General features: G+C 38.5%; 1 protein-coding gene and 1 long non-coding RNA gene across 3 annotated transcripts; one reads left to right on the top strand and one right to left on the bottom strand.

Moving 5' to 3' along the window:
• Positions 1-23,731: 23,731 nt before the first annotated feature.
• On the bottom strand, positions 23,732-35,619 carry LOC134518592 (uncharacterized). Its single transcript, XR_010071998.1, has 4 exons — positions 35,497-35,619; positions 35,174-35,307; positions 34,070-34,138; positions 23,732-24,015 (listed from the first exon to the last, which is right to left on the bottom strand). It is a non-coding gene; the product is annotated as an uncharacterized LOC134518592 (long non-coding RNA).
• A 181-nt stretch (positions 35,620-35,800) lies between these two features.
• SPOPL (speckle type BTB/POZ protein like) lies at positions 35,801-71,435 on the top strand. 2 transcript variants are annotated; one of them, XM_063341606.1, is made up of 11 exons: positions 35,801-36,078; positions 53,673-53,807; positions 53,965-54,086; positions 54,354-54,505; positions 57,486-57,613; positions 60,324-60,501; positions 60,594-60,649; positions 62,367-62,489; positions 64,731-64,873; positions 64,958-65,011; positions 67,129-71,435. In XM_063341606.1, exons 2-11 carry the CDS (start codon positions 53,730-53,732, stop codon positions 67,271-67,273), a joined length of 1,179 nt encoding a protein of 392 aa, XP_063197676.1. In that variant the 5' UTR covers positions 35,801-36,078; positions 53,673-53,729; the 3' UTR covers positions 67,274-71,435. The 2 variants fall into 2 exon arrangements, with proteins under 2 accessions (XP_063197676.1, XP_063197677.1); XM_063341607.1 differs by lacking the exon at positions 35,801-36,078 and adding an exon at positions 43,001-43,160.
• The last annotated feature ends 654 nt before the right edge of the window (positions 71,436-72,089 follow it).

Genomic DNA, 72,089 nt, shown 5'->3' with positions numbered 1-72,089 from the left:
TAACCCTCGACTGCAACACCTGTTTTTGCAGTGGTTGTCTAGCCATGGCCTCATGCTGCATTTGCACCTCGCTACAGCCAAGCGGAAAAGCCCCTTTGCAACCCAAGCAGCAGTGCCTGTGCAGTACAGTTTTGGTACCTTTTTGGATCAGCTGATTTCTAATTAGGTTTTGAAATATGAATGTAAAATTCTAATTTTAGACACATTTGTGTTTGAAAAGCGGGACTTCATCCATACAACTACTTAAAATGTCTGTTTTGTTATCTTGTTTATTACTCTGTTTTCTGAAATCTCATCAATTTTCTGGCTAGCATCAATTTTGGCAGTGTTTCCAGATCCAAATATAAACTGGTGCAAGATGTGTAATAACTGGTAATTCGCTGTGCAATTTGACAATATTATTTGACAAATTATTCACAGCCTTAGCATTTGCAGAAACCGCTGCTGCTGGTATATGCTGCATCCCCACCAGGAGGCTCTGCTGACACAGCCAGTGGAGGAAGAGGCTTTGGCCATGCGACAGCAGCAGTTTGTGCCTTTCTTTCAGGACAAATTAGCACCAGTTCTGTGCCCTCCCTCACTTCCCACCAGCACGGGTCTGCCCTGGACCGCCTGTTGGCACATGGGTCTACATCTGCCAAACGGATACACGGCAGGGTTTGTACGTTTTAGGCTTTTGGACCAGCTTCACGCAGTGTGGGGAAAAAGAGGTGACATCGGATCTAGCCTGAAGCCTGCCAGTGGAGAGCTGACTGGTCAATATTTTCTTTAAGAAATTTTGTACCAGCAGAGCAAGTTCACAGTGAATCAGTAATTCACAGGATGAGAAAGAGTCAGTTCAGATGCAAGGAAATAGTCAGAAGCTCCATTGATTGTCTCATCAGACTGCAGTTTCAGAGTTATCAACGTACTTTGAGGAAACAAGTTTGCTTATCACATACTTGCATGCTAATAAGGGAGCATCTCCATCACACCTCAAGCTCTTTTTTTTTTTTTTTTTTTTTGCTACAGGAAATTTTAGATGAATCAGCTTCCTGTGCATCACTGCAGGCACAGATAAAGTGGTAAGGAATATATGGGTGGGAGGGCATGCCCCTCAACTGATGAACTTAAGCTGATGTGGATCTGCACCCCTTACCCTTTCTTAGTAGTGAAGCCAATTCTAATAGTTCCTAATGCCCACCACCCCATGCATTCCTTCACCTTTCGTTATGTTGTTGCAACTGGGTAGTTTCTGTGCTCAGAGAAGAAAATTAGAGAAGACAGGCACTCTATGTATATGCTACGCCAGTTTTGCCTCCAAAGAAAGCATTTTCCTTAAGTATGTGTTTAAAAGGCTTTTAAGATGCAAGTAAATCATTTTGCTAATAAATACAAGACTTTTCTAACTACATGACTCAGCTCGAATTCAAACTTCCAATCTAAACTTGGGAAAATTAGTATGAATGTGAAATATCTTCACTGCTTGAGATTCATGGTCGGTAAGCGCTGTATTCAAATGTTTTCTTTATGGCCTTGATGACTAGTCTTCCTATCAGCACTTCCTATACTGTTCAGCCTCTCACATTCTCCCTCAGCAGAAAGACTGGCCTCATCCAACTATCTTTTCAATCATTACTAGCATTTTAGTCTTACTTTGGATTTCTCTAGAAGCCTGACTCTACTCCCATTAAATCTCAGTATTAAAAACTCATTTACTTCAGTGGGTTGGAGCACAATTGTAATCCCTTTATATTTCCAGAGTCATAAGAAAAGCAGGTTGCGTGATCAAACATTTACAATTTTCAAATGAAAACAAACAAAATGACCCAAGAAAGTATTAATTTTTTTTGTCAGCCTATCACCATCATTTGTTCAGGCTCAGACACAAAGCCAGAAGAGTCTCTTCAGCTGGTCTGAAACAGAAAGTGGGAGCTTTCATTATAAGAGTGCTTTACTGCCAAGCCTATACTCACATACCCTGCCTGCCCTTTCAGGGCAACTGGCAGCTCCCATAAAGTATGATCTGAGCTCCTTCCAGGCTTTCCTTTCAGTCAGGTCTCATCACCAGATCTTCACATTGCCTTTTATGGTGACTATGTACAACACTTTATGGAGAACACTTGACAAGCTCCTCAAACACGCTGCTTGGATGGGCTCATGAGCCACTTCACAAGCCTCCACCCAAAGAAGTTATCCTCAGTTTTCTCAAAGTGTTGCACGTCCACCCTAACACATCTAGACACCTTCCAAATCAAAGCAGCTTGTATCCCAGCACTTCAGATGCCAGGCAGAACTCACCTGCGTCTGCCTGCTCTTGACCACAGCATCCTCAGGCACACATCCAGTGTGGAAACATAGGCTAACAGCCTCAGCCCCCAAAGCATGCCATTTTCTCTCTACTGTTTTCTTCCTGCCGAAGTAGAACTCCTGTGATCCATTTTGCTCTGCCCAAAATGGAGTGTGTACACCTATGACGCCCAACACCTTCTTCCCAAGGTAACAAGAATGTATTAGCTGACTGGTAAGAGTTTATCTCCTCAAAGCCCAGAGTGCCAATGCAAAATAATCATTCAATAGCTACAACAATCTGCTCCCAGAAAAGCTAAAGATGCCTCTGAGACAATTCCTCCCTCCAGATTTGGGTTACCATCTTCTTGCTGGAGGTGACAGTAGGGTCATGTTGCAGAATCAGTAATCTGAATAGGCTAGTTTGACAACTCGCCCACAGGAGGGCTGGTATCCCTCCTCTTCCTCCGGTCTTTCTCCTTCTTCTGCTTCTCGCTGTGCTCTCCAGCCACTGAACCCATGCTGCTTTGGCAAAAACACTGGTAATTTCTTTCTGGTTAATGTTAGATCTGTTCCGAAAGACTGGTGGAAGGAAAAGGATGAAACCAAGAGGCAGGGGCAGAAGTAGGACTTCCTCTTTGAGATCAACAAGTTCTCAGAACTGCGGTATCATTCAACAGATCATGTTCGTGCTCCTAAGCTCCTTCAGTGCCAAGTCTAGATACAAGTTAAAACTGTCAGCAAAAACCAACTCAGAAAAAAACCATCATCCTCTGGGCACTAAGGACAATTTTTCTGCTGCCGGCAAGAAATGCAGTATCCAGCAGATGGGAAGAATGAAGAACTGGAGGAAAATGTGGCAACGTATTTTGAAATATCATGAGTAGATGAGTTAGAGCTCATCTCATCATGCTGTCATGACACTTGAAGCATTCTTCTTACTTCATGAAGAGCTGAACAAATCGCACAACTGAATCTGTCAGCTGAAACCAACCACCGTCAATGAAATCTGCATAAAACCACCCAAGAAATAAAACCAACATATTTCTATGGGTACAGCACGAAATCTTCAGTTGGATCCATCTCACTGTGTCAGCATTGTACTGTGCTGATTGCACCGTGAACACATGGGGCTCTGGATGCATAAGCAGAGAGGGCTGATCTCATGATTGTCGGCCCCAGCAACCTACAGCACTTTGTTCTGAAAAGCTTCTGTCCCCACTGCAGATGTGTGTGCAGTTTACAGCCTCCTTGTCTTATGGTAACCCAGAATCGGTGCCAAGTTTAAAACATTGGGCTAAAGACCACTTGACCTGCAACGTCTTCATGAGGTGTCCCTGCCAAGCTGTTCCCGCACAGGGCAGGAACTCAACCATCCCAGTGTGATGCTGCAATTCCACATATAATTTAGGGCAGTATAGGCTGATGCTGTCTCCCTACCCTCTACATTTTTAGCCTTCCTTTTCTGGTTTGCACTACCATCTCTCTTGTACGGGCACAAGGTGAAGCAGATGAGGGACTGAAACAAACCTTTTAAGTTTTGCTCCACCAAATCTGTTCTTTTTGACACACATCTGCAAACGCTTGTGCTGTCACTAGGTCTTTTCTGGAAGCAGTTCATGTAGCTACTCCGTAAATATCCCTGGTCACGTATTAACAGCCTTCAGATTACCTGCAACCTGGGATTTAGTTTCTGTGTTATGCAGTTCATACATGAGAAGTTTTACTAGGTTGCTTCAGGAATTAATCTAGGAATTTAAAAACATAGTCTAAGTTTGAAAGAAATGAGGCAAATTTTATCTGGCTTGGCAATCGTTTCTGAAGGTTTCCCCATGCCTCTCCAGCTCTGAAGAGAGGCTCAAAATAGAACATAAGGAAAGATGCAAAGATCTCCAGTTCAGAGTCATATTCAAAGTTATTTTTAAACTAAACAGTGACACTTCTAGACACGCAGATGACAAACTGTCTTTCAATGTTCAAAATAGCTAAATATTAATTCATTTTAAATAAGAGTGCATTATAGGTATTTTAATCCCTATAGGTATTTATAATCCTTGCCATTAACATGTAACCCTACACAATATGTAATTTTGTAATTCTGTGACTATACTTTCATATTTACAAGAATGAGCTCTTCAGTGTACTGCAGCTGTTTCCTCAACCACATAAAGTGTTTGCTTGTTGCAGGAAAACGTACGTTAATTACATTAGGTTGGCTGCCAAGAAATAATAGTCCTAGAAGTAAAACCTATTGATCAGACAACTGGTACATCAGTCTGTATGTCACAGCACAGCTGCTCTTGCTAGAAGCTGTAGGATCATTCCTTTGTAAACTTTCCAGCTTTTCACAGATTCATGCCATGTTTCTTTCCCTCCATACAGCTGGATAGCTTAATGCTGTAAAATCAGTACCCTTCATTTCTGCTGATAATGGCAACTGCTTTTAAAAAGGCAAATCGTATCACTTTCTCTCTTATAAACATGTGTTTTTCAGGTGCATAGCACACATGCACACACACTTTGCAGTATGAAGTGGATTTTCAACAGAGGTAGTTATGCAGTGGAGAGTCTGAGTGTTCAATATTGGACTACAGAAATCACTACAGAAATTTAATGGTGGGGACGGAGAGGTTTCAGACATCAAAAGTTTGGCTGCTCCTCTGGGCATAGAAGCTGCTCTATCTTCTCTGGGTCCATCTGCATATAGTCAGCCTACAAAAATTTCAGAGGCCAGCTGCCCAACAGAATATGCAGCCATGCTAACAGTTCTACCTACTTGTTGCTGAAAACCATACAATGTCAAAATAGCTTATGAATCATTTAAATGTGATTTCTTAAACTATGAGTGGCGGTCTGCTGGAAGCTTTACTGGACTATTTGAATCTTCTCTAATGTCAACAGGTTAAAACAAAGCACAACCAGATAACAACTTGCACTAACCACTTTGCTTCACTGCAACCATTTTGGGGTGGAGTAACAAGCAAAACCTTAGCAGTTTTGCAAGAAAACTGAGATTGTGAGGTTGATGTTTTCAGCAGGGACAGGCAGAGGATGCATATCAAAGACAAGATAACAACTTATTCGGAAAGCTCTGGGGCATGCTTCTAGCGGTTCCACATCAACAGAACTATTTTATCTCCCACAAAACGTCCCAGCAAGCTTGTAAGGATCACCAGAATCAGAGAGGAAAAAATGATTACTGCTACCACCAACCATGCCTTTTATGTATGTATGTTTCAGACTGACCCACACCACAGCCTCTAACTTAATCATTTACACACATCAAATGTTTTATCTGTTATGCCATTTTATGATCACTGAATTAAGGAAAATAAAATGTTCGCTGCGAGAAACAGCTCTCAGCTGTAAACTATCTGCCTGCATTTGCAGCACTGTAAGCTCTTTAACCTCCTTCTGGTTTCTATTTGTGTGTGTGAAGGCTGAAGTGAACTCCCCCCCCACTATCCCAAAAACATTGTCAAACCATAACAAAACACTTTAAAGAGTCATTACATAAAGACATACATGTTTCTCTAACTAATTATGGAATACATAACTGCCACTGCGAGATTTAAACTTTAACAATTACTTTAAAAAAATGATTGATATCTTTATTTTCCTGTCAATTTTCAAGATAAAAGAAAAAGACATCATATCTATTTTTTCAAACACTAGTTCTCAACTCTGTGGATATACATGGCCAAGATTTAGCAGCTGCAGTGACCTGTTCTTACACTGAATTTGGCTTATTGCAGCCTGAAATTTGTTTAGTTTTACCAGATGAAATAAAAAGCTCTGTCAACAACAGCATATATTTCATAAAAACACAATCTATATCTAAGTCCCTTTGCAAATCCCACCTCTGAATTTCTTCTCAAATGAAAGATCACAAATGGAGAACAGTGAAGAGCAACAATTTGTCACAACAAAGTATGTTTTTTCCTACTATTTTCTATTATGATATCTCAAAATCTGTCCTCCCTGCCCCTGTCCAAAAATGAAGATTCCTGCTCTTTTTCTCACAGCCTTGGACTTCCCCTTTCTTCATAACCCACAAAACTCTCATACTGAATCATCAATCCAGTCACAGGAAGTTGGATGTACCTCACGCTGGAGAGCAGCTGAGATACACTGAGATGAGGCACATTTGCACCAGCTGAGTATGTTGCCTTATCAGCACTCATAACCCCTGCCAGCTTGAAAATGAAGGGCTGAACTTGAGTTCATGATCATTTTGGTACAGCTGAGCCACCGCCTCTGTTCCCACATTATATTAGTATTTTCTCTTTGGCCTCTGTCCTCTGTTGACAAAGCTTTGCCACCCACTCATGAGAATGGGCTGCTGGTGTCTGGCTCGGATGTGTACAGCGGCGTGCAACTCACGGAACAAATGCTGCCAGCTCAGATCTGCCGAGTAGTCTGTGCTGCCTGACAATGGAGGGATAGCTTTAGCAATTGACAAGTCAAAGCCTGCAAACCTCTCCTGAGATACTCACAGGCACACCGAGATGAAACACGTCAAGCTGAGACTTGTCATTGTAGCCCCGATCAGGTCAAAAAGGGCGCTCTGACGTGCAGTCCGCCCTGTTTCAGACCAGGCAGGTGTGGAGCTGCGGCAATGGGTGCGCTGCCAGTGGTGCTGGGCAAAGCCTGCATGTCACATCGTCAGAACATGCTCATCTAATTAAATTCAGTTGTCTGCTTCCAGAGCTAAGTAGCTAGAAACATAGAAACAGCCCCCCAGGAATTGACGTTTCTGCTGAAAAACAAGTCAGAAATCACAAGAAAGTGTAGTTTGGAGTCCTAGGAAAAAAGGTAACTAGGAAAAAAGGTACAGGCACTATTTCCTTCTTTTAAAGAGAAGCTGATACACAAGTTTAAAACAAACATCAGGTTTCTGAAACAAAGTTTGGTGGGGTTCAGAGGACCAACTAAATTGTTGCTAAGGGTTTCACAATCCCAGAGAGGCATCCCACAGCGCACCGTAAACGAACTCCCACTCAGCCTTTGTAGAGGAGACAACAAAACACCCATTTACAACACTGCATAACATCTGCAGGTAAAACCAGTCTCTGTGAGGACTCGCTGAACCCAGAGCAGATGAGTTACAGAAGCTCTTGCAAAAGAGCAAGTGTGTTCCTGGTTAAAGCCACCCAGTGCAGGTGAGGCCTAAGGCAATGGCAGCAACATAGGAAAGAATGGCAATACAAACCAGTCCACAAGAAATTGGTCATTATCAGTGGTTAGTGCCTATTTTAGAGTAAATAGACAGAGGAGAAATTGATAATTAGTATTCTCAAACTAATTATGACAAATCATGACTACAGTAAGTGCTGCCATCTGAGTAAAACTATATAGATCTACTAATTTGCCACTTAAACAACTGTACATTCCTTTGTTAGAGCCTGGAGTGGATGTGTCCCATCAGGTTTATTAAAAGACTGCATCACTACTCTAAATGGGGGATCCATTTTCTTTAGAGGAATCAAAATAAAAAAAACAGCTACTGTGTGCTGAGAACTGATTTCTCACATGTGTGCAATAGGAAACAACGAGCTTTCAGCAGCTTCTAGAGTCAAAGCTAAAATACAGGCAAGCAGAGAATCTGTACCTGAAACTAAAGCTCAAGCAGGACAAAAGAATTAGAGCAAAGGGAAGTATGTCGTAATCATTAGCTTTACCCCAAAGACCCTCTTGTTTTCTCTTTAGGCCTATTCCAGTTCCTAATGTGGGAATTTCATTCATTGACTTCACTTGGGTCTTGTGTCAATTTTTTTCACTTTTACTGCGTGACCCAGATTTCAGATACCATGCTTTTAAATCCATTCCCAATAAAAGTTAAGCATATGCCAAATTATTTTCTTATGTGTATTCTGTCCTAAAATCAGCCCCAAAACAGCTTATCAATTTGCACCACTACTGAGCTTGAAAGTTTTTCACTTTTGACTTCAGACACCTTTTGCTACTAATAGAATTGTCCCATCAAAAAGTAAAGATACTTATTTAACTGGAAGATAGAAGATCACTAATAGAGAAAGAAGTTTTAATCCTACACATATCCACATAACTAAGAAAGAGGAAGTAAGAGCCCAAATATATCAATTTTACTTTGAAGGACTTACTAAAAACCATAGACTAAAGAAGCTTATTTTCTTGGAAATGATTATTTGGTACAGCAATATCTGACATCAATGTAAGGCCAGCGAAACTTCCTTAGTATGCAATGCAGTGGCTGGAGTACTGTACTAATTACACATTTGGCAGGACATAAACTCTCCTGCATTTGTGCATAGCCTGTTAGTGTATAAAATGTAAAGAGCACAGATCAACAAGCAAGCTCAAATGACACATTAAAAAAAAAGTAAGGAATGAACCTATATGACTATAGCATCAACAGCCGAGTGATCTGATCCCTCTGCATGTGGTAGAATAAAATCTGCAGAAGCCAAATCCCTTCTCTAAACTCTCATCTTTCTTGAAGCCATGAATACTAATCAATGTTAATATACATGTTGTCAGGTATCCAACCATTATTTAAAAAAGGAAACCTTTCTCTAAGAAGTACCTTCCCCAGGTCTCCCAGCACAGTTTGCACTCTCTCTATTGTTAGATTGCACGCTCTTTGGGCCAACAAGTGTCATTTTTACTGCCTCTTACAGCGCTAAGCACATTATCAAAGCTTAGCAACCCTAACCATGAAAAGAAAAGCAAAGAAAAATCACACAAGTTAACTTTGATGTGGGGTGCAGATCCCAGTCCTGTTCTGACATCAGGAAACTGGACTCATGAAGGATTTATGAAGGCTGTTAGAAAAAATGGTAAAGATATTTAGGGCTTACTTACAGAGGGACAAATGGGAAAGTTAACATGTTTGACTCCGGTTTACTGAGCTGCATGAATCCTCTCCATGGACGCTTCTAATTATAGTGGCTTTAATTTGATTAGGGTAGGGTCTCTCTACCCAAGTATACAATAAGCTGGGCTACAAGTTTCTGGATCTCTGGCTGCTCTACACTCACTCCCCATGCAGTGATGATAGCTGTGTCCACTTATACATATGTACACAAAGCATGCCCACACAGGGAGTTAGCATGAGGAGGAGTAAACAGCATGTCACCAATTCACACTCTGATGAACAGCACTCTGGAGCATCAGATGACAGTGATACAAGTCAGATCTTCAGGGTATGTGTACCTTTGTCATCAAACTTTAATCCAAGCACCCTCAGTTACTTCAGATAGCTTTTCCTCCATGTAGCGCGTGGAATGTACAGCCTGGCATAGACTTTTTCATCTTTATTTTCTAGGGGGTGACAGTACTATACCATCTAAAAACAGAATTAAAATGCCATCATGCTGGGTGCATATATAATGCCATAGTGAGAAAGTCTGTCTCATCTCCTACTGTTGAATATTTATACTGAAGCAGTGACCAGATTCCCCAATGAAGTTTGGGGTTCCACTGTGTTTGTAATTTTGTACACGTCCATCAAGTAACTGTAACAAGTCCATCACAGGCCTAGAATATTTATGTCATCTGGAGATGACAAAACCCCCAGGGAACATCTGCCTCATATGATCCAAAACCCACGTAACATCACACTTTAGCAGGACTGGATACTTCTTTTATAAATAGGTTTTAAGAGAAGCTAGGATTTTCATTTCAACTTTAACTCTTCCTAGAATACTTAAATCACAGTCCTTCCTGTCTGTATCCATTTTCAGTGCAGCTGGGAATGTTCTTACTATTGTAAAAGCTAGGACTTAAAAGATAGCAAACGATCATCTGGAAGATATTGATACCAATGTGTAACCACTGATGTAGACTCTGTCACTGACCATCGCATCAGGACTTAATCTTGACCTTCCTGAACAGGACATGATGAACTAAATCCACCCAGATTTTGTCAGCATTATTTTAAAACAGAAACCACAAAAACATACAGTATCAAATGCATGCTTAGCTACTTCATCCCTTTGGTGAGAAGCGACACAAATGACCTGTTCCTCTGGAGCTATGTTCACAGTAGTCCTATTAAAAAGCAGAGAGACCAAACACTTTTATCACGTTATATTGCATATTCAACCATGCTATTAGGAGGAGACTGATTGGATGTACTCTGCCAATTCAATCCAATTCTCAAGCAATACTCTTCTTCCTTGCTATTAAGCATCTCAGCCTCCCAATCTATAATAACTGGAATTGGAATCCTCTGTCTTTTACCACAGCATTTCCTACTGATTTAATCATTCTATTCATATTTCTTGCTGACCCGATTTTTGTCCCCTTTCACTTTTAAATCCCCTATTGACTTGAATTAATCTTGCAGAGAGCTTGTACGACTAGGAACTCACTGAGTTTTGAACGCAAGCTCTGCTAGCTCACGAAAGGCCTTCCACACATCTATTTTCAAAAAAAGGTTAAATGCTTAGTGACAGAGGTAGCCAAGTGTCATTAAAAAAACCCCACAGCCCACCACATAGACAAGAAGAGAATGAAAGTGATGGTTAAAGCAAATCTGTACCTGAGAACCTGTTTCAATTCAAGTTAAAACTAATTTGGGGGAAACGGCAGAATTTTGCATAGGAAAGGTAATGACAGAATTGCTACTAAAATAAAGGACCAGCCAGTTTCATGTGTACAATACTTGGGTCCTGCAATAAGCTCTCTTACTTCATGTTGTGCCATAGTCAAAATACAAATTATGCACTGCATCCATCAAAATCTGTAACTAGCTATAGTCCTCATGCCTTAAGTAACAGCATGAAGCCATATAACAGGATTTGATCCCGGGTTTATACTTTTCTCCCTGTCTTAAAACTGAATAATATTTACACAACAGCTATCTCTACCAACAAGGAGTCTTCAGTATGATATAGACTCATGCTGTGCACCTAATACAACCTCACTGAATAAAAACATATTTCAACGATGAGATTGTGAGCAGAGGGCATTTCAGGCTGCTGCAGTTTCTTGTGAAATACACGTTTATTTACTTAGCTTAATTGCCCCTTGTTAGCTGCACCAAACTGAGAAGAGAAAGAGTCTGATTTCAAGACAAATACTAAACCTTGGTTATATATTAATTAAGTACACTAGGAATATAAATTCAAAAATATTTCGTTATAATCAGATACAAGCTCATATACAGTAAGAACGAACTGTTTCCCTGCAGTGAAAAGTGTGGAAGCAAACATCCACTGGTGCCCAGAAAAATATGAAATAGCTCTTTACTTTTTTTCTCAGTGTAACAGTCATACTGTGTAGTGAAATACTTATTCCATGTGCAGTGGTTACCATTTCTACTATCTCTTAAACTGGGATCAAGAATCAGCGTGATACTGCAGTAGTGAACAACATAATATAGCTGTAATAGAAATTCCTACTAATGTTTGCATTTCATATAGTTTTATGTTTTCGGGTAGTGGTTCACAAAGCGTGGTCTGTGGATCACTGTTAACCAGCTAAGTCATGACAAGGGATCTATAGAGCTACTGAACGTACTCGGTATTTTCAGTAAAGAATTTGATAGAAGTTAGTGTATCCCTGAGAAATTGAGCAGGCTAATATTGATCCATAATTGCACACTCAACAATCAATGGCCCTTCTCAATTATAGGGGAATATTTACAGAAAGCAGCATTCTCCATGTAAAGAGCAAGGATTCAGGTTTCAGCTGAAAATAGAAGGGTTATAAATGGCCACAAGCTAAACTTCCAGTCAGGGGAAGATACTCTTATCTAATTACAAGAAACCTTCTTGTCCCTTCCTGCGATAAAACCATTTGGCTGCACTATTAATACTACCACAGCAGTGCTTTCTACCTAAAGAGGCAAAAGCCAGAACATGAAAACAGAGCAGTCATTTGGCAAAAGAAATAGTGCGAGTCTAAAGGCACAGAAGGCATCACTTCATAGCAGAAACGTTATTAACAGGTTTCTATCCCATGTTTTTTGCTAAATTTTCTTCTCCTTTGTATTGTGTTCTTGGGTTGTTTTTTTTTAATAAATTACTAAGAGCTTTGTGAGTTTCTGGCATAAAAAATATTGTGTAACTATAGTGCTAAGACAGAAACAAATGAAAACATATTTTTCCTTAGGTGCTTAGACATATGGGAGAAGGTAAAGGAGAAAATCATTTCAGCTGGAGTGTCTCTTGTATTTAACAAATGTGCACGTAAGAATATTTACGAAGATAAATTTAAGATTACAATAAAAGGTACAGAATCATTTTGCCTATTTTGACAATTCTCATTACAATACCAGAGCTGTTGATAGCAGTCTTATGAAAGTATGTATTACAGAAACAAAGTACGTTACATCTCATTTTCCCTTTTTATGCTAGTACTTAGACCTTTGAAAATTAGTGTAGAATTTGGAAGTGATTATATAGCTGTCTGTAAGTTTATGCCCAGTATCTATTGAAAATATTTGCAAATTTAAAAGAAATAACTTTCACCTTTAGTTGCAGTAGCAAAACTATTATCTTATTACTATCCTTACTTACCATGAAACGGCAAAGCTTGTGTGGGCAAATTATCCCTCTTGCTGCTAGATAAAACCTGAACATGAAGATGCTGAAATAATCTTACAGTATGGGTGTTTAAAAATGAAGTAAAAATGTTATTCACAGGTTCAGATCAGAAGCAATAATGAACACTTATTGGTTTTAAAGGTATTTGGTGATTTAACTTGTGCAATTTCTTTTACAAAACTATCTCATTGACCTTCAGAGTTCCATGCCATTAGCTGTGAATTTGAGAAAATGAAATGCTGTTTTTCATCAACATATGCATTAAATCCATATCAGATTTTCCTTTAAGACATTTATGTCAGTCAATAAGGGTTCTGTACCTCACCGTTTTCCATGATGTACCAAATTAAAATGAAACATCTCATAAAGAGAACAAGATATTTACACTTTGTTTTCAAGGACTTGACAAAGAAACATTAGCTGCATATTGTCACGGTGCCTTCACAAATCTGGACTTTAAGGGGAGCAAGAAGCGGAGGACAACAGAAATAAGAAGAGGAAGAAAAATGCATGTTAAAGAAAAATTCAACAGGGCACAAGAGTTCATAAAAACGAATACCATAGCTTCCAGCTCACTGGTAAACTATCCCTCAAAAGGATACATGAGTACTCCTGGAGAAGGCTGGGAATTTATTCTGTTGATATCTACTACTGTTGGTCAGGCAGCTTGCTGCCATTCTTATTTGTAGAGAGATGGCCTTCACAAAGACCATAATCTTTCTCTGGAGATCCATTCACAATCTAAATAAGCATTCTCCATGTCCCAGGATTGCTCACCTGGAGCTTGAAGAAGCCGCCCCCTTTCCATGAGTCTGAGCAAACCACAGGTCCTCTGAAAATGCTCATTGCCAGGAGGATCTCTACGTGGCTGAAGCTTCCTTAATTTTTATAGCAATGCAAATACTGCTGATTGTCTAACATGGAAGTTTCAGTTTCTGATATAGCCATATTTGACTCACCTGGCTGCCATGTTGTCCCTTGCCCTTGAGACAGACAAAAAAACTAAGGTTGGGACCGTTAGGCACCCTGTTGACCAGAGGAAAAGTCTGGCTGAATGAGCACAGTGTTAGGACCTAGTCCTATAAGAAGACGGAGTGAAGAGTAATTTCTGGTCAAGCAGATTTGCCACACTGCAAGCCTATGATTAGTTTCAATTTAGTCTGATGTAGTCTAAACAGAAGTGACAGCTAGAAAAAGCGGGAGCTCGAAACTGAACCTAAAAGTGAGGGGATGAACCACCTTTTGAACAGTGATCTTCCCACTGTACTAAAGTGATTAATCTAATATTTGCACTGAATTACAGCAATTACAGTTAACTCCAGGGCAGGATTCCTGGTTTCTGAAAATACAAGTTTTGTCCAGATATAAAGGATATGCTTCATTCTCCCATGCATTTATTACCTGAATTGCCAAGAACTCTTGGATCTATAAAAGAGGTACAACTCCTCCAATTTCTGTTTTTGTTTGAAATGTCTAACCTATTTGGTCCATACTCCATGTCACACTCACTCAAAACAGATTAAAAACAACTAGAGATAATAAACTTACTCTAAGTCTTTAGATGTTACAATCCTTCTTAATCAGTTTGGCCTATATGAAAAAGGCATGTAATAAACCTGAGACCATGAAGATCTCAGGTCTCTCAGATTTTTAACCACAATCACAAATTAATGCAGATTACAGACACAACACAAGGTAAAAATAAAACAGTTTAGTCTACTTAAAAGTAGTACAGAAATATATATTCAAGGATGCAGTTTCAGTATTACATTTTACTTAGGACAGCTAAACTGTAACTTATTTGCAATTCCAAATCATTAAAATCACTTAGGAGCAATTTGGCACAACATTCTGAGTCTGTACAAGAGTCATGATCACTGCAGTGATGATACAAAAAAGGAAAACTTGCTGTGTAATAATCATCTCTGGAGGACATGCCTTTATAAGAGGCACAGATCACATTATGAGAATTTTGCTTGCCACTTGTGTTTCAAAGTGAAAATTGAGCTACTGGAACATTGAAAAAAGTCAAAAAAGAACCTTGGCTATTTTTCAGTTTTAGATCCCCATAAGCATTCAGATATAGTTCACTTTCATATGTTAAATTGGAAAGGAGAAGATTTGAAGTTTCAAAGGCCTATTTATCTTCCTCCTAATCTAGCATGCTTGTTCCCTTTGCAATGAAACTTTTACTGTTATCTGCTCCTGTCTATTATCACATCATCCAACTTCTCTCCAGTGTTTCTGACCTTCACCTGCACTTGCTGCTTTTCTCATTCCAAGCTCCTCCAGGGGATGCCAGCTCTGAACCGAAACACATAGCTATTTTTTCGCAAACTCTTTTTTAAAAATCCACATCTACTGTGACACATGCAAGCTATGAGGTGACTAACAACTGGTCTACCAAAGGGAATCTGGGAAACATTTGATAGTAAAAATAGCAATAGCAAAATGTATTCTTCTTTTCTACTTTTCATTGATTAGTTTCTTAGGGCACGTCTGCACTGTACAATACTGCAGGACACAGAAACTACTACTGAATGAGCCAGCTCTGCAGGACAGAGATAATTAGCCTAAGCACAGTGCCATGCTAGCAGTGTTACACGTCTTTAAAGAAGGAAGTTAGTATGTCTTCACAATAGTGCACTCTGCCCTATCACTGCACAAGCTTGCTCAGTGGTAGCCTGATGGTTTCTGGATCCATCAGAGTGTAGAATTTCATTAGCAATTTTGCAAATGCAACTCCATGAAAGTTAGCAAAACTCATATGATGACTGATGTGTAGATAGTTTTTTTCTTAAGGTCTTTGCTGTGTGTAAAACCCCACCAATTTTGAACTTCCATCCATTAAATACACACTAACATTAAAAATAAATGGTTTGTTTGAGTGTGAAAAAAAAAAATTGAATTCTGAAAGAAATCAAGGGGATCAGTTACGTGGAAGTGGCTGATTTCAGATGCGTGCACGTAAAGCAGCCATTTGGAAGACATGGAAAGCATTTCTTCACATAACTTGAAACAACTTCTACAATACAGAAATTATTCTCTTTCTATGTTCTTTCAACATTACCAGTGCTGGAGTCTGTCCAAAGAAGGGCAACGAAGCTAGTGAAGGGTCTAAAGCACAAGTCTTATGAGGAGCAGTTGAGAGAACTGGGGTTGTTTCTCCTGCAGAAAAGGAGGCTGAGGGGAGACTTTATCGCTCTCTAAAGCTACCTGAAAGGAGGTTGTAGCGAGGTGGAGGTTGGTCTCTTCTCCCAAGTAACAAGTGATAGGACAAGAGGAAACGGCCTCAAGTTGCATCAGGGAAGGTTTAGATTGGATATTAGGAAAAAAAATCTTCACTGAAAGGGTTGTCGAACATCGGAACAGGCTGCCCAGGGAAGTGGTGGAGTCACCATCCCTGGAGGTATTTAAAAGACAGATAGACGTGGTGGTCAGGGACATGGTTTAGTGGTGGACTTTGCAGTGTTAGGTTAATGGTTGGACTTGATGATCTTAAGGATCTTTTCCAACCTAAATGATTCTACAATTCTATAATTTCCATCTACATTAAAAAAATTGCAAAAAAGTATTTCTGTACATTGCAAGATTATTCTGCCCTGTGAAAATGTTGCTATACACTAATAACAAAGGTTCATATTATGGATTTGTACAAATATAACAGACAGCAAAGGAAGCCGCTCACGGAGCACAGGCCTCAGCTAGTAAGTCTTGCTGACCACAATCTATAATTAAGACAATGATTCTCAAGAAAACTGTGTTAGAAATTAGCAAAATAGAAGAAATAAACTTACAAGGTGAAGGCAGCCATTAAAAGTTTCCAAATGGCAAATGCATGTGAAATAAAGTGTTTAGGCTCAGCTTATAGACTGCTTAAGCATACTATAATTGACTAATTAGAAGCATCTATAATCCAGAAAGAAAATAAGCGGGCTAAACTAAAAAAGTGTGACTGACTAGTAAGATCTGTATAAAAAATTGTCCAAAACCATGAGTTCTTCAAAATATAGAAATCTCCCCCATGATCAAGTCAGCCATACAGGACAAACTACAGATAGTGAAACGTAAAATGGGAGTTCAGAAATCTAAAAATCTGAGGTCAAAATGGCAAGATTTATAACTTAACAGATTTCAGAAGTAAAGCTTTCCTTCTTTCAAAAACATAAATGAAAACATGCTGAACTAACAGTGCAGCTGAGAAAGATATAGTCATTACGGGTAATATGAGATTTGAGATGTGTTCATATATCTATAGTTGTGGCTGGGACACTTTATCACACAACTGCACTCTCCTCTCACAGAAAGGTCTGACACAGACTGTGCTCCCTCAGCACTGCCAGGGAGGCCAACAACCTGCAGAGCACAGAGCAGCCAGGCTACGGCCTTGTGTCCCTTCATTCAATAAGGGCACCCTGCTAGGTAATAAGGATCATTCTTATTGATAAACTGCTATTGGCCAGGTCACATAAAGATAGCTGGACCCATTACCTATATGTAATATTCATCAGTGAGAGAGATTTTTATTTTCCACCCTGGGGTATCCCGGGGTAGTGCAGCTAAGGGTCTTTTCCAGCCATTCAAGCAGAGGTCTCCCATCAGGAGAACAGAAAACCTCCCAAGCACGGCAACTCCATTTGCTCACAGCTAATCCACTGAGCTCTGAAACATCACTTCCCACCTAGTGAGGCAGAACGGAGACTTCACTGTGCACTTCAAGGCACTAATTCACTCCATGGGAAGCTGCTGGTGCACATGTCCAGGCACAGCACCCACTAACCACTTCAGGAATAATGATTTGGGTGCAACTGACTTCCAGACCTGTCCCAGAGATCTCTATCACAGGCTCATTTGTATGGACACCTCTGCAGTATCACTATCTATTTTTGAAAATTTAAACCGCTAAAGTAACGGGTTTATTTGTAATGCAGTGTAGTGAAAATCAAAAAATGAATTTTGATTAACCGTATGTCTTGAATTTTTTCAGGCTAGCCAGTTCCATAAACTACATTTTTATGACGTGCTCATCCTTGACATTTTGGCTTCTATTTTTCCTAGGTGGGTTGCTTAACGACCAATTTCCAACATGTTCCAAAGTGACTCAGGCATCATTTCTGCACCAGGCTGATCACCCTGTCACAAGTTCTTGCTCATACAGATCTCTACACCCACCTTCCATCTCAAACTGGGGGCCATATCTTATTGGTTGAAAAGCAAGAAAGCATTAACAGTAATTACAGAAATGTTTTTCCTCTGCTTTAATTACAGTGACATCAGCATTCTATTAACCTTTAAATTACTGGTATTTTTCCAGGAGAGAACTGTAATGAAGCAGTTAAGAAAAATGCTCCATGATTTCAGTGCACAGAAAATGAACAAGAAACAAAGCAGAGGGAGCATATCTGGTGCCAGTACAAATCCTCCTAACAGTGCTCCTGTACTGATGGACACCACTGCATCTTACACCAGATCCTTATCTTGTGTATATATTGGAATGGCTTCACTGAGTCTGGTAGGCTGGTAGCTATAATGCAGAGCTTTTATTTTCGGTCTTTGGATTTCTTGAGAAAAACCACCTGGAACTCAAAGTGCTAAATGTGGTGTGGTAGGTACCTAGTATCTGGAAATAGTGAGAAGTTACTGTCTTGCATATGCTCTTGGAGAGACAGAAATAAGCACTGTTCTGGATTCACCTTAATAACAATATACAATGAAACACTGACGAGAGAAATGTTTTCCTTTCTTTTGTGATAGTCTAATTTCATCTGTTATAAAGTTGATATTTCTTTTTATTCCATTGATGTGGTTCCTTAATTTTTCTGCAACTGACCTCAGAATGGAAATATCTTTTTAAGAAAAGCTAAGGAAAGAACAGGTTGGCAGAAAAAACTATACTTTATGGAACAAGTCAAATGAAGTAGCTGATATTTTTGTGTATTCTGAAAGTTATGTTTAACGATTTAGGGATGCTTCGTCAGAGGAAATGCTTTTTGTCCCTCTAGCCTTTCCAAGCACTTCTTTCCTTTAAAGGAAGTCTGTGGAAAAACTTCCCATGAGAATATGAATATTCAGAAAAAATAGGGAACCATTTATGCTGGTACATATTTTTTTACTGTGTTGTTTCTGGCAGAGGTGCCTTTCCCCCAAATATACCTAAGCAGACAGATACACAAGGGCAAGCACTTCTACAGTGATGTAACAAAAATTTCTGTTTAGAGTAGCACATGCAGAGGCTTGGCATAGTAAGAACACAGAAGAACCAGTAATGGAAGGAAACAACCTTATTACCTCATGCGCAACTAGAAAGAACCCAATCCAGATGATTCTTCGTGGAAACATGAACACTCATGTTCTTTTCTTCCAATGAAAAGAATCATTTTCACAGACATAGTTCTTAATTCAGTCTAGAATTCTGTTGTGAGTCATTTGTTAATGTTTCTAGGACATCACTTTAGGTTAAATCTTCTCTGTTTTTTGCCTTGGTTTCTGGCTAACATAGTTATGCACATCAGCAGTGTGTATTGTGAGCAGTATTCCTGCAGAAAGAGGTCTGGGTAAAAGAGTTCCCACTCAAAGAATTTTTCAGAATGTAATGTCCTTCCTCATTTCCTTTTTTCAGTGTCTTTTCTAAGAGCTGTTCTAGTTCACATAAATAATTCAAAATTTGGACCAGTTGAAGTGAGTGCTATGACAAAAGAGTCTCAGCTGAGGCTCAAATCCTTGATCTGAACCAAGCAGAGGAGGAACTTAAACGAGCTTTCTTCCCTCACTGTGTGACAGAGCCACCATGCCATGGATAACACTGGATTGATTCTCTCTCATCGTGTTTCAAATTTCAGGCAGAATTTCAGGTAACGCTTCCTTGACCAAGAACAAGTGAAATTGCCCTTCTCAAAGGAGAAGTTTCGGCATTTCCTCAAAACAGTTTTGTCAACTGAACAAAATATCATGACCAGCAGACTTGTACCATTTTCTAAAACAGCCAAGAGGCTTCAGGACTATGAGATTCATTTTCAAAAGTTTGTACCCTTGGAAGCCTTAATCTCACTTCATTTCCTTGAGGGAGAGAACAGTCAGCATGGATTTACCACAGGTCAGATGAAGATTATAGAAAGCCAAAGGCATAGTGGAGCATGTAACAGCAGTATAACCCTGGCGGTATTAGGAACGTAGTGCTTTCTGAGCCTTGGCAGAGGTGATTCACTCCAACACAGGAGCTCTTAAATCAGTACACACGTTTATTGAAAATGTACCTACGAAGAATTCAGTTCCAATGAAGCAAGTAAAAGGAACTGAAATTGCTTAGTATATACCTTTAGAAAATCTTATTCACCTTAATATATTGGCATTGCTACAATTAATAGCCTGTTTGAATTACCCTTACAGTTTCGATTACAGGAGGTTTATAATTCAGGCATAAAAATATTACTCTTCAGCTACTTAATGTCTTAGCTCATTTCATGCAGCTTTTCTGCAAAACCCAGCTCACCTCCTGCTCCCAAACAGTAGCAGAAGCTGCTACATGGGGTTCCTCAACCTGACATGCTGGTAAGGGGTCAGCAAGCTCTGCTTTCCGTCTGGTATAAAGTTTGCAAGAGTATATTTTTAAAAGAAACACCTAGGTCTGTCCAAGAGCAGATGGGGTAAGAACTCAGGAATCAGCTCTTCTAACTAAACCTTTAAATACAATCGGAGAATGCTCATAGCAATTTATTGATTTCTTAATTGCCTATCATCAACATACAGAATTTTAATCTTCCTGTCACCTTTAATAAGGATCCTATTTGCATACAGGCTTTTGAGAGGGAATGGTCTTATACAGGAGGAAGAACAAACAAGCGTAGTACGTCCATTGAGAACATGACAGAACAGAGCAGCAAGAACAGACCAACAACTGGGAACAGGCAGAGTGCCAGCCACTTAGATGGCCTAAGAGATAACCATAATAAAAAAAAACATCCAGGGACGGGTCAAAGAAATAAGCCAGAAAGGCAATGGAAGCAGAATCGTGTCTGGATGAAACTTTTAGCATGGTAAAAGAGATGACGGCATTGGGATTCTTTCCAGGTTGTCCATAACTGTTTGTTCTGACGCAAGCCATGACTCCACAAACACTAACACCAGATCTGTAGAGTATCAAATCACTTTGCCATATAAATCTAATCCACATCAGCCATGGATGCAAACTGCACTTCTGTTGAATCATCCAGACCAATGATAATGTTTTCTACTACAACATGAAGATACACAGCACTTTAACTAGCAAATGCAGTTTATGCAAGATGGTGGTTTGCAGCTGGAACACAAGACTTTCTGATCTGGCTTTATCAGTTCAAAATCCTAATTTACTACACCATCAAATCATCATCCCAAAGGAAGGGTGTTGTGTTACATACCATCACAACAACTCTACTACACGTTTCCTTTCCCTTAAGGCATTACAGGCTTTCTCCTCTCTCACGTTAATAACAATTTCTTTGAATAGTTTTGATAATTTGCTGAATTCTATGTGTGTCCATTTCTTGAACCCTCTTCTAATTTTTGAAAATTCAAAAGAAACAGAATTAAGATCTGCATTTTTTTATTTTCTCCAATACACTGAAAAAAGTATCATCTCCTACTATTTTTCAACAAAATTGCATCGAACAACTAAAGGTGACTTAATGCATTGCCTATCTGTGCAAAACCACAAGGATAGTGACCTTAAGAATAAAAGTTACTGAAAAAGAAGGAATAGTAAGGAAGGGTTATGATGAGACCCTGCATCAGGCAATGCTTTTAAACAAATCTATTTGGACTTTCTTATTACAGCTAGTCTGAATGGGCTGTGGCGCTCTGGGATAGGATAGGCTCATGCAGCTGAACTGGAATCAGGCAATGATATAGTACTCAGTATCTGTGGAAAAAGATGATGCTCAACATTGACTGGAGTAGGGGAAAAAACAGGGTGGTAGGAAGGATATAGACTAGAACAGGCGCCTATAGACAGGAACTGGAAGTTAGGTAAGTGTCCTTAGCTTGTCATTTCATGTTTCGTTAATGGTTGATTTTGCTCTGCTGAAGTTGTTATTATGTAGCTCTGTGTGGGGATGTGAGGGTGTCACCCGTGGAACAGTGGTCTCCATCGATTAGAGTGGAACTGGCAGTAAAGATCTCTGGTTTCTATTCCCAGTCTTGCCACTGACAGTACCACTCACCATGAAAGTCACTTTCCTTCTCTGTTCTTCAGCTTCGCCATTTATAAAACATGAATATCAGTATTCACTTACTTCACAGAAGTGATTAAGTTAATCAAATGCTTAACTGAAAACTTATATATATGAACCTTCCTCAAGGAAAAGAAAACAAAACCTGCAGTTAGCATAGTTCTTGACAAAAGGAATCACAACAAGAAGAAAATGAGTTGTAAAATGGTTGTTTTTAAGAAATTTACCGAACCATAAAGGCTACCACCCACGACAGCATGTTAGAACAGAGTTCATATGAAAGTACAACCCTACAGATGATCATAGATGAGTACTGAATAGGCAGCCACCAAGGAAGTTATTTTATACTGAATCATTTGATCAGAAAACACTGTATTATTTTTCAATTTTATGTGTATCATGTCAGAGCATGATGAGATTCTATCAGTTCTTGTGCACTGATGCAGATTTCTCATAAACAGGAAAAAGTCCTAGATTAAATCCACATATTTTAAGTCAGAGGTTGGTAGAGCTTTTCATTAGCCTTAAAACTAATCTGCTATGTAGGATCTTAGACATATTCTCTCTTCTCATGAGAGAGAATAATCTCTCAACTGTACTTTATTTTTTTTGTAATAGTTTCCACTGAGCCTGGGCTCCAGCTTCATACAGTATGGGCTACCATCTTCAGCCTGGAGTTGCCATTAAAGCATGGATGCTTCCTCACTTTGCTCTACATTGACATTTTAATTTTGAAGAGAGAACTAGCATAAAAAAATATATAAAGTTCAACTAATGAGATACTTCAACAGTGGGTTTAGATTAATATAGTTGTTTTGGTAGTATGTACTGGATTAGAGTCGGATGGTGTATTTCTGATATTTGAAGAGAGAGAAAAAAAACAACTGAACTAGAAAGGTTTATAAATTCTCAGATAAAATGATATATGATTCATTTGAAGGTATCTCTCTACAGCTCAGAAGCTGTCCTCTACTGTGACAGATTGAAAAACTCCAGTACAATTTGTCTTTTCAAGCTGTCCCCGAAAGAAGATTCTGGGGGAAGTTTTTCAAGTGCAGAAACATGTTCTGTCTTCTTAGCTTTTAGTTTATATCCAAGCTACTGAACTGAGAACATTTTATATCCTGTCAGCTTTAATGTTTGTCAGTCTACTTTTATAATTGTGTCACTTGTGAGATTTTGTTAGAACAGAGTCTGGGGTTTGTAAAACAGCGAGGTGTGAAAGTAACACAGTAATTCACAGAGAGCTTTGTTTTCATAAACATTCCAAAACACAGGACTTGCAAACTCTCTGGTTCTTCTAGACAGCTTTATAAACTCAGGCTTTGTCCTGTCTCTCATGTGGAAAGTGGAATCAGTTCCTTACTCCAGAGCAGGGAATTCTGCCTGCTATTCACTATCAAGGCACATTTTTTCATTATTGTGGCACATGTTCCTTGATTCCCGTGGCCAAATACTTACTTCTTTGCCAAAATACTGAACAGAACCAAAGTTATTTGTGATCTCAAGTCAAATTTTGTCTAAGTATGTCTAAAAAACAACAGGTAAGGAGAGAAGTCAACATGTTTTGAAATAGTAGAAACATTCTGCGACTATGTTACACAATTGTTTAATTTTGGCTTTTCATTACAAACATTTTAGAAGCCACTTTAAAATAAAAAAGTCAAAAAAAAAGATGAAATGTAACTTCATTTTAGAAAAAAAGTGAAACATTTCTATGGTGGGTCAAGCTGATGGCTCATCTGAGATTTACCCAGCTCTTTTGGGAGGCAGTTTACTTGGAAGGTAGGGTATTTCTGTGCCAGTTGTTAAAAATTCAGGCAACAATATATCATCTTGTGAGGAATTTTTTTGATAGCCAGTCCACTGGTCTCACAATGCTGAAGTTCTCTTCTCATGGTCAGTTGCTTATCAGCGTTGCTAGAATGAGATTGCAGCTCTGCCAGTCAGCCAGAACCCAAGTTGTTACTGGTCTTACAGCAGAGCGGCAAAAATTCAGTCACCTTTTTCTGGAAAATAAGTGTGAAAATAGAGAACCTTAGAGACAATCTTGTTACACAACTTGTGTTGTTTCTTGGTAGTCTCTACACGTGCTCACACAAACTTCCACTTTCATTTCCTTTAGGGAACAAACACTGGGATACTTTCTTTGCCCACACCATTCTCTGTAATATTTTAGGCTAAGCATTTTACTTCCTGCCTTTTGTCTGTTTTCTCTACATTGAACCGCAATGTCTGCTTTCTCAGACAGTGTTTGCCTATTCTGCTTCCCAGTTCCTTTACCTTGAACTTTTGTATTTGTTCTGCACTAATGGCTATTAATGTTTTGATCCTTTTCACTCTCCAGCCTCATTCTGTCTCAGGTCACAGTTCTCATCAGACACTTGTTACCCATTCCAGTATTTCAGGAGTTATTCCTAGTAACAGCGTCAATCTTTTTATGCCCTTGCTTCTCAATGGGAAAGTACAGAAAGAAAAAAGAAAAAAGGAAAAAAAAAGAAACAAAAAAAGAAACAAAAAAAGAAACCAAGTAACCCCCAATTGAGTTTTAATTTTTTCATCATCATTTTCATGGTCAGGTCAGTTTATGGTATGATTAGTTCTTGTTCTTTCTGGTCTGGATATCCAGGTGACCAGATCTGTGGGTGTTGCTTTTTTTATCTTGTTAATTGTGTGCCATGTTGTGGGTGTCATGAATCTGCTCAATGACATCACATACCATCTAGGGTGTGCTGGATAGTAACAGCTCAAGCTTTAGAATCAAATTGTTCTTTATCTACTACTTACAGAAATCTTAGAACTGTGGCAAGTGTCTGAGTCGTGGATATAGATTTTTGCTGTCTCATCTACACTCATCTCTTGCAACTTGTACTTCTCATCTAAGTGCCATGCAATTTATTACTTGCATGAAAGACTACTTATAGCATATGAATTGGAAAAGCTTCAAATGCTGCAGGTTTTAAGTTGTTATTGCTGCTCAGCTTAAGTCTTATCCTCATGGCTAGTACTAACACCGTTCTTAATTTGCTTTCTTTTGGGTAAAACACAACGGTCAGCAATAGCGTAGAAACAGGCCCTCCACTTCTAAGATTGCCTGGGTCTAAAAAGAGTTAATTAAGGCTTTATTACCAGCATGCCATACTATATAACTGCAACTTTACTATGAACTAAAATGTTGTACTAGCGGGAGCACAGATTTTTCTCTTTCCGCATTGTCCCTAACTGCTACCAGGAACCCTTCTAGCAGTTCTATACACCGAAGTCCTGAGTTCAAGCCCTCAGAGGCATCCCTTATCTGTACAAATGTGTTTGCACAAACCTCCACTCTTCTTGTATACTTTTTCTGAAAGTCCTGTTGCATATCTGTACTCTACTATTCAGTGCACAGTGCACAGAGAGAACAAGTAACATTGACCATCCAGTAACTGAAATACTCTGAAAAAGAGTCTAACAATGTAAAACACTGTTTTCTATTTATTTCAAAGAAAAATATTGACAGACTTATCTTTTTAAATAAGCCAACAGAAATACAATGTCACCATCCACATTTTTCATAAGTAAATATATTTGTCACTGATATGGAACCCTCATGAACTAATTGTTTTTTAAGTTCCTCTTGTGATTGTTCATTTAAGTAGAAAAGAGCCAAATTCCCAAGCGTGGGTAAAAGCGTTTGAGACAGGGTTATGAGATAAGACCTATCCACTTCTGTGCACATGAGTAGTCAAGAAACTAGAAGTAAGGGAAAGGTAATATGAACTGAGATAAACAGTTGGCAAGTACAAGGGAATTGTTTCCCTTCACTGGAAAAGGGATCATGCTGTTAATAGTGGGGATTCACTAATGAAAACAAGTCTTGGAAATTGTCTTCATCATATCTTGGATGATTAATTAAAGTTTGTGTAGAATAAGCTTTCATGTCAGACATTTTGAAAGTCAATTTACTTGAAACAGATAGTATTGGTGGAGTAAAAGCACAGTTAGTTCTTGGTTAACTTCAGGGCTCGGTCCTTCCTTGGACTGAAGGAAGGCAGTTCTGAGCTCACAAGGGGATGTCATGCAGTGAGTTTAGACAGGACCACATGTCTAGAAATCTAGTAGTTGGAAGTATTCAGAGGGTGTGGATCCTTCTGTTCCACATTAGAAGGTGAGAGCTTACATATTTCCATTAAAAGCAGGAGTAGATTTGTTACAATAGTACTGCTTCCCAGAGAGCTGGCTTTTTGCAGATGGATATGTACACATTTCTTAAAACAGCGTGGGCAAACCTTTATTTAAAACATATTGAAAACCATTACAGTATTCATTCTGGCCCCAGTTAAAATTTCTCCTGATATTGAACTTCCTCCTATATCAATGGTTTGCCTTCACTGCCTAAAAATGATCTTTATTTGCATGTGTGCACATGTATAGTACACCTGGTGAAAAAGTCTTGTCATTAGCTTTAGGTTTTATTTAGGCTTTCTGCTTTCTCTATAGACAAAGATTTATTTTCCCTCACTTTCCATGCAGCTGTTCTGACAAAGATGTCATACCAACACAAAACTTCCCCCACTCTTCTAGGTTTTGAGTTAGCCTGTAACTCCAAGGTATTAACGTATGTGAAAGTTCTTTTCTTTGCATAAAATCTTTGAAATACAAACTGACGTACTTATTAGCAATACATGATTTTGGTGAAGTATTTCTAGGCTTGACATGAGAATTATCTAATGAAATTCTGGAGCCTGCATTCTGCAGGTTAATCCTATTGGTGTCTTATTTTGGGATACACAATTTCTTTTCTCAGGACCAGAAATAACACTTTGGAAAGCACCTGCTTTTATAGGTTTCTCTATATTAATCAAAACATGCCACCATAAACTGTTTTGACCGTAGGTGACAGACCTGTTCTCTTTTAAATTGTAGATGGGAGGTTTTCCTCCAGTAGGTTTTGAGCTTTTTGTTTTGCTTCCCCCACCGCCCCTGTTAATGCAAACTAACCACTTGCATGCAAGTGCTCAAAAGATGCCTCAGAGAAGCCACACTGATGACATGATGTAGAAAAAATTAATCTCATTAATGGTTGATGAAGCTTTGTTAACAAAGACTGATCAAAGTACTAAACCTAAATCATTTTCTATCCAGACGTTGTGGTATTCATAGACTCCTTCAAGGAGTACTGGATGAAAAATTAGAACAGATTTCTAGAAAAACAGAATACCAAAGCTACAAATCAAAAGTATTTCAAAGGCACTTTGATTAACTGAACTAGAGTTATGCATTCTGCCAATTGATCTCTGTTTCTTTCTTGACAGGTATTGTTTCTTGCCTCTCAAAATAAACTGACCGTATTCAGCAGTGACCTTAAAATTATCATTAGGGAGATATGACTCAGAGAACCTTGGACAGCCTCAAGCTATTCTGTGTTTATGAGATCACGGCTTCCTTTGAATCTCTTCATTTTGAGGAGATGCTGCTGTTGTCTTCTGTTATCTTAAAACTTGCAGGACCAAACAGATGTTTTAGATGACAAATCTCATCTTTGACTGGTGTTCTTAGAAGACATTTTTTAGAGCTTCAGCCATGATTGCCAATGACTTTGAGATAACACATTTCATCTTCAAGTTTTCGTTGGCACTCAAAGGCAATTCAAGGTAGTTATCCGGGATGAACGTATTTAACATTTTTCTTTTCAATTAACTACCTTATATACTTGTAAAAACACCTTGAAATACTAAAATTCAAAGGATGTATAACATTCCGGTTCTTAATTATGCAACAACTGAAGTGCAAGATATCTCTCCAGTCTGGTAGCTTTATCAGCAGGATTCACTAGGGAAATATTCTTTACATTTTCTGAATTTAAATACAATATGTTGCAATTGTTCCACAGTGAATTCCTGCTTTTTGGATATGACCATTACTGAACTGACTTCTATACCACTATGGATAATTCTCTTGAAATCAACAAAGATATTCAGGCAGAAAACAGCCACATAAAAAGATCAGATTCTAAACTTCAAGTATTCAAGTAAAGTAGTCAAAATATAAAAGAAGGAAGAGTCAAAAGAAGTTAAGCAACTCAACTCTGAGTTGCAAGAAAATCGGGCTTTTAATATATGTATGGGAAAACTATGGAAAATTCTTCTTTAATGAATAGATACAGAATGAAAACTGCATGCAAATATGCTGTATAATGATGTATAATTACAGAAAAACTCTCATCTTTCCAAATCAATGGTGTCAATAGACTTTTTTTTTTAAAAAAGAAGCTACTTTCACCTTTTGATAAAAGTGGGATTTTGACCTTGTCTAAGCGTAATGTGCATGAGAGTTTACTGTATAATTTTCTTCACCAATTAGCATTTGTGTTATGTGAATTTGGTAAAGCAGTTGGAAGCTAAAATCTCAAATGAAGTTTGCATCCAATTATAGTATTGCAAAATGATTCTAACACTGTTTTATCATTTCTTATGCCAGAGAAAACCTGACTCAGAAGACCATTATCTCCTTTAATCTACCTTTTCCTGACCTGCAGTTTTAAGGTATCTACACAGGCAGAATATCTCCATCACTGAGTGATACACTCTAGTCATACTACATTATTCATCTGAGCTTTTGCTCTAGGAATAGGATACTTCCATGCTGGTCTCTTGAATCCCAGAGCAAAACGAAGCTTTCAGCTTATGAATCATAATATGTCTTGAGACATAAAATGCTTGCCAGCAAGAAGAAATGAACCAGATGAAAATATCAACAGTGCAAAATCTGTGCTAATGAGAACTACAGTATTTAAAACACACACTGATATGTAAAAAGGTGTTAAATCTAAATAGATGCCAAAATAAATAAAAATAGGTAAGAAAACCCTGTATTGTCTCAAAATGAAAAAGTTGTCTACATCAAAATTTCAAATATCAAGCATAACTCCATTAGAAATCATCATGGGGCTGTTCTGTGTTCTCAGCTTGGTATTTAGCATTTGTGTTGGTATCCTCCCAACAATTCTGAAAGGTGTTTGATATTTTTTCTTTTTTTCTGGTATTCAGATTATGCGATATGTCCTTACTTTTATTCATAATGAACAGTGAATCACTACTTATTCAAATCTCCAATATTTCTTAGAGATGAAATTCAGTGAGCCCCTATCTTCTCATCAAAATCAGGAAGCATTCTGCTTAGAAGATTTTCCAATAGAAACTCATACTTATTGCACAGATTACATTATTTTGACTACTATTATACACATGTATTATTACATACATATATATGTAAGTATTGTTTATTATCTAGTATACATGGTCCAGCACACTTTTAAATTACCTTATTTGGAGGAAAGCTGCACTCTTACATTTTAACTACACAAACATTATAAAGACCAGATCAATTATAGCTAATTATGATTTGGGGGGGATGACGAAAAATTAGAAAAAACACCACAGACAGTGCTGGTTTATTTTAGTCATTATTAAAAGTTATATATTTAGTGCTCCATGCTAAAAATGTTAGGTTTGCAAAGTACGACAGAAGAGCTCAGTCCTATAAAATGCTAAGTTAAAAGGAATATTTGGCTTTTATTATGGGTAGAGAAAACTGAGCCAAGTCCTGTCATGAAACTCAAGAGAATTTAGGGAATATTGGTGTTGAAAATTACTCCTGTGAGTAGTATAATTAAGGATTTTGTTTATCCACTACGAAGCAGGAGCCCATTTCAAGAGGCAACACTACAGAAATCTCAAAAACAAAAAGAGTAATAAAGTTCAAAAAAAGTTGTCATCGTTACATTCTGAATTGAGGTGTGGGTTTTCCCTTCTAAATGTGCCTTAGCAACTTGATCTTCAGTCAGTGAAGAATCTTTTGATTCTTCTGTGAATCTATTTGTATTCTCTCTGAGCCAACTGAATTATGTTCAGATGCTGGTTTTATCTGAATTTATAAATTATGATGTTTGGGGCCCACATAAAATTCAGAACTTCATGCTTGTTCTTCCCTCTATAAAAGTGACTTTTAAAGGCATTTTAAAAGTTACTTGGTATTGAAATGAGGAAAAGACTATGCATTTGGCTTCATTATCAAATTTATGAGTATAAGCCACAAAGAAAAATTTGCTCTTTATTGTTGCTTTCTGGTATAAAAAGAAGTTTCCACACTCTCTGCAACAAAAAGTCTGTAGAAGGGTATGCCCCTTTGTGTTTCATTGCTTTCTGGAGAGCAGAAGGGAGAAGAGAAGGAAAGATTAAGCATTACGTTTAAAAATATAGGGTTTGATTTTACTTTTATTTGGGAGAGGAGAGGAATGCTGATTTGCAAAGAACTTAAAAGAGGCTTTCTCATCCTTTAGCAAGATCTGAAAAAAATCTATTAAATTCACCCTCAAAAAAACTCATCTTTCCCAATAGACACTATTATAAAAATTTTACGACATCCAGGAATGTATTTAGTTTCCAAGTTACAGCCTGGGAAATTATATTTCTAAGGAGATATGAACAAAGCACAATGGCTGTTGTAGTTCTTGTTCTTAATTGTATACACAGCCAGCAGTACTGATTCCTCTATTCAGACTGCCTATCACTTCTCATTATGAAAAAAAATCTCATTGTACACATGTGCATGGGGGGGAAAGGGTTGTTTAATTTGAAAGACCTGTAAACATGTCATGATTGCAGCAGGGAACATGAAGCTGAAGCAGTAGTAGCTGTCAGGTATGTGTCTTATTGAGCATATCAAATAATACCACTGGTTTGCCATCTGATTTGTGATCCTCAATGACACTGCAATGGCAGTGAAGAGAGACTAAAGTAGAAAGAACCTGGGACGCAGCACGCAGTTATACGGTCATCGTTGTAGAGTTCTAGCAAATAGGAATGAATTCCACAACTTATACATGCATGAAGGAAAAATAAGGAAAGAAGTGGAAGATTTGTAGGGGTGGATGACCAAAAGGCATTTTTTTGTACAAGAAACTGGCAATAACATGTTAGAGAACACTGAGGAGGAAGTAATCATAGACGGTCAGCAATTTGCAGCCTGACATTCTGCAGAAAAATTAATGTCACATAGTGCTGCAAACAGTCTCCAGTGAGTTTTTTGCCATTATGCATTAAAGAAATATCCATAGAAAGACACGATACCTGCTTTGAAGTCCTTACTATCTATTTGGAGACGTAACAGTGGGTAGAGCAAACACAGAAAGAAAAACTGAGGGAAAGGAACATGACAATACAAAGCAAATTCTATTTAATATTTCTTTTTTAATGCTATTAACATATAAGCTTCTCTTGAACTAAAATGTATTGCAAAGCTGACTAAAACCATGCAGGAAACATTTGCCCGTCTTGTGAAAGTTAGAAAACTCAAATGTTTTCACATTTCACATTAAAATCTTTTAAGTGTTTATTTATTTGTTTTTAATGAAAGAAGAAAGGGAAGCTCACACGGAACAGCTGCTGAGCTCAGGCAAAGATTGGAAGTCCCAAGTTCAAGTCTCTGCTAAAATTAATGTTTACACAAAGTATAAATAGAGAAGAATAGCGAAGATTCTAATTGCATATCAGCCAGTAGCTTGGTGGTTAAGGTTTTACCTGTGATGTGAAAGACAGGAGATCAAAACTCTCACTGAATCAGGAAAAACAGAGACTTGAATCTGACTCACCCAACACTGGTAGACTCTTTGCTGTAGACACTGGAACACTGTTTGTTCATACAATCTCACCCTCCTCCCTTAGAAAAAATTGCATTTTTGCTAAAACCTTTCTACCAAAACTAGCACATATTTTACAGTTGGTTTCAAAACATTGACCTTTTCAATTGAAGACCCATTCTGTTGAAACATTAGTGAATAATTTTAGAGCTGCATCACTAACTTGAGTTGTTTGTTGCAGCTTAACAGGTTTTATTATTTTCCTTTTCATGAAGAAAATCGAGAAGGAAAATATAAAAAGAGGCTAAGGTGGAAAAGTCAATCTAAATTGGGTAATGCCTTAATACCCTGGAATTTCAAATTCCAAAAAGCAATTCAAAATCGGGAAATACTCTATTATAAAAAGACTAAAAACTCCCCTGCTGAAATTTTATACACTTTTAAAACCATCCATAAAATTGTGACTCATATCAGCTAGATCAGGCTTTGCATTTACTTAATGCAAAATCACCCATACATCTTAGCAGTACATTTGCAATGTTGTCTGCTTGCTCTTTTGAATAAGCTATTACCAATTTATCATGATTCCTCCAGAAAGTGCTCTCGTTTGGACAACAGACAGAAAAGGAAAACAGAAAACATGTGACAGTAACACTGTCTTGGTTGCTTGCCATTGATTTTTCAAGCATAAGTTAATAAAAATAATTAACTTGATTAAAAATGAGGTTAAATTAATATTCTTTTCATGAATTTCTTTCAAAATGCTTATTTTAGTAATATAATCCTGTTGTGAATCTTGAAAACATATTGCAGCAATGTGCGTACGTGCATGTGTATGTGTGTATAATGCTTCCTTTCACCAAAAAGATCTCAAATAGGTTTATAATGAATCTGTGACGAGGATGTATAATTTCAGCATTGAAATGTACCTACCTATTGGGTAGAGAACGACTTCCAATTGTACCTTCATCTTGCAAATCATTTAAATGCATGTTTACATATGCAACTACTTCCCTTAAATCTATGGGACTGCTTATATGCCTAATACTGAAAACAATCTATTTTACATACTCTGAGAGTTAACATCATCATGTACAGCAGCTGAATTCAGACAGTTCACCTCATACTACGAAACAAGGGTGAAGAAATCTGGTCAATAACCTAGAAAATATTCTCTCTTTCAAATAGAAGCACAGGAAATCTGATGTTTAATATACAGCAAACAGAATTTGTATTCTGAAGGGTTTATCTAAGGTGAAAGTCCTAACAGCCTGAAACTTGATTACCCTGGAAAGAGGAGACTGTTGCCTGCTCAGACTAGAGCACTTAAAATCTTCAAATACTTATCCTTTTATAACTGCATAACTTTATAAACTGTATTTATAACTAATCATTTTATAACTATATGTATATATTCTTTCTAGGAACATTCCTAAGTGAAAATGTTCTATAAAGAAACATGTAAGAATTGTTAGGTAACGTGTTTGAAAAAGTCAGCCCTCAAAAAGAGATCCAGATTGACTGTAGTAGAGGAATATCATCAGTTGGACTAGATGATCGTTGTAGGTCCCTTCCAACTGAAATTACTCCTATCCTATCCTATCCTATCCTATCCATGAGGATTTTCAAGTGAAGGATGGCACCACCACAGTGCAGTGGAAACATTGCTCTGTCCCAGTGGAAGCTGGGAGGAGAGAACATCTACAACAGTGATTTTCTTCTTTTAGCTTTAATCGCTTTTAAGACAATAAAGTAACATAGCATCTTGCCCTGAAAAGCTTTGAAAAGTATAAATACCCCCAAGTTTCTGCCAGAAAGTAGTGTATATTGTAAGTGCGTATTCCTGTGGGGCCTCCTGCCTGGTTTGAGAAAGTACGATCTAGGGCATTCACTCGACGCAGCAAAGTTTGGTCCTCCCTCTGGTCTCTGCCAGAATCTTTGTTCTGTAAGTGTGCTTAATCATTTGACCCTGTCCAGTTTTCTCGACCATTTTCTGTCCCGACTAATTAGATTATGAACTGTCTGTTTATGTCATATGTTTTGTAAAATGTCTGGCTTAAAGGGCCACTTATCTCAATTGACCCACTAAGTGCTGCCATAATGCAAACAATACTGGTGCATCGTGTGACAGTATCTCACCTTAATGTGATACAAGCGGCTGGTACAATATGGTGCACTTTAATTTAGTGCTGAGAGGAGAAACAAAGTCAGGGTATGGAAGGGGGAATCTAAGGGGGAATAGCAAGGAATAGGAATCAGCTGTGGATGAACAATACAGGAAAACAAATTAAACTTCTGTTAAAACCAACTGGAGAGTCCAGATCTAGTTGCTTTGCTTGGCAATGCCCTTCTGTGGCATTTGCCCACACATACAAGAATATTATATATCTGAGGGTGAGCAAAAGAACTTTTCAGCCCAAGGGATGCATAAACTGTAATCTCACCTTTTGTCTGCTGACAAATGCACGTGTTTTTCACAACTTCTGCTAAAGATCCACCTTTGCAGACTTTCTCTAGAGCGGGATTTAAGGGAAATGGCAGTTAGTTACTATATACAAAGATTAACTTGGCTCACTGCTTTTCTTATGTGCTAAATTACTGTATTTAAATCATAAGATTCCCCTTGTAGACTCTTCAGTTAGAACTAAGAATGCACCTCCGATTTCCAGTGGCAGAGGCTGAACACTGTCTTGTGAAAAAGTGTGTATTCTCATTTGCAACAGTGTCTCCAAGCACTGAACTATTCAGCTAACAATACCAAGAATCCTGATAATGTGTTTTACTTGAGTCTCAAACAACCAACAAAAACAACTGTGTTTTCTTCTAAGTAATGGGCCACATAAAAGGTAACTGCCTGGTCCTCCTCCAAGCACCCTGTTTAGCTAAATGGAGTAAGTCTTGGCTGTAAAGCTATTTCCTGCAAGGCCTGGTATGAAAAAGACTACAAAAAAAAAAAAAAAAAAAAGCTGAGCCATCTGAAAATACAGTGCGATGTTGGACAGGTTCCCGAAACGGTTCTGAGTGAACTAGTAGTACCAAAAGCAGCATGGCCCTGTCAGTGCAGTTTTTCTCTGCAGGATGAATTATCCAGGGCACTGTGCCTCGCTAATGCAGTTGTATTGATTGTGAGACCTTGCTAGCTTGGTTATCCTTACACAGCCCAATGCTGTGTATATGTATTTTCAGCGCTTATTCTCAAGGAAGGCAATTAAGGTGTCACAGAGTCTTAATTGCCTCCATAGACGATATTTTCCTTAAAGCCCTGCCCTTAGAAAAACAAAACAAAACAATTTGCTTAAGCTTTATTTCTAACCCTCCACAAAGAAGTTTGCAGTACTGACTAAGGAATTTAAAATTAATTATAAGTTAGTTTATTTTTAGAAGCAACTAGGAAGATATGTCAATGATTTAGAGAAATTCATTCCACCTGGGCTAAAGGAAATAGATCTGACTGACAACTCTCAGAACTGTTGGCTGGTGAACGTATGTGGGAGGGAACAGAAGCTCCTGCTCAGGGAGATGTTCAGTGAAGGACTGCAAGCCCACACCTGTGCCAGCGAGGAGCGGATCTCTGCAACGGGCAAGGTGCTGAGAACCCAACAGTTACAGCGACGGTTCTCCTCAGCTCCTAATACCTGGTGGCAGATGGAGCTCACGAATGTCCGTTTCAGGTTAACTTCACCTGAAAACAAAAAAAAACAAAACAAAACAAAACAAAACGGAGTCCTCAGAAGCCCGAAGTCGGCCCCGCAGCTGAGCCAGTCGGTACACTGGGGGTGATGACCGGGCACTTGCTTCAGGGGAGCACTCCCGACCCCACAGAAAACCCCTGCGGCTGCCCCGCCCCGGCCCCACCCGGCCTCTTCCTCACCCGGAGCCTTCCCGGAGGCGCTTCACCGCCTCCTGCGGAGCCCGCCGCCACCCGCCCTGCTCCCGGTCCCCAAACAGAGCGGGGAGGTACTGGCAAACACCCCACCGCCCCGGTCGTCGCCTCATGCCCTCAGGCGGCCCGCCCAACGGCCGGCCTCGCGCCCCGCCTCCACCCAATGGCCGGCCTCGCCCCACGCCCAACCGCCCCTCTCGCGCCCCGCCTCCGCCCAACGGCCGGCCTCGCGCCCCGCCCCGGCCGGCGCGGGGGAGGGGGTGGGGCCTCCCACCAGGGCCCGGATGGAAGCGGCGGGGCGCGAGGCGGCGTGACCCCTCCCTGCCCGGAAGTGCGGCGGCAGGAGCGGCGGCAGCAGTAGGGCCGTACGGGAGCTGTGAGGGGCCGAGCGCGGGTGAGGGCGGCGGCAGCGGGTCTCGGCGCTGGCAGCAGCGATGCGGCTCCGCCACCCCCCGGCCTCTCCGCTTCCGCCTGCCGCCGGGCACCGGTGACCGCCACACCTTTCCCCCCCTCCCTCCCCACCCCGGCAGTATGAGACCCGCCGTGCCGCCCAGCCAGCGCCGCGCTCCGGTACGTACCGCCCCGCGCCGGGGTGAGGGGGGGCGGCGGCGGCGGGGTGGTGGTGGTGGTGGTGGCGGCGGTGGGGGGGAGGGAGGCCTTTGTTGTCCTCTCCCCGGCCCGTCGCCCCGCGGGCCCTACCCGGGAGCGCTGGGCCCCGGTGCTGCCGTGAGGGCCGCTCCCGCGCCTGCTCAGCCTGTGTCCCGGCGAAGCCTCTTCGCCCTGGGGGCCGGCCCGGCAGAGGCTTGTGGCTGGCGTTGTTTGGACCTATATAATCCATACCTTGGGCAGGACGCGCTTTGCAATGGGCCGGTGCAGGCCCTGGCATGAGCGCTCGCAGCTGAAGGCATTCCTGCACGGCAGTCCCCGGCGGCTTGTTCGCTCGGGTGATCCTAAACCGCCCTGTGACAGTTTGTTCTGGGAAGTTCTCATCTTGTAAGGGGAAAGAAAAATATAAAGGGGGTTTTGGCTCCCGTCTTTGGGCTGTGGCAAACTTTCGGGGACGCTGGAGCAGCAAGTGAATAATGTTTAAAGGCTGAGGCTTGATTCATCCGTGCTGCGTGCACCATTTTATACGTGGTCAGGAAGTGGAGTTGACTAACACGGGTTTTCACCTGATGATGTCATCGACTGAAATTCGCTGGAGTCCGGTGAAATTTGTATCATATTAGGATGCTTTGAGAGCGGTCTAGTTGAGAAGACGCATAAAGAACGGGGGGGGGGGGAAAACACCAGAAAACAAAGCAACATGAGCGCTATTGATGAGTTTGCAATATTTTTTTTTAACTGCAATATACTAAAAGCAATAGTTTATTTAAAAAAATGCAGCTTTGATTTGTGAAGATATTCTGGTTTTCTAAAATGGTGTTAAGAGTTATAAAAATAGTATTTGAACAAAAGGAATTGTTTCAAACCTCCTGCCAGGAAGAACAATCTGTGAGAGTCAAGCTGGGTCACTCCTTATTCTTATCAGTTCTGCAGAATGCATTATTTTGATAGATATCCCATATGGTTAGAGGAATTTGTACCACAGTGGTGCTGAAGCTGAGCCATTTGTATGACTGCCAAGGCATTTTGTTTAACTGCTAAAAAAAAAAAAAGTTTTTGTTCCTTTTTCTGTTTTTACTAAAAACTTTATTATTTCTGGAAGTAAAAATCCGTTTTTATAGGGATGCTTAGCAGTCACAGTCCCTTCTGAAAGTATTTTACCTGGCTTCTCTATCTGGGCCTCCTGGGTTGTGTGACTAGGACAAACATAAATGTTTGTGAAGGATTTCCAGTGTGTCTACTGTGTAATATTTTCCCCACTGCTCTTTAAGTGGATATTTGCTCAGGGAAAGGGAAGATAATTTTTAAAGAACATGCCTTTTGAATATGAAGCTGCAAACATGGCAGGGTTTGGTACATCACCAGAAACTACTTTTAACTCTCTTCTGGAAACCTGAGATTTTAAATATCCAGAAATATCCTTGGTGTTATATTGCCTTGAAATAGCTTTCTGCCAAAGTCTTAACTTCAGTACTTTGCAGTCTGCTTTTAAAGTGTCAGCAAAAATAAAGAATTACACTCTGAACTTGCATAGGTGTTGTGAACTACTTGTTGCTATTAAAAACTTGTATATGCTATGGACAAATACAAAATGAAATTGAAAAGCCACCAAGTTTTTTTCTGGCCTAATCACTGATTTCAACTGTCAGTGCATACTGTTTACAGTTCTTGAATGTTCAGCTGAAGTCACATATTATAAAACTACTTTTTTATCTTTTTTTTTCCCCTCTGTGTTGTATTTATCTGTTAATTTCTGTGCCTTTGAAGGCACCTAAACATAAATATACAGGAGAGAGAATGAAACTATTTGTCATTAACAGCACGAGTTAAAGTGGAAAGGAAATAGCTGAGGACGGTAATGGGTAGTGTAGTTCAGACTTGCACATAGATCTCATTGACTTCTCTTTTTATTCTTTCTTCCTTGGTTTTCTGTCTGCATTTGTGGTTTTCCCACTCTTTCACATACAGTCTCTTCACATCTCTACCTTATCCGTTCCCTTTTTTCTCTTTACATTTGATACCCTCATAGGAATGATTCTAGTTAGAAATTTGTCCTGTTGCATTTGTTTTCAGGTTATGAGGTATGCTGAGAAGCAGGCGTCTGTATGTTTTGCATTACAAAACTACCCCATCGGTTTTTGTTGGTTTTTTAATCCCCTGTTGATCACAAGTGGATATTTGTGGTATTTTTTTCTGACCCTTTTTTTGTGAAAGGCTTATATGCTACTTACAGGCATTTCTTTCTCTTTGTGAAAAGCAGTCTACAACATGCTGACCTTTCTGCTTCCTGTGTATTTGGCAAAACATGGTTAAGAGTAAGGAAATCTAAATGAGATTGTTATACTCATTAAAAGCAGTAACCTGATACTTGTAACCATAAAGGCCTGTGATCCTCAAAATACTGTGCCCTGGATCAAAACAAAAGGACTTTGAAAAGTGTCAGTGTCATTTCCTTCCCACTTTTTTTTAGGTTCTCCCTCACTACTTATGTTAAAACATTTTGACTTCTTAGGAGTCACAGTTAGTGCTTCCTTAACTATCTCCATCAAATCTGCTAATATGCCACACAGTCACCTAATGATAGGGCAGCAAAGCGATGTACTGATGATACATTAACTTGTGCGAATTGTGTGGTTTCCGAAGTCTATTAGCATAGTGAAGTCGGAGGGACACCCAGCCGTCTCCTGGATCCACAAAGGTCATCAGCCTGAGGAGGAAGAGCAGTTGGGTAGCCAAACAGGCTCTGTGTCTTGTGTGTGTCTTGGGCACTGCATTTTTAGGACGGAATAGAAGGCCCTTGCCTCAGTGATCATCTAATACCTGCCCCATTGTGTCAGAGATGTCCTCTCCAAGAGGCTTTCATATCTTAGCTCCCATTCCTCCCTCCGCAAAATGTGTGCGTGCTCACAAGAAACTTCTTCCTTGCTTTGATTCCTTGAGAAACTTCCCAGTTTATGTCCCTATGGCACTTTGTTTCTATATATTCTTGTGCCACCCCTATCAAAAGGACTCGTATTGGAGTTGTCCCTTCATATGGAAGTAGGAAACCTCTCCTTCAGTTTGTGCTCAGTACTTAGGGGAGAATTGTTGCAACTGTGTTAGGGGTGAAGGTGTTTTCATAGTGGCAATTTAGATGATGTAGTAGCTGTTACTGAAAGAAGATGGTCGCTTGCCCTAGTTCAGTAGGTTTCTTAAGTAGTGTGTATACTATGTTACAAAGTGTTTATTGTTTTGTGTAAATGTTTCATTTCTTTAGTAATGTTTTCATTGTTCAATTTGTGTGGTGGGGCTGAATTTTGGCAGGAGTATGTGTTCAGTATTGGAGCAAGCTTAAACAGAAAGAACCTCAACTTTCATGAGCCCATTTCACCTGAGTTTAGTAGCTTTCCGGTGTGGTTTTTTGGTAACCTGGTTTAAAATTATTCTTCGTCAGCTATAAAGGTTTTTGATGTTCTTTACAAGGAATCGCTTTGCAAGCATGCGTGTATCTGTCAACATTTTTGTGATCAGTGTTTGCAAATAGCATCTAGGAAATGTAGTGGAAAGTGAGACACTCTTTTAGCTGATTCAGAAGCTCACTGGCGTGGAATAATCTAGAGAGCTCACTGTACAAATTCCCTGAATTAGATTACTTATCCTTGATACTGCCTGGTATCTTCCAAAAGCCATTTATCATTTGACTTTTGTGAAAAATATTACACTTTCTTTGGTTACTTGTCTCTTTCTTTCCATGGAAATCATCAAAACTGAGTGACGTAAAACAAATGTAATGTGTTATTTCCAGAATTTGACAGTTGCTTTAGTGAAAAAAGCTAGTTTCTTTTCCATGGGGTTTGTTCAGAGATTGAAGATGGACTAAGTGATTTCAGAGTGGACTCCACGTAAAATTGAATGCAAGGTGAATGAGGAGAAGAATTTCTATGTTGAGTTCTCACCTCTGTGAAAAGGCTGATGTATGTACTTGTAACCTTTGTTTTTTTTAAGCATTAGAAATGTCTAGTGTGCTCTCCCTTGATTTTGTTTGCTAAATATATGGAATGAAGTTGCTGGATTTTGTGAGCACTTGCAAGATGGTAGTTTACTTGTGTGTCTGTGAATGTTTAATTAAAAAAAGTCTCTAAACACCCCAACTTTAGATCTCAGCTCACTTAGCTGATAAGCATTATTTGAAGCTCTAGTTTGTACTCTTGCTGTAGGATTGCTTTAGAATAGACAGCTGCTTAGCCTTTAATTAGTGGTACTTTATCAATTGAGTACTGAACAGTCTGTATCAGTTCCATCCACCTTTGTTTGGGTGATGTTTGCTCTTTGCACAGTATTGTGTCTTGACTTCTGAAGTAGTTCAAAGGTGTATTATCATAACTGATTCTGTGATTTGATGTGTAATTTAACTGGCTGCCTTATAGAAAGAAAAAGCAATTAAGTGCCAGGGAGAATGCAACAGGGTAGCTCTTGATGTAGGCAGTGCTGCTGCTCATGGATGGAGTAAATGCCTCCAGCAGTTGGGAAACTTCCAAAGTTCATGGGGTGGGAACCTCTTATTGTGGTACCTGCCTCTGTTGTGCAGCGGAGAGGATCACTGGGTGAAACTTGGGAGCAAGCTTTTTCTCTTGACCTCCTTCCTGATTGTGCCTTTAATGTTTTTCCCCTCCCAGGAGCTCACTTACCAGTTGGTCAAGTCACTTGCAAAATCCATTCATAAGTAGGGTTACGAATGGGGATGAAGGGAATGGTGGTGAGCGATGACTTGCACTTGACTTCTTTCAAATAGCTTGTTTTCTTGTGTATTTTATGTTTGGAAAATTAATTAGACTTGTGTGTCTCTAAAAGGGTTTGGGGTTCGTTGCATCAGCTGTTGCTTCCTGAATAACTGAAATTACATGTAGGTGCAGAACTCATTCTGGCCTGAGGAATAGCTGGTATAACTTTCTCCTCTGGTGTCATACTTTCTAGTTCTCTGTTCCATGCAGGCTTTTTCTTTGGAAAACTACTTTCCCCAAAAGTTTTAATTTTCCTGGCTTGCTTTATTCATATTCAGTTTCTAATTGACGGATCTGTTTTCTCCATCAGCATGGCCTGTAGCCTGTGAAGGACAGCCGTTTTCAATATATGGAGTTTAAGTAAAAAAAAATCACTGGTTTAAGTTGAAATAAAATCTAAATACAAGTCATTTGTTGCTTTGAGCACTTAGTGTATTAATCTAATGATTCAGATTAGTTAGATACTACTTTCTTAAAATCCTTTAGAGGTGGCACTTGTTTACTGTCTGCAGTGTTTGATACAATAGGACTCTGAAGTACTTAATCTTTAGACACTATCTCAGCAACAAAACAGCACTCTTTGGCGATTTTTCTTAAGTTTTAAAACAGATTAATTCCTTGTTAACTGAGCTTAGTTTCAGAGTCACTTGTTTGTAATTGAAACTGTTGAAGATAAAATCAAACTCTTTTGTAATGAATTTAGATAACAAGTGCTTAATATAGTTTGCTTCAGCTTCTGGGATGGAGCAATATATAATGAAAATATTAAACTTTAATTCCTTTTTATGAGCATCATTTGTACCAATGGTCACACTGATATTTACATATCAAATTGAATAACTGTTCTTGTAACAGAGACAAAATACAGTAATTTCAGCTAATGTGTTGTGTCTGTGGTGTGTGTGAAGTTAATTGCAGCAATTATTTGCATACATCTGGATTTACACCTATTTTTAGGTGGTTTTTTGTGCATTCAGAAAGTTCTGCTGACAGTCCGTATGAACTCATTTAAAGACTTGAGTCATACTACTTCAGTTCTGGAAATGTACGAGAAACCAAGTTGTCTGAAATCTCTAGCTTCTTTGGATAATCGTAGGTTAATAGAATACGTTTCTGCACTGACTGCCAAAGTCGGTGCGATTTTACTCTTAGGTCTGGTACTGTGTTTGGCATATGGTGGTTTCGGTGGAATAGAATGTATGAAATCTAGTTTCAATTTTTTTTTATCTCCCTGCAGAACATGCCAAAGTAGATTTTGCTTGTTACTTATCTGCATATAGCAAACAAGCTTTTAAAATTAAAAATGGCAGCAGAAGAATATTTGTGTTGCAATGGGTGATACAGTTTATAAGAAACTGAAACCTCTTATACTGAAGAAGTGTGCATAAATACATTTTGGCAAGTTTTGCAAAATACAGTGGACATACGGTTGATCTGAGGTGAAAAAAATGCAGTAAACACATCTGAAAGTCTTGAATTAATACTATTACATCCCTTGAGCGGCTTCTGATTAGGGGAGTTTCCTGTCTTGCTTATGGCAAAAGATGCCTTACCAATCATGTTCTCCTAAAGTGTGGTCATTCTCATTAAAATAAAAAAAGGGGGGGGAAGCATGATATAAGTAGAAGTGGAAGGAAAGCTTACATAGGCAGTAGTCCACTGAAAAATTGATGTGGTAACCTTTGTATCCAGAGTTAGTTGCTATGATTAGTTATATTAATAAGATTATCAAGCAAAATCAACCTTTATTCTGTAGTCAGTAGTTCTGAATACTGTTTTACAGGCTAGGCATCATTTTTAATAACTTATATACCAATTGTGTTTGGAAATGTGCCTTCCTCTCTAGCAGTTGTGGGACTCTTCTCTCTGAGTGGTGAGAGCAAAAATACATGGCAGTAGCATCACCAAATGTTAGTCTGGGTAACTAATAAATTACAGTGTCTAAGTCTTCACAGAGGCTTTCAGAGACACTTGTAAAGATGGGCTCATCACTTGGTGTTAGCCGACTTCTTGATTTCCTGATATTAAATTGCATTTTTTTCTTTCTGTTTGTTTTTCTTTGTGAAAGCAATTTTCTGTGGCTGTACCGCAGGCATTGCACTGCACTGTGTTTAACGAGGCAGCCTCGTCAGGACGATTCACAGCGGGGCTCTGTCTCACGTGGACCGAGGGAAAAGGGATCAGACTTGCATCTGCTTCTGGTCTGCCGTATTTGACAGCACCAAAGAGGAAACCAAATCTATTTCCTTGCCAGAGCCAGTGGAGGACTTTGCAAGCCCAACTGTGGTAGGATATCAGCAAAGCAAGGAGGGATATTTGGCTTATTCAAGTCTAGATGGTGGTGGGCTATTTTCTGAGCGGTCTGCAGCCCATGCAACACGCTTCCTGGAGGCACGGCTTCTGGTAAAAGGACAGCTGGTTGCAGTCATAGTTCACAGCATGATGGTTTGTGGAGTATCTTGCCAGCAAGAACCTCTCAGAGGCAGCTGAAGCAGCTTATGAAAAGAGAGTTTGGTCTGGTAGAATTTACTGCCTTTTCTCAATGCTGTTGCTTTTGTCAAACTGAAATCTGCTTAACTGTGCCTGATTAGCTGGGCCACCCCAATACCAGCCTGTTTGTGTTGTGTTTACCTTGCTGTTGTTGTTAAACTTTAGTGAAACAAACTGATGGCATAAGGAGACTGTACTCAGGGGGGCGAGGGAGGGGAAGTGAGCAAACATCCTGTTCACCAAGGTGTGAGTAGGATTTTACACATTCACACCTTGGCTAGGTGTGCAAAAAGCTAGAGCTTTTTGTAAGACAGCATTTTTCCTATAGTTTTGAGTATTGTCTTAGGCCTCAATTTAGAATCGTATTTAATTTTAAATTTTTTTTAAATTTAAATGTAATGCTCAAAGAGTTTGCATGGGTTTTGTCAAGTGAGCAGGTGACGTGTTAGCCGTTTGGAGAAAGGCCTGTAGCGGAGGAGCCTGATGTGGACTGAACTGCACCATTCCCTGCTCCCTTTCTTTCTTGCCCCGGCTAAGCAACCCAAGGTTGCAAATCAGAGCTGTGAGTTCTTCAGTCTCAGGTGCTGGCGAAGCAGCAGGGCTTGGTGTCACAAAGCAAGAAGTGGTTATTGCACAGTAGCCTTTTCTTATGAGGCATCAAATGGTTCCATGGAAATTGAAAGCTGCAGAAATTCTTTAATGCTCAAACTAATTTTGAAGAAATAACCTTTGTGAGAAAAAAAATTTGAATCCTACTTTTGGTCTTTGGATTTACTCTTTCTAATCCATAATTTAAAAGTTTATGGCTGCAGAGTTTGCTCAACTTGTCTGTCTAGACAGTTAAGAGATACTTAGAAAATTTTCTTCTGTCTTGAGCAAGTAGGACTGTGCTTTAAGTGGGAAAAGTTGTAGGAAACTGTAGAGGTTTGAATCACTTCTGATGTGGAAAAATGGAGTTTAAGCAGATTATTTTTGAATTGTTCTTAAATCCAAAATTATAAGCAAAACAACTAATATTTGGATGTGTTTGAAACAATAGAGCGGGAGAAATTGTGTACTTGTCTTCGAACTTCAGAAGTTGGACTTGATGATCTTAAAGGTCTTTCCCAACCTAAATGTTTCTATACTTGTATGCTTCTATAAACCAGTCTCTACTTGACTGAACTTCTAGGATTTTCTTTTTTACTTCTGCATGCGTGTGAACCTGTTTAGTTGCTGTCCGAGACTGAGATGTCAAGTTTTGCTAGTCTTGATGGCTTCCGCCAAGTCTTCATATAGCTATGCATTCAGAGATTCCTACTTTATATTCACCAAAGCAGTGAGCGTGCATCTCTGCCTCATCACCTACCCGTCTTTTCTAGAATGCTGCCTAATCAACTGTTGTGGGTGAAACTTAATACCCAGTCCATTGAAATTAGTTCGGTTTTAAGTCTGTTTGTGAGAAGTAGCATCAAGTGTGGTTTGGTCCTCTGGCAGAATTGAGTTTTGGGGTTTGGAAATTATGTGTAGGTTTTCTTCTGTTTCCTAGCATATAAGTATCAGTTGGGGGTTTTTTTGCACAAAGTGTAATACTCTGTGACTTGTTTGGTAAGAGACATAGAACAAGCCAGAGATGAGCTATACCTCTCGATGTTTCCATGAAGGTGCAGCTGTGTGCCCAAATTTGTCGACTGTTTGCTGTGTTAGGTAATAAGACAGCAAATGAATGAAAACCTCTCCTGATAACATCTGTGAGTATGAACTTCTGGCTGCTGAAAGCAGTTGTACCATTTCAATGTGAACTTTCCAGGTGATAACAATCTGCAGAGGTTAATGAGGAGAGCATTATGCTGCTGTTGCTCTGTATAACTTCTCTGCAGCAAATGAAAGCACCTGTCTCCAGAGAGTATAGTCCAGTGCTTTTCACAAATCTTACAAATTTAAAAATAGAAGAAAACGAAAACACCCCAAAGTGTGAATCTGCTGGAGAAAGGTATTTTTTTGGTACAATTGAAGTCAACTCCCTTTTGGCTAATACAGATATTTTTTTCATGTGCAGAAATGAAAGTCAAGATTAGCGTTTTCCATTTGATTAACTCTTGATTGTGTGTAACTGAAGTATTTAGGGAAAAAATATCTTCATTTAATGTACTTTCACATGCCAATGACTTGTTTGAGCAAGAGTAATGGAGTGAAACTGAGGAGGGGAAAAGACCACTCTGGCTGTATACCGGGAAAAGACCCAATAGCAATAGATTATTTGAATACAATAGCTTCCTAAGAGGAGTCCTGGTGGATGTGCCCATCTTTTGAGTCCCATAAAACTAGACTGGGCAATGAAATTGAAATATGCTCTAAGAAATAAGCTTGCATTTCTTCTCCAGGGAAGTGCATAGATGACTCCTGTAGGGAACGATCTAGATTGTCTAATAAAGGAGTGCAATGGGTTTCTAGTATTACAGAACATTAATGCAAGCCTAATGCTGAGGGATTTTTATTAATAAGCTTGGTTTATGTAAACTAGACAGTTATGGTTCAAGCTCTGCTGGGCACAGGGTCTTCTCTCAGCTGAGGTAAAATTCAGCTTTATTTTTCAAAGGGTTAAGATAGAAAAGAAAAAGCTTGAAAACTACATGTATTCAAATGTACAGTTTTTACAACTAATAGTATAATCTTGCTAATTTTGAGCTGCTGACTTCAGTGTTATCAGTTATAGCTACACCACCATCCTCCTGAAAAGTTGGGCACTTCCCATGTGCTGGGTTTTGCCTTGCTGGGGCTCTCCTGCTGGAAGCACCTTGAGGATGTGCTTTTAAATTCTGGAGTCTTAGTTGGTGCTATTTTAAGATGTTTCTGACCCCAGCTGCCTGCCCTGTCTCCACTGGAGTTTACTGTCTCTGGAGCAGGGGTGACAAGGGATGTATACATAGTTTCTCAGCTGTCATGGTCCAGCCCAGGGGCAGTATTTTTTCTTTTCTCGCTGGAGAACTGTAGAAAGGGTTCTGAATTGGCTTGTGGTGTGGATCCTGAGGTGTATGTGCTTCTCCTGGCTGGGCAGTAGCTTCCAGCAGAGCTGATGGATGGCAAGGGTAAGATCTTAAGCTTGAAGCACGTAGGAGCAGCCAAAGCTTATGATCTAAGCCCCAAACCTGGGTTAGGTTTCTGTAAACTTGGTTGCTATTGTGTGGTTCCAAAGCAAACATATACTTAAATAAGCAATTTTAATATTACGTTAAAAAAAACCCAACACCAAAACCCCACCTTTTAGCTATTGTAGACCTCTCACTTCATTAAGTGTCATAGGGTTTTCCTGTGCGTAGCCCAACTGCTATTCCCTTCCGCTTGCCCTGAAAAGGAAACATTCTTTTATATTAGAAGTACTATACATAATGTAAAATGTAGTATATCCTCAACTTACAGCTTTTCTAGCTTAGTGGGGTGGATATATATAACTGCAACTGCTTAAGTATTAATAATAACTGTTCACCCAAATGTTGCAGTGACAGATAGGGCTTAAATTCAATAAATACTAAACACTGTACTTAAATTTTCTAGGTATGTCTTGAGTCTGTTTTCAGAGAAGCAAATGATGATACTGAACAAATTGGAAAACTGCCTGTGCTTAATAGACCTTTCAAATGTCTGTTATTGTGTTGTGTATCATCCAGCAGAAAATTTAGTTTAATAGTTAGCTATATAGGAAATGCGCAGCAATTCTTTCAAAAAGATCAATTGTGAAGAGATGCAAATCCTGCTAATTAAGAAACAATCCTATCTTTTACAAAGTTCAGATTGTTTTTCTACTAGTAATGTCTTATGAATTTTTGTAAGCATAATCAGCTTACAAGACAAACTCATAAACAGAAAAAAATGGTAAATTTCTCTCTTCAACTGGATATTTTTTTTAAGTCTCTGAGATTTGGTGAGAAAGATAATGTCTCTTGTGTGGATTGGAGCAGCATTCAAGACAGTTAAATCAGCCACAGGAGTTTCATGCTACTGGATAAGTGTGACCCAGGTGATGGGTGGCTGTTACGCAAGTCTTTCTTGAGACCAAGGAGAAAAAAGGGCTTTCTCAGCTTTGAACAGTTTGCCCTTTGTAAGCTGGTGCTACCTAGAACTGTGTGAGTCAACTGGAGCATTGCTTCAGATGGGGGGAGTGCAAAAGTAACTGAGCCTTGGGCCTGAAAATGTCTTTCACTGCAGACTTAACCATTTTAATCTGGTTGGTTTGTTTCCTCTGTCTTTAGCTGCATATATGTATTTTCTCTCACCCAAGAACTGATAAGATAGTGAACTTCAAAACAATTCCATATTTTTTCCCAATAATTTGCCTACTCAGTAGTTTAAAAAAACAAAGCTGACATCTTGAATAACAAATACTGATAGATAGTATTGTATATAGAATATAACGCTTAGATATTACTTGTAATATATAATACTATTTAATACTTTATTCAATGGTGGTTGTTTAATGAAAGGAAATGAAATCAGTATCTGTGTAGCTACAGCATGTTTATTTTGAATGGGTTTTTGGAAACTGATTTTATTGAACCATTATTACTTTAGATTTTTTTTAAAAATCCAAAGTTTTGTCTGTACAATTAAACAAATTGTATTTAGTTTCTGAATTAGGGATTTACTAGGAATAAAAAGTTGGAGGAACAGGATGTTGTTTGCCAGTTAACCTTCAGAAGGCGATCTATTTCAGCCAGTGATGAAAAAGCAAAGGAAAAAAAACCCCACAACTTTGTATTTCTTGAAATGTTCAGCCCTGTTCAGGAAAAGACTGTCACCATTGAAACGGAATATGCAATACATGCATGTGGGATTTGTTGGTATGGTCATCTATTAGGCTTTCCATCAGAGACTGCTAAATGGTATTGATACCGGTCACACTTTGACAGTAAGTTATTTTAACTTTTACATTGGCTGTTAAATGCTTGCAGTAGTTTGTTGGATAGAGATGTTTGAGTGAGGACAGGCTCCATAGCCTCTCCGGGGGGTTGTGGAGATTCTGTGCCATTGCGGTTTGGAAGTGCACCATGACATTACTGTTAAATGCTGCTTTGTTACTCAGTTTCTGGACAGGACTTGAGCATTAGGGCACACTGTGCCTGACTCGCTCATGTGCAGTTATATCATGTGATGAGATGTTGGAAATCCTGTGATGTGCCAAAATATGCCAGCCCAGGAGGGAAGCACAGTGATCCTGGAGGCCGAAGCCCTGGAAAAAGAAAGGAGAGCAGAGAGACGAGGGTCAGCAGCAGGTCATCATCCGTTTCACATGATGCTTTCCTCCTTGCTGTAGAGGTCGCAGGACAAGGTCACTGATTTGCTTGAACTGATCTGCGGGTTAGGCTCTGGCGGGCTGGGTTTGACTTTCGGGGTGCGTTGGATACCCTGCAGAAGGCAGTTTATCTAGCTGTTCCTGCCAGTAGCTTGTTGACTGTAATACCTTATTGGAATACAAAGATAAAACATTGCTATAGTCACTGGTTAACATGCACACCTGCTTGTAGGCACCTGTTACACCATTATTACTATGGAAGAGCTGTTAGGATATAGTTGTTATACTGAGCTTCTGCTCTTGGACGTGAGAGCTGGCAAAAGATCATGTTAACACTTAAGGCAATTCTTCAAATAGGTTTATAAAGTGTTTTGCAAGCTTATTATTGGATGAGTAGGAAATTCCTCTTTGTGTTTATACGCATGTGGTACTTAATGAGCTAGTTATTTTTTTCAGTGAAAAAGTTGTTGAGATCATTCCAACGCAAGATGTAAGAGACTGGGAATGTGTTCTTGTCTAGCTCTAAGAGGTTGAAAAGTAACCTTTTCCAGAATAATATTGACAAATATTCCGTTTCTGGGAAGGGAAACAAGACAATGTGTTTGTCTGAAATTAATGTTATATTGGTATATGAGGTAGCTTTGAATCTTCAGATCTCTTAAGTTAGGAAAATAGCTGATACAGCTTTTGATGAAATTTAGTGTAAATATGTTTTATGGAGGGTAGCCCATGCTTTCTTTGCACTCTATGTGCAGGTAATCAATTAGAGATAATCAACTTCAGAAGGCTTGAAGTTTAACGCAAGTTTTTGTTTGAATGGGAAAGCACTTCTGTCAATTCCTGAATAAAATGTGCTTTGAGAAATCACTTTTTCATGTTATCTCTGCCTACTTGTGCCCTACTGCTCTGGGAGTAGTACTTGTCTTGGTGATGATCCTGATTTAACAGAGACTGATCTATTTGGCAGAGTGATTAGCAGGTGAAACCAATGCCTACCGTAAGAGATGAGTAGAAGTGATAAGCCCATCATGTTTGGGGTCTGGGAATTCAGGTTGAGTAAAGTACTTTTGAGCTTTTCTTTCCTCTTTTGAAGTAAGACAATGAAAGCAAACTCTCAGTGTAGAATCATCAACATCCGCAGCACTGCATTCAGCATGGTTTTATCACTTCGTTAGAAAATCCAAACAAATAACAAAGGTACTTGACGCTCTTTAAAAATACATCTCTAATTTCCATTTTGGAAGCCAGAAACTTCTTTTGCCCTCACCCATTAAAACTTGGTGTTCCCAGTGCATGTTTCCTCTGATGGTCAGAGACTTCTGCCTCTGTGGAAAGGCCACACTGACTGGCTTGTTAAGCCATGTCCAGACAGGCATGGAACTGCCTCAAAACTCTCAGGGGTATTACCTGATAATGTCCCGTCACCTCTGATGCTTTGTTCTTGATAGCCCACGGAGGAATAAATGTAGGTTCTAGCATGAAAATTGTCCCTCTAAATTGTTTTGTCCTGCAGATAACAGGCGTGTCTTCCTGCACCTCATTGATTTAATTCCACCCAGTCATTCTCCGACTGGTTTTGTGAACTGAAGCTCCATCTGTTCCCAACCATTTGATCTAGTAAGCTGTGATGAGGGTTTGGTACTTGAAAAACCTTTTTGTTGGAGCTGATGACAGTGCCTAATCAATGATTCATAAACACTTTCTTCAAAGTAGTATTTAGCCTTCTCCCCAAGCCGAATACAGTACATAAAACAAAGTATGAGTGCGTAGGTACATCTTTCTTCTTGCCTTCAGTCTGCCCATGCAAGGTCTGCTTCGCCCTGGTAACCATGAGTGGCCAGGTAAGGGAGGGTGAGGCATGTGGTGGCCCACTCTGTCTTGATGTCAGCCTGGGGACTGGAAAAATCCTTCCTTCCCCAAACACCTCTACACTTCACGATAACATGTCTGAAGCTTCTGATTCTCTTTTGCCTTGTAGTTTTGGTAAATATCCCCATGTCCCCACCCAAATCCTGATTAATGGATTAAGTAGTGAGGGGCAGATCAGTACCGCTAAGCTGTTCCCCTGCTGTTCTCTGGCAGTCTTTTGGTATGTCTTAACAGACCATCTGATGGTCTGTTTGTTCTCCATGGTTCAGTTTGCTGTGGGTTGGTTTCTTTATTTTATTTTTTTTTTACTTGTGCACCCAGGCATATTAGAAAATGAAAAAGATTGCTTCTCAACGCAGGCTCCCAGTATGATATCAAACTGTTAAAAGTTATTGCTTTCTCCCAGTTTTTTCAATCTAAAAATTTGATTGGCTTAGTAAATCCATATCAAAAAAAGTGACATGCAAATCTGTTCCTCAAAGATGTATCAGGAGCCCATGAAAATCCGTTGTTTGGTCCTAATGCTGTAATGGGAAACTTTATAAAAAGCTGAAGCTATTCAGAAGGATCTGAAAAGTGCACTTATGTAAAATCATGGCTTCTGTCAGAACCTGAAATAAATAATAAAAGTCACGCAGCAGGTGGAAGTAGCCTCTGAAGTACAGATGCCCGCGGTAGAACAGGTACAGAGACAAGGCAGCAGATGGACTTGAAAATAACTGAAAATGACCACCTTAGTTTAGAGTTAAATTCTCAGTGAATCAAGCTGATTTAGCCATGGGACAGGAGGGGGCAGATAACTACTGGTAGCTGGCATAAGGTCACTGAACACTTTCTAAAGAGGATACTATCCAGCAGTTGTTTTCAGCCTTTTTCAATTGAGAGACCCCTTCAGAGCAAACTTGGCTCAGTTCTGCTGCTCTTTCATGGTTCCTAGGAGCTGACTGGTCTAATGGACTGAAAGAATTGAGGAACAGATGAGAGCTGAGACAGTCCTGTGCATCTCATGCAAATGATAGAGTAAGGAACGGGCTGTATTTCTTCTTGGTTTTAGTTTTGGAGAATTGAAGAAGAGCAAACAGGTTCAGTAAGGGTGAGGAAAGCTGTTCCAACACTTTCAAGATATGGTTCTGTATAAAATCCATCATTCATTTGGGTTACACCTTTGGTTGTTACCATGGGATAGGATGTACTTCCTGAAATAATGGTAATATAAGTACTAATATTTGCTTTATGAAAGAGGTATGTTCACATGGGTCCTTCCCAGGAACTTTACTCTGGGTGGCTTTGTACAGAGAAACAAAACAAACTGTAAACCTGTAAACAAAACTTATGTAAACACAGCTTCCACAGTACATGAAACACAGTACCTGCTTAAAAAAAAAATACAGGGAAAACAAGTTCCATTATTTTTAAATTTATGGTGGCTGTTTGTCAATATGGAAAGTGCTAGTTAAGATTGACATAAATAAATACAAGTTTTATTTGGAAAGAAAAGTCATTTATGAGAGGCAGCTGAGTTGTATTTTTGATTACACTGGAGGGTCTCAGTGATCCATATCTTGCAGGAGAGCTATTCAGTGATTTTTTTATTATTATTATTTCTTTTTTTCCATCTTGTCATAGTAGATCTCTTAGTAGAGATCCATTAGGGGATCTGACTATATAGCATCTGCTTCCTCATCTGATAAAACCTGAGAATTAGTTTTGTTTTCAAGGTTTTATATTCGCGATTCAGAGTGATTCCCATGTCGGCAGGCTTTAATGTGGAAGGGCTAATTTGTATCACAAATGAGTGAGAAGAGCTGCTGGAAAGGCAGGAAGGAAAGCATCCACCGAGGATCATAGTGATTTGCAGAGAATTCTTCTTCCTGTTGGAATAGTAAACTCGTTCACATTGTGACTGAATTCCATGCGGTCTTGCAGTGTCGTCTTACCAATGCTTGCATAAAACCTTGTTTCTAAGCGTTGCCCACCCCTGAAAGAAGAGTTCCAACATTAGTGATGTGCAATCACATCTTTTGAGTAAGACAATTAATGCGGTTTTATATAGTAAAAAGTCCTATATGGTGAAGTGCTCAAATGTTGCAGAAAGATTGTAGTCTTCTGATGTTGCTTTAGCGACAGCAGCATATGTTTAAAGAAACTTTCTGTATGAAGAGAGGAAATGTTTTGTGGCAGAATCCCGTGTGACTTTCATCTGGTTTGATCAGGGTTCATTTCCCTTCTTTTTAGCAGCTTAATGGAGCTGCTTAAGTGAGAAGCTGTGCTTCTGGCAGGAATCTGTCTCAAGATGAGAGCAAACCCTATCTAAAGGAGAGTCAGCCCAGTAACTCCCAGTAACCTAGAGCTACCCTCTGCCAGACCCGCCTTCTTTCGTTAGCTATGCACAAAGGCTAGTGCAAGTAGGCTGACTAATTACGTGTCTGAAGCTAGATGTGATGAATCTGGGCATGTGACTCAATTTCAGGCAGGAGAAATTGTAGTGCTCTGTTAGGTGATAATCCATAACAAAATTGCTTTATTTGCTATTAGAAAGTTCTTCAGAATTGGTGAGTTGACTTAAACTGTTCTTCAGCTTTGTGCTTTCATGGGGAGCAAGCACATGGTTGTTCAAATCTGTTGGTATTAAAGATACAAGGCAACCATGAAAGTTGTGAAGAAAATACTACTTTTAAATGGAAGTTTTAATTTCTTACCTTCCCTTGAGAAATCCCAGGGTTGTTAGAACCTATTCTACTCCCAGATGGCGAGGTGCTCTTTCAGAACTGAATTATGCCTGTGTGGGCAGCTAACACATAGGTGCTAATAACTGAGTGCTTACCGGGCCCCAGTTACCCTCCAAATCAAAGGAAAACATCCTGAAGAAAGTTCTAACATGACTGGAGTGATCAAGGTAGTAATTTGCAAAGGTGATGTTGAAATAATGTCATTAGTGGTATTGTATGATGCACAAGCTTTTATATAGTATTGCATGAGGATTCAGCCTGTAGATTTTGAGCGCAAGGGGTCATTAATGTGTGACACCTAGCTTGTCTAACTAGCAAAGCCGTTGTCCTCAAGTTTAATTTTCAGATGCATCATTTAGTAAATGCAGTAATATGGATGTCAAAATATGGAATTTTTTTTCACACTTAGAGTGAACAAAACCTATGAATTCCTTTTTTTAGGAGAATTACTGAAGTTTGAATTGCTATCTTGATACTATAAACCTGCAATAAGTGGCAATGTCAAGGGTTCCCACCCCACCTCCTCCTGGGGAGATGTCCAGTGGACCTGTCGCTGAAAGCTGGTGTTACACACAGGTAATCTACGTGAATTCCAGTGGCTTTATTTTCTAGTCATAACCTTTAAAAAAATACCTAAAACTATTGAGTTGTGCTGACAGTCTGACTAGTTCTCATAGTTAATGTTTGATATGTAAGTTAAATTTTATTGAAATTTTCTACATCTTTTGTTCAGGTTAAAGTAGTAAAATTTTCCTACATGTGGACCATTAATAACTTCAGTTTTTGCCGAGAAGAAATGGGTGAAGTCTTAAAGAGTTCTACCTTTTCGTCAGGGCCAAATGACAAAATGAAGTGGTAAGGTCTTTATTCTAGCAACTGCTTTGGGTTTTTTGTTTTTTTCCCCACTCACAAAAGTTGCAAACTTAAATTGCAAATAAATATTAAAACTTGGACATCTCTTGAAATTTTGCTATAGGTACGTATTTGTTCTAATTTCAAAGTTTCAACAGTCATGAGGGAACCATTTTGTTTTGGTAGCATGTATCATTGTGTCTTATGAAAATATTTTTGAATTTATTGTGGGTGCAATTTAAAAACATACGGTTTCTGTGTTTCTTTCAGGTGCCTGAGAGTGAATCCAAAGGGATTAGATGATGAAAGCAAAGACTACCTGTCATTATATTTGCTTTTAGTCAGTTGTCCAAAAAGTGAAGTCAGAGCAAAATTCAAATTTTCCCTGCTGAATGCTAAAAGAGAAGAAACAAAAGCAATGGGTAAGGGATTCTTAATGTACTGCATGTGGATTTGCAAGAACATACCAAAGAAAGTCAGTTTTGTTGTTTTTTTTTTTTCAGTTGAGAACAGAATTTCACGCTGAGATAAACTTTAAAAATATCTTTTTTTAATATCCTTAATTAAAAATCTTATTCATGTTTCCTACATTTCTGATCATTGAGCTGTGTTAATTCTATCTTGAGCAGTATAAATCACAGCGCGTTACTAACTGCCATCACTCCAGATTCTTGTCACTTAAGTTTCCTAGCAGATTATTCTTGCTTCCTGTTAGCGAGGGTGTATTTGCTTGTTTCTAGGTACAGTGGAAGAGGTGTTTGATTTCCATAGTTAATTAGGGTAAACACGCATGGTTGTTCTTTCAGAAACTCCTTTACAATGTTTTGGTCTATTTCATCTGATTTACACTGTAATCAGTTTAAAAACATGAGCTGTGTACCCAAGGAATTAGAAGACTTTGAAATAATTGGTGATTTGATTTAATTGCCTTCTTGATATGAAAAATGCATGGCTCTTAGTTTCAAACTTATAAGCACAAACTTCATTGGAAACACTTTTTGGGAAAGCTGAAATTCTCATGAAAATGTGTAATTTAATGCTGGTCTACACTGAGTTTCTGCTGTTGCTAATCCTGTATATGAAGAATCTGTCTACATTTCTTCCTTTCTCCTGCTGCGGGACTTAAGAGATCTTGCTGGGTCTGTTCTGTTGCAAGTTCTGAATTTCTTGGAAAAAATCTATAGTTTTCCAGCACTCCTACCCAAAGTTCATGCTACTTTCTCCTTATGTAACTAGGCCCACTTGTAATCTTTAAAATAAATCTGCAAAACTGAGTTCAAATCTAAAAATTAAATGGTCAGACTTTTTAGAAGGAAAGTAAGTATATCTATTTCACTCTGTTTATCCTATTCCACTGATGGAGCTGGTTGCTTCAATCTCTTGCAAGCCTTCTGGTTCTGGAGCTTGTATGAACAAAACTATACTTTTATACATTTGGTGGATCATGGCTTTTGGCTTTAGACAATCTCCCAGACCAGTAGTGGATTGGTGTGTGTAATTAAATTAAACTGCAGTGTATGATACACCATCAAAAAATATTTTGGATGATCATAGAATCATAGAATTTTTGCGGTTGCAAGGGGCCTCTGGAGGTTGTCTAGTCCAAACCTCCTCCTGAAAGCTGGGCCAACTAAGAGCAGTTTGCTTGGGACCTGTTGAGGTTTGAATATCTCCAAGGATGGAGACTTCACAACTTACCTGGGCAACCAGTTCTAGTGTTTAACTAGATGTTGCTTGTCCTTTTTTTGCCTTAGAGGTTCATTGCTGGCTCTTGTTCATTAGTTGTCCACCAGGACCCCTATTGCCAGTCAGCTATTTCTTCCTGATCAGTAGATTTGTAGCAGGCTCTGAGCACGACATTGCTCACATTGGCATGCCCTCTAATCCTGACCCATGAACTCTCAGCTGGCTCATCATCCATGGCAAGGCAGAGCTCCACGTGTTCCTGTAGTTCTCCAGTAAAGGGTAGCTCTTTTGCCTCACCTTCCTGGCTTGGTCTCCCTAAAGATCCCGTACCCGTCCACTCCAGTTGTGTGAGCTGTCCCACTGTGTCTTGTGAGGCCAAGGAGATCTTAGCCCAGACCCCTAATTCCTCCTCTTTCTTCCCCATGCTGGGTACACGAGTTTACAGGCGCTTCAGAGAGGGCCTCAGTTGTACTGATTTCCCGGAAAACGTAAGAAAGTTTTCTTGGTAATGCTGTCCTAAATGAGGGACATGCAATGTAGGATGGAAGGATTTTGAGAATCTGAAGATTATGTGCCAAGCAGTACTGTAAATGCCAATAAACACAGGGTGCTAAACCCCAAAAATCCTATGAGTACATGTGTCTTCAGTTTCTGCAATAGCTTTCCTGTATTTGGCAGTACAGGAATTATAAACATCTTTTAATTTTGGAAAATTACCAACAGAAATCTTATTTCTTGGGCTTTCCAGCCATTTACCATCTGCTTCTGGAGATGCTCTGTTTTTATTTATACAGTATAACGATGCCTGACTGTAGATGTCCTTTGCAAATTGATAATTCATGCATAGACTGCTGCTTCAAGTGATGAAGCCGTGCATAAAATAGGTAATGAACTAACATTTTAACTTTATTAGAAAGAAAAAAAAATACATTTATACTTTTATACTGCTTTTAAATTGTTCCTGATCATTTAATTCCAGAGGGTTAACTCGCTTTCTTGCTGATAACAGTTAAAAGGTGCCAAGTTAGCTGTAGTGTAGAGAAGTCACTTTCCTGATGTCTTTATTTTGGATGTTGTAGAAAATGCTATCTATATATATGAAATTAGCAAATCTGATGGATTAAAAAAAATAACTCATAGCTATGGCTAAAAGGTAAATAGAAATAATATCTTCTTGTGACCAAAGAAATAGTTTGTTATTTGAAAGCTTTTATTTCTGTTTTGCCTTTTTAATGCTTTTTCTGTATTTCAAAATAATTTCAACCTGTGAAACAAGATTTTTCATTTCAGGAAGAAGTCAAAACAGATTGTTATGACAACTGCAGAAGCGTTGTCAGAACGCATTTGTTGATGACAAATTCATTGTAATGGTACTTCCCTGTGAACAGTTTCTGTTTTGACACATCGGCATTGTTAAACATTAACTGCAAAACTCCTCTCTTGCTGACTGGTGCCTAAGATAACATCTAAGGAGATGATATGGTTTGAATTGCAAATTGTGCTCTACTAAGTTCTAGCAAGTGTTTTCTAAAAACTATTACAACATTAAAAAAAGTTTTAATCAGTTGTGGGTTTCCTAAAAATGTGACACGTGTGATCCAATTGTGTTAAATTGGTTCATTTTTGGATTAACACTTAGCCTTAATATAGAATTTTTACTATTTCTTAATATTTTAATTTAACTTGCTTTATTTGTACATAACTGTTTTTTATCAGAAAGCCAAAGAGCGTATCGATTTGTGCAAGGCAAGGACTGGGGTTTTAAGAAATTTATCCGAAGAGATTTTTTACTAGATGAAGCTAATGGTCTTCTACCAGATGACAAGCTTACATTATTTTGTGAGGTGAGTATAGTTTAAGTGCTTAGCTTTTAAAATGTTTTCTGCTCTAATAAATAGAGGTTTATGTTGATTTAAATGGCTGTATGCTATAAAAGTTGTCTTCTGTAAACTATAAATATGGTAAGATGCACGTTTACTTGCTTTGTCTGCATTGTATTTTGTTACATGGATCCTGAAGTGTAGAATAAGTCTGAGTTGATCACTTGGAAACTGTTGGTCTTCTCCATGGATCTGCCAGGATGACAGTCGAATTGACTATAGAACTATTTATGTAAAAGGTCCCTGATACGTGCTGTCTGTAGAATTAGTATTTTATGAAGATCACTTTTATTTAAAGAAGTTGTATTAGGAGTTATAGGATTGTTTTTCTCTGGATAAGCAAAAGGAAATGTCTGCATGCTGGTTTGCATTATACAAAAAGTGAACTAATGGTCAGAATCTATATTCCTGTAATATTGTAATTGATGGCTTTAACCAATGAACGGGTCTTTCAAGTAAATGAAATACTTTATTTTTATAGTAACTATTGCACTTGTTCAGAAAACAAAATGTATGTATCCTGTGGGGCTGCTTAATGCTAAGCATTAGTATTGACAGTTGTGGTATAAATTTAACTTCATGGTGTATTATGGGTCACTTTTATAATATCAGTTATGTTGGTAACCTAAATTGTCATATTAAAATTGAGTAAAACGCTTACTCAGTGTTAAAAATGGAAACTAGAGAAAGTTGCAATGTAAGTACAGTGTATCTTAAATATACATTGGCCAGTTATCTTTGCTACTGTAAAGTGATTAGTGGCTTAGGAGGATGATAGATGCTCTAACTCCTAATAAGTTTGCTTTGATCTGTGTATTTACAGGAAATGTGTAAAATTGTCTTGGCAAGATTACAATTTAATTATATGTCATTATGCTGTGTAGGAAGAATAATTGAAATACGGCCCCTGAGACTAGATATTGCAAATATAGCGCATCTTATTTTCACTTAGACAAGTTAAATTAGCTGCATGATAAATTAGTTATGAATACAATTATTTGGGTGATAAAAGCAGATGTAACAAGTGTTTTATGGTTCTGTAAAGATACTTTTGAGTGTTTTCTCATTTTAAGTTTTCCTTGTAATGAATACTTTGTAAATGAACAGCTCTTAAAAAATAGTGTTTTGGTTTGGAAATAGGTCAGTATGTAATTTTAGAGACAAAGTTTGTGTTTTTTTTTTTTTTAAAGAATAATTTAACAAATACTGAATTTTCATGAGAGAAATATTATTTAAATTTTGATGCTAATCTATATAGCACAAATAGCGCTATAGATACTTCAGTGTTGTGAATGTATAGTCTTACTGCGAAAGTGGAATTTTGCAGTGCTCTGGGGTATTTTTTTTCCTTTTAAAAGGTGGAAGAATATAAAGGAATTTCTTCTAATCCCAAGAGGGTATGGGATGAAACAGGGAATTAGGCAATGATTCAAATCCCCAAGCTGCTGTCTTAATTGGATCATCCTCCTCTTCTGATCTGGAGTTTGGTTTGCAGTGCTCTCGCTTTCTGTGAAGCTTAGCTGTACTATTTTTGCGTTATGCCAGATTTATTCCAGATGCTGTGCCTCTGGAAGTCAAACAAAGCACTGATCTTAACAGTATCAGCGTTTTCTCTTAATACAAAATCCTCATTTTCTGTATTTGGGAGATGCAGTGATCAAGATCTTGTAGCATGGCTCTCGTTATGAAGGTTTTATTCTCAGGCGTGTGCTCTCAGACAACAGAAGTAAAACCTGCTGAGCTCTTCTGTTTTCCTAACATACTGATTAAAATGGCTTAGTATGTAAAGATATCTGAAAAAAGCAAGTAAGAATGTTACTGTCCTGTTTACTTCTTATGTGGAAGACTTAAACATGGTGAATAATGGCAAGATATTCACTTCAGATACACATATTTCACAGTTTTCTTAACTAGTTCTGTACAAAAATTACATCCTGTGAGCATGCATTTAATTACTGAAGTTACTTACCTACTACATTTTATACTGTATTGAATTATATTTCTAAAATAATGGCTTTTAATCTTGTTCGGAAGACAATCACTCGTGATTCCCTCCTCGGCTGGACACAGTAAAATGAAATAATGAAGGAGCTGTGTTACTTGCACTTAGTTTGCGTAATCACATTGCAGGTTAAGTATGGATTTACTGTAATTAAATTAGTAATATCATACTATTCAAAACTTTTATGGATTATTCTTATGAAACTTTTCTGTGGCCTTGTGATGCCGATAATCTGTTTAGAATTTTATATTGTATATGTTTTATATTTTACTTAAAGGTATGGGGAATATTGAACTGTTAATTTCTCTCTGAAGTAGCATTAACATATTTTAATCCCACTAGCATCTCAAGAACCGTATCTGTCCCTGACTTATTTACTTTGGCATTTCTGTCAAGTGGCATGTGGTATTATGCTCTTTTTTGTTTTTTTTTTGTTTTTTTTTTTTCTTGGGTTGCATAAATACACAATGTTAGAGTCTCTAAGTAAAGCCCTATTTATGTTATTTAGAAGTAAACTGTAAAGCATTGGTTTATGGTTCCAGCCTAATGCCAAAAACACCACTGTTTTTTGCTTTGCTTTGGAATTGCTGAAATTCTAGCAATAGGTACTGTAATTTAATTATTATTGGCATTCAGTTATGAAGGAGTTGTCTTGCTGTGATTTTCTGTTAGGTAAGCGTGGTCCAAGACTCAGTAAATATATCAGGACAGTCTAATACAAACACTTTGAAGGTACCTGAATGTCGACTAGCAGAAGATTTAGGGAATCTCTGGGAAACAACAAGATTTACAGATTGCAGTTTTTATGTAGGAGGACAAGAATTCAAAGCTCATAAATCTGTCCTTGCAGGTACTTTCTACTTTTGCTATTATTTTGTAATTAAAATTGCTAAAAGTTTAAAATTTGATTATGTTTATTTAATATTACTTTTCTTGCTGCAGCACGATCTCCAGTTTTTAATGCAATGTTTGAACACGAAATGGAGGAAAGCAAAAAGGTAAGCCTTACTGAAAAGTTTACATGTCAATATTTTTACATTGTGAAAAAGAGAAAAGTTGCAGAAAACTTGGAAGTGCTGCAAATTGAGGAAGATGAGTACTTCATGATGATGCACAATTGGAGGAGGTACTACTTCTGACGCTTTCCCAGTGAGGTCTACAGGAGTTTCTTTGTGCGGACGGGGCAGAAAGGGCCAACTGGGGAAAGGTTCTGGAGGATTTGTACTTTCAAGTACTTGCCTTTGCCCTAGATTGGGGTGTGTGCGTGTGTGTTCTGTTTTTTTTTGTTTGTTTTTTTTTTTTTAATACTAGCTACTGATGCAATTGGCCTAGTAACCTCTGCCCCTTTTCGCTTTAGTTTATACCCTCACATAAGCTGATTGACTTCATTAAGGCTTCGCTATGGTGTATTAAAACATTTTATATGATAGCTGGGACACAACGAAACAACAGGTGAATGATGACTCAAATTAAGCTCTGAGGCAGTGAAACACTCCTTTTCATTCACAGTTTCTGCAGGCACTTGACCTATAAAGTGTTTTGGATGGATAGTTACTTAATCAGCACAGAGAGCTGCTTCTATGCACTTGATATCTCCCTCAGTGAGGAGTTGTTCCTGTCTTTCATGAAGAAGAATATCTAAAATGGCTTGGTTATAGGCAGAATCCATGAAAAGACAAGGAACTGATAAGCTCACTAAAAGATTGTAATAGATGATCACCACTTGGGCTTGGAGGCTGCGATGATGCCACTTGTGTGAACAAATAAATCAGATGAATATGGTGCTGTAGTACAATTGAGTTTCACAGCCATGGCATTTTTCTTCCCTGTACTTCTACAATCTGGAAACTTTCACAGGTAGAATTGGAATATTGGAAGCATTTTATTGGGATTTCTGGACTGAAAGAAACCCAGAGATGTCTCGGCTTCAGTAATGTGCTGTGCTGGGGACCTTTGCCTTCATGTTAGCAGTAAATCTCCGGTGCAGCCCTCTGAAATACTGTATGTGGTTCAGAGGATAGGAAACCAGAACATGTACATCTTGTGTGTTTGATAGCCTGTGATTTTTATTTTTTTTTTTTTGGTACTCTATTCAAAAGTCCGGTGCTTGCTTCTACATCTTTAACATAATTTCCTACTTTGTTTATTGCTTATAGGGGAGACTATCGGAGGATGGGGTCAAGCATGCAATACTACAGATTTGTTAGGAAGGCCTTTAGCTACATGGTGTTAGTTAGATGTGCTGCTTTGTTTGCTTTTTGGATTCTGAGAACAAAACGTAGGCTGTGTTAACTCAATTTAAGTCAAGCCAAAAGTGGCTCACTTCATTCTGTTTGCTGCTCTGACTTCTGATATTCCAAGCACATCATTGCCAGGATGGAAACTCAGCAGCACTTTTTTAAATATTCCTGAAACTATGCCTTGATTTTTATGTAGAGCCTGTGTCATAGAGTCCGGACTTAGACATTCCTAGAAAAAGATGCAATTACTTTCATAGGCAAAGGTTTTCCAATGATTTCCAGCTGACTTTAGGAGCCACTGATTTTGATTTCTTTCTGCATAATGTCGTTGAATGTTACCTTAAATTTGTAAGGATTTTGTGTGATGGATGGCAAATAAAAACTTGTTGCATGCATGCAAATGGTATTTGATAATGTTCATTTTAATGTTGTAGCTAAATTCCAGAGGCTGTTATTGATTCTTCTTCTTTAACAGAATCGAGTAGAAATAAATGATGTAGACCCTGAAGTTTTTAAAGAAATGATGAGATTCATTTACACGGGAAAAGCACCAAACCTTGAAAAAATGGCTGACAATTTGTTGGCAGCTGCAGACAAAGTAAGTAATTGACCACTAAGTTCTCAGAGCTGATATTTGCTTGTGGAATGTTCTTCTACAAAGAAAATACATTTTTTTTTTTTTCAGATTGATACATTTTGCTTTTTTTTAAGTATGAGAAACAGATCTCATCAAAACTGGAGAAAGATGGGAAACAATAAGTTTTTTATCAGGAGAAAGCTGATGAATCTTTCTTGACCAGAAGTGTTTCAGATATTAAGTATATTTACTATCCAAATTATTTTGAAAGTGGGGACCATTAATACGATTTGGAAAATGGGTCTTGAATAAAATGTATCCTAGATCTTTGTATTGTTGAAGAGGATTTATACAAGTCTTTGAATTTAGTGTGCTCCTTAAGGAACTACTACTTCAGAACTTTAATCTTTTTGTCTTCCCTACAAATTTAATAGTTCTAATCATTCATCTCTTCTATATCGGGATCTTGTCTACACTTTAAGTTGCTGCGCTGTGAAATACTCTTTTTCTTCTATGATTTTTGGGATGAGGGAATTTATATCAGCACAGCAATTAAGGTGAGATTATTCCCTTTCACATCATAATTCACAGTTGTCTTAACTTCTTAAAAACCTGACCCAATAGCTTGTTTTTTCTTCAGTGCTTTACAGCTTGAAATTTTAGTTAGCTATCCTCACAGGAGACGCAGTTGTCTTTCCCTGAGGAGGCATAAGTAGTTCAGAATCCGGAAAATAGTCACTTCAGTGTGTGTAATCTGAGACTTATTCACTCTCAGCTGAGAGCATGGCAACTTCTTAAAGTTTGCAATTTCTGAATTGGTTGTGCAATCATATCTGTAAAACATTATGAGAGAAGGCAGTTTTCACCACTGATCAATCCTAATATAAGTTCTATAAGATAAGTCATCTCAGTAGTTAATTTCAAGAAACAAGTATAATTTTTTTCCTGGCGGATGAATGTGTTCTGTTTTTCTGAGATCTCTTGACCTGGCACTGCCCTGGCTTTGGTGACTTACCTCTCATTCATTTCACCGCTCATTGCCAGCATCTCATCTTCCAAAACTGATGACGTTTTGTCAAGTTTCAGTACACCCAGGCAGGAAGGTGAAATGGTGTTATTTTATGAATGCTGGCCTTTGGTTCGGGCATAATTGATAAATGTAGAGGTGCAGTTGTATGATTGTCTGCAATAGCAGGAAATAAAAATGGTGAGCTAGGACGTCCCTGTAGCTTTTTGTAACAGTTAAAAACTACTAGAAACTTTCTGCTGTTCCTTGTGAATGTGAAATAATCTAAAAATGAGTGTTCTGCATATTTCCAAAGGCATTTAAACTGCTGTATTACTTGGCAGGTACAGATTTCTTATAATTGATACTTATTTACCCTAAATAGAGGTATTCTGAGGAGAGCAGTATAGTAATAAAATGGAAGTAAAAACACATAGCTCTCGAAACATAGAAGTTAAGCCAATAATTTCACTTTTCTGCAGTGGCATTTTTGTTGAATAGAACAGCGGCTAATAGAAATGTATGAGTGGCACCTTGAATATATGCCACTTCTATATCTAAAATTATTTTCAAACTCAAAAACTGTATCTGAAGGGTGCTAAACTAAATGGAATGGGTAAGATCTCAGTAGAAATGGATACAGCCAAATGAAACCTGTTCAGACTATGACATCCTTCAAAAAAGCAGCTCAGTTCATTCATGCAAAATATAATATGGGCATGTAGCTATTTTACGTCGGTTTTCTGGTAGGCTGTGTCAAAGGTATGTAAGAAATTTAGAAATTCAGAGATGGGTGTGGGGGTGAACCTGGAACAAGCTAGTTTCAAACAGGCTGATGTATTTCACCTTGGACAATTTCATGAAACTTTCCATTGTATAATTTCTTGCCCCTCGCTTTGAGATGTAAACCTGTCTAATGATGATTTGGATAAAGAGCCCATGTCTGTTCCTTGCTTTTCCTCCCTTACCAAACTGAAAGAAAAAGAAAACTTCTAAATGAGTTATTTTTGTTGTTTTAATAAAAGTTTTCCCAGTAAAGCATGATCAGTTTGTGTCAAACCTAATGTGAGTCTTACCATTTGAGGACTCTCCAATGCAGCATAATCAATTTTGAGTTACCTGTTTGGAAGAGGTTTGATCTTAAGCTTGGGAGGCACCAGGCATTTTCATGACTGAAACTGTCTTAAAAACTGTAGAGAGCTGGTAGAAAGAATGAGTTTGAAGAACGATTAGTGTAGTTTTTTTTCTTTTATCAGTATGCACTGGAACGGCTGAAGGTCATGTGTGAGGAAGCACTCTGTAGTAACCTCTCGGTAGAAAATGTTGCTGACATTCTTATCCTCGCAGATTTGCACAGCGCTGAACAGTTAAAAGCACAAGCAATAGACTTTATTAACAGGCAAGTAATATTTATGATACTCTAAATATATTTGTATTTATGGTTTGTGTACCTTTTCAATATTAGCAGAGTTCTCTCTTACAGGTGCAGTGTTCTTAGACAACTTGGGTGTAAAGATGGGAAAAACTGGAATAGCAAGTAAGTTTCCCTGCCTCCTGGTGTTCTGTACAAACACTGCTAAATAGACTGCAGATCTTAAGAACTGTTGCTTCATTGCCACACTACTGAAGCCAGTCACTGACTGTAAGTAAAGTAGGATTCAGCAGGTGCTACCGCTGTTGTGATTGTGACTTCCCCTTTCAATGATAGAGAGAGTTAACTGCCCTCCAGTTTGAGATCACAACAGCTAATTTTCATTCCTCTCCTAGGGATGCCAGTGCTATGAGATGGTGGCAGCAGCCACCACAAGAGAAAGGAAAACATTCTCTTGACTAACCAGATTTGTGCCTGGAGGAGTGGCAACCCCAGTGTGGTTTGAAGGCTTGCGTAGGTCAATCTGAGCCTGCTGTATTTCCAAAGAAAGGAGGGCAGTTGCTCTTCTTGCCTTTGGCAATGTGTTTGTGCACCTTCCCACATGTCAGCACTAGCATTGTCGAGGCCACACAACTAGTCAGTCAGGTCCCTCTTGATCCGGCTGAGTCTGTAAATGCTCACGCCAACACTGGAAGTAGATTGAGAAAATGTGGCTCAGCATATTACAGCATATACTTAGAGCAGCTCAAGTGAACCACGGAACCCAGCTTTAGAATAGCCAGTGGTAGGCTGAAACAGGGAAAGGACGGCAGAGTGTTTATTTCTTACCATCAGAATCTCCTGAGAAGTTAAAAGCTATGTGGTACCAGTTACTTAAAAATTAAAGCGTTTCTCCTTTAAAAAAAAAAAGTCTTCACATGCCTAATGATTGCGCATAATGTGGAAAAGGAAGGGGGTGGTAGAAGAGAAATAGTAAAATGCCAGTAGAAAAACTAAAAGACATCAGAATGCATAACAATGTAAACTAGATGATGTGTTCCTTCTCAAGTGATTTGGAACTTACTGAGCTGACTTCTGGCTTGGATAATTGCTAGTAAAGATGCTGGTCATCTTTGCTGCAGCTAAAGCACCTACGATAAGTCAGGGAAATAACGTGAAAGGGCCTGGCTTAATTTACCTACTCTGGGCACCAGGAGTCCGAACTTTGGTATTGTTTCTCAAGGCACTTGCCTTTACTGACTTGCAGCAGAAGATTAAAGGCTTTCATTAGAAACCTGCAAAAGGTTTTTGAGACATCATGTAGTGTAGAGGTCAGCTGCTAACTTTAAGCTTGACAGCGTTCCTGAAGCAGTAAGAGGGTGCTCGTGAGAGGCTTTTGAAAATGCAAGGCAACGCAAACTTGAGGTTGATGTATAAGCTGTTGGTTTCAAATTACGGGTTTATCCTGTGTCAATGTGGCCTGCATCCCAACTGGTGTAATACTCTCCATGTGCAGAGTGAATTTTATGCTTTTGTTTTATATTATTTCACAAAAAGAGTAAATATATACATTGAGTAAATACATTGTTTTTAATCTCCTGGATGTCAGTGTGGTACTTGCTGAAATCTGTTGTTGCTTCTCTATTAGTTAAAAATCAACAGTGGCTATAGAAAACCATTCTGAATGTAGTCCATGGTCTTGTACTGAAGAAAAAGTGAATGTTCTCAAGTATGCTCCACTGGTACTCAGACTGTGAGCTCCCAGTGAAGAATTCTGTAGTCGGCCAGCTAATCTGTCTTCATGGCTTTTTCTGATACGTGAACTACATCATTTTTTGCTGCAGTTTCAGTTGATTCATCTTGTCATCCTTCTCTCTCCCCAAATTGAGCATGCCCTTCTATGTAATGAGATTATCGTGTCTTCCCGTGCTTTTCTTCTCTATGTTAGACCTCATTTTCCTCTAGTTTTCCTCTTACCATTTTTATTGTTTTTCCTAGCAATTTCAAGGCGGTTATTTAACACGATGCCCAGTATTGGATGCAGTTCTCTAGCTGAGGTCTTGCTGATACTGAGTAGAGCAGAATAAGTACCCTGTATCCTACATGTGATGTTATTAATATACCCAAATTGCAATTTGCTGCTTCTTTCCAATGGCATCCTTACTGGCATTCATGAAGTCTGTTGTCTCATCATGCTCGACTGCTCTTCTGCAGTAGTTCTGCCTTGCCTGCTCTTCTCCACTGCGCATTTGTGCATTTGGTTTGTAAAATTGTGTGACTATTCTTAATACTTCTGTTTTCAGCCAAGCAACAGACATAATGGAAACAGCAGGCTGGAAGTCCATGATCCACTCCCACCCTCACTTAGTAGCAGAGGCCTTTCGCGCACTAGCATCTGCACAGTGTCCACAGTTTGGCATTCCACGCAAACGGCTAAAACAGTCATGAAATCTTCCATGAACTTTAGAGAAATTGAATTGACTCTACTCCTCCATGTCCAGAGGTGTTTTCACAAACCATAACAAGAGTTTTTGTTATCCTTGTCCACAGAACAGAAGCTGAAAAAGCCTATTGTTTGCTTTTCAGATGGATAATTTATGGTTTAATCCTCAGCTTTAAATTAGACTGATTACTCTAATTCACTGAAAGGCCTTAAATTATCTTCAATGACTCTCTAGTCCATATAGTCTAATGTATCTTGATTTTTTTATTATTATTTTTTAATGTGCCTTGTCTTTTTGACTAGGCTCTGCAGGATTGCACTAGCTCCATAATGCAGTAAAGTTGATAACTGAAGATTAATTTTTTGAAAGGGATCTTCCATTATTTTCAGAAGAAAAAAAAATAAAATGATTATAGTTTGGTCCTGTGCTAACTGGAAGGTTTTAACTAGCCTCTCATTACAAGCGCTTGAACCAGAGGCACACAATGTACCCTAGACAAGTGCTAAATATAGAGAGAGCCTGTTTACCTTCAGCGAATGCCTACAGGCTATTTATGGCAATATACTGCTTTGAACATAATTTATTTTTCATTGTGGGGGCAAATATGCAATGGTTTGGCCCAAAAAAAATGTATTTTCATTACAGTTTGTAATGCTTATTGTGTGTGTGTCAAAGCTGTCCAAACGGTAAAAAGAAACACAGAATAAACCTCTTGCTTGTGTTTCTTTATGGTCCATCATTAGTTTACATTTAATGCAGAACTGAATGAGAGGTAAAGCCTTCAATGTGAAAACAGAATAGTATTGTATATGGAAAAAATATATCCAGCATGTATGGTTACCTAGAAGAGTAAAGGATGCATAGAATGACCAAATGTAAATTGAAGAAATGGGCCAAATGGATTCCGAATATGCACTTTTAACGTGTAACTTTTGTATGTTGTGTGGTACATATATATTTTGCTTTTGATGAATTAATGAGGTACAGGTAATTGTGGCTTAACTTTTTAGATACATTTTGAGATGCCCACAGCCACATGGGATTTAGTTTTGTTAGAAAAGAAAGGCATGTCTTTTTAAGACTCAATTGAAGGTGGCTATTGCAAGCTTTCATATTTAAGTAACAGAATATTTTTGCTTATTTGAAAAAAGGCATGTGAATGGTAAAACTTTGAAGGGATTTTTCCCACCTTGACTTATGTGCACAGCTTCCAGTAACACCTAGGGAGGTTATGTACACATCAAGAGGAATATTTCCCTGAAATGTCAGATGGTATTTGCAAGCAGTGACTTGCTCAGTCTTGCATTTCAGTTATTGTACTAGCATTGTGGATGGTATTGAAATTCTGCATAATGTGAAAAGGATGAAACATTTGTAACCTGCTTGTCATGGGCCAGTTCTTTATTATATGAACCTTAGCTTTAATATCAACATCCTCAGTGTTTGATAGCTTTGTTTACAATTGGGAGGAAAAGTCTGCAGTAGTGCACACTTTAAATGTTTCCTGAGGTATTGCATTGAGTTTACTGTAATAGTGATAATATGCTATATTTCTTTTTTTGGGAAGACTTGGGTTTAGCAGTGGGGAATGGGAGGAAATCTCACCTAATTTATAAACATGTTTGCATAAGGGTTTTAGTTTGCCTATTACAAAAAAAAAAAATTCTGCAGGGAGGAGAGAGGAAGAATTTCAGATTGTTTACTATCTTAAAATCTATCTCCATCCTCATTTCATTGCGATTCGTCTGAATTGCTCTGAATGAAACTTTTAGAGGAAAGAGTATATAGTTTTATAGTTTTTGGCATCTAGTAAACCATGAGCAAAGGTAAATTGGAAAAAATGCCTAGTCCGATTCTGAAGAATAAAATAACGTCTAAACTTGCATTTCCATCTTACCTTCTAACTAAATCTTTATGATGGATAAAGTGTAAAATCAGAAACTTTAATAGTATGTAAGGCATCAAATTATATATTTACAGAGATTTATCCTTTTAGTGATTTTTAAAATATTTATCTAAAATAAGGTCTCATAAGCGTTCTTCTCAATAGGACTTAAAGGTAATTGGTCCCTCCAAAATAGTGATGTTTTTGCTGCACTGCGTAATGCGTTAGGACTATATATCCTCATCCTCATCACTGGTAAAACTTGCAGCTCTAACATACAAAGTGACTTGAATATTTAATGCTGTAATGATTGTCCAGTTCAGCCTGTTCTAAAGCAACAACATACAGTAAGCAAATGGAAAGCTTAAGGACTTTTCGGAAAACTTTTTTTCTTTTTTTAGAAGCTTAATAGCACACTTTGTACCAAAAAATGTCAGACACTGTGCTGTAATATTATCTACATTGTAGAGTGTCCACTTCTCAAGTCAGGCAGTGTATACCGTACATTACACTAAGAGGGGAAAAAAATACCACCACGATAAATGATCTGTTTAGATTTGATTTTATTTATTATGTATGTTTTCAAGGTTTGTCAGCTCTTAAGAAAAAGGTAAAACAGTTGCTGTATTCTTAAGTGAGTGCACTAATTATTCACCTTTTCTATTCTTTAATTAACTACATGCAGTGTTCTCACTGGAACGGGATAGCTGGTAATTACAACCTTCTCCTTTGAATTCAGTGGCTTGTTTTTATTGCCCACCTCTCAAGAGCTTGCCCTTCAAAACCTCATTGTCAGTTCTAAGTGCAGCAGATATAAAACTATCTAGTACAACGGACAGGTTTTTTTTCAGGCTGAAATCTTAGTTTTGGTTTTTTTTTTTTTTTTCTTAGTTTTCTATACAGATTAGGAATATAATGTATGAAGGTGCCATGTTTTGGCTTGCCAACACTACTCCCTCAGATAGATGTGAACCACCGCTTCCATACTTTTCTGGGGAGAACCCTGCATGTGTCCTGTGTGTGCGTGCGTGTGTGTGTATGACTGTGCGGTGTTTTTTGTCAAGAATGACTTTCTAAAAATAAGGACTCAATTTGCTGTCAAAATGCTTTTATGTATTATATATATTATTTTTTTTTCCTCCATTTGAACCTCTCCTAAGGAGATGCTTTGGGTGGAAGATGCTTCAATAAATAATCCTTATTTCCTAGTCCATTTACTGCATGCAGAAGTACGAACACATTGTGCCTTTTCTAGGAAACTGTCGTAATGAAGGGAAGATTTAACAGGATACAAGATCTTTTTAAAAGGTATTTTTGAAGGTGAAGGAGAATGCTATTTGATACACGCTTGAGATGGAAAAGTTACAAATTTACCCATTAGAGCTCTGTTGCATGTTGATTCTTGCTTCCTAAATTCAGTTTCACTGAGGTAGAAACAACACAAAAAGTGTGGAATAAGTATTACAGGTACAATTTGAGTAATGGTATATTTTTGTGAAAATGTGAAAATATTTGCTGTTACAAGATAAGTGTATGTTAAAATGTGATAGTCATGGACACAGAGTTAGTTTTAGCAGTTGCTCTAGTTCTGATGTTTTTCTGAACATTGAGTATAAAATTCACCTTTGCATAGGAAGTCAGTAGAAGACCTACATGGAGATTATGTTCCTTTTAAATCCTCGTGGAAAGGTTTCTCCCTTGGGAGAATAAAATAACGTGCAGTATTTGAAACTGTGTTTCATAAAAGACAGTGAATTGCAAATGTGAGGTATTGCTACCTGAAACATTGTTGAATTTTGCTGAATTTTACAGTTGGTTAAAATTCCTAAGCTTAATTGATTATTTTTTTTTTTGTAATTGACAAATGGAATGTTAACTGTCCTCTTTGTCCAGTGTTGATAGCATATTTAGTGCCGAGTTTAGCTCCTTTGCTAGCGAGACACTGACTTAGTCTCATAACTTGGCTTCTGCTTACAGTAAATGGACTATGTTTGTAAAGGGAATTCACTATTTCAAGGGTTTTGCAAGGAACTTCACCGTATTTGTAACCTGGTTTTTGAAGGCTTGAGATCAATGAGTCCTGTTCTAGAAATCAGACCAGTGAAATGACTTAGACCTGTTTTGGGGTGGAAATGATTAAGGAATCCAGATATGTAAACAGTTGTATCAAACCATCCAGCCTTTTTTTATCAGCTGATGTTAATGGTGAAATACTTTTTGTACCTTGTTGCTGAAAATATTTTTGCGTTTCAGCACATCAAGTTACAATAAAGTTGTTACTTATACAGAATGTGTCTGTGTGGCTTGTATTTGTTTTTTTTATGTATGTGTTCACAACAGCTGCCTTTGCTTCTGTCCTTTGAGAATAGTTTTTTTTCTACCAGCATTGTCAATCAGTCTAGTGTAAAATATACTGCTCTCCTTGTGGAAACCCTTTTTTTGGGAGGATCATATGAGTCTTGCTCTGATTTGTACTAACTTAGTTATTTTTGGATTTTGACATTTTCAAATAACTTAGAGCTCCAAGTATATAACTTGCCTGAGAAATGACTGCCTTCACACAGACTCTGTCAAAACTGATAATTGGTGGGAAGAAAAGTTGATCCTGTGGTAATGAAGATGGGCTTCATGTTTTCTAAGAGATTCGGTTTCTTTTCCCACCTACCATCAAAAACCATCCTTTTTTTTCTCATCAAGGAGTATGGGCTTATAATGGCTACATACAAGAGGAAAGTTGCTTGTGTGTGTTATGGGAGCAGCGGTACGTAAGAGTAATATATACAGGTAGTTCATGGGGTTTAATATGTTTATAGATATTTTGCAAAGATACGTAGGACTGTTGATGTGCTGCTCTATGTATTTGACTGTGGACGCACTGACCTCCAGAAAACCACGACGTCGAGGTAAGTTACTTTATAACAAGTGACACAAGCCT

This window comes from Chroicocephalus ridibundus, chromosome 7 (genome assembly GCF_963924245.1).
Source record: "Chroicocephalus ridibundus chromosome 7, bChrRid1.1, whole genome shotgun sequence".
Lineage (NCBI taxonomy): Eukaryota > Metazoa > Chordata > Aves > Charadriiformes > Laridae > Chroicocephalus > Chroicocephalus ridibundus.
The sequence above is the reverse complement of the archived record's forward strand: the minus strand, read 5'-3'. Positions and strand labels throughout refer to the sequence as shown.

What these genes read in the sequence shown, in the direction of transcription:
- SPOPL (XM_063341606.1), top strand. Translation starts at nt 53,730, where the DNA reads ATGTCAAGGGTTCCCACCCCACCTCCTCCTGGGGAGATGTCCAGTGGA. An exon ending in AAATGGAGGAAAGCAAAAAG is followed by an intron (nt 60,650 to 62,366) that starts GTAAGCCTTACT and finishes CTTCTTTAACAG; the next exon opens with AATCGAGTAGAAATAAATGA. An exon ending in GCAATAGACTTTATTAACAG is followed by an intron (nt 64,874 to 64,957) that starts GCAAGTAATATT and finishes TCTCTCTTACAG; the next exon opens with GTGCAGTGTTCTTAGACAAC.